Below are 67,254 nucleotides of genomic sequence, written 5' to 3' on the forward strand. Positions count from 1 at the left end.
GTCAATTTCTAAAAAGAAAAAGGGCTGCTGGGGTTTTGATAGAGATTATATATGTATATTTTCAGCATCTTTATTGGAGTATAATTGCTCTACAATGGTGTGTTAGCTTCTGCTGTATAACAAAGTGAATCAGCCACACGTATCCACATATCCCCATAACCCCTCCCTCTTGTTTCCCTCCCACCTTCCCTATCCCACCCCTCTAGGTGGTCACAAAGCACTGAGCTGATCTCCCTGTGCTATGCAGCTGCTTCCCACCAGCCATCCATTCTACATTTGGTAGTGTATATATGTCCATGCCACTCTCACTTCACCCCAGCTTACCCTTCCCCCTCCCCGTGTCCTCAAGTCCATTCTGACAGAGATTATATTGAATCTATAGATCAATTTGGAGAGAACTGTCAAGTGTTCAATCCATGATCATGGCATGTTTATTTACCTAGATCTTTGATTTCTCTCAGCAATGTTTTGTAGTTTTCAGTGTATAGGTCTTGCATTACTTTCATTACATTTATTTGGATTTTTCTGATACTCTTGTAAATGGAATTGTTTTCCTTACTTAATTTTCAGATTCTTAGCTGTTGGCATATATAAATATATTGATTTCTGCATGTAGATCTTGGTAGACTTAATTTTTTAAAGCCCCCATTTTGTCATGTGTAAAAAGGAAATAGCTGCCTAGCAAGATTTTGTGTAGAATAATATACATAAAATTTCAGCAGAAGGCTAGAAATGAAGCCCTCCCCCACACAAAAAAATTCAGTCACCTAAAATGTGAGGTCACATTATTTTGAGGAAAGGGAAATGACCAGGATGAGCCTGGTGCAGAAGGCAGGAGCCAGTTGCCAACAGCATTATATCTGTATTTGCATAATCAAGGCGTTTTGCTGCATTTTCGTTAGTGTAGCAAATAGATGTTTGTTGATATTTTCTATCATCTGCATGTGGTGATTTTATAATCAGAAGAAAACAAATGCTACTTCTTAAAAAGTAAAAATTAGTAATCCATTTAATTTCATAAAGAGGAAAAGTAAAAGGACACAGAAATGCTTGAATTCAATTTGCTGAGACCAATTAAATATAATTCCATAAAAACTACACAGTGCTAGGCACTGGGGCCACAAAAGTAAGACATGTAATTTATGAACTACTGCAAAGTTCAGCAGGCTGAGGTACCTCAATGACTACTGAAGCAGATGCAGAGAAGACAGATTCCCCCGAGGCCTCCTACTCATCCTAACTTCTCAAACTTCCAACAACTATGGCAGCTTTATTTTGATCTTTTTTTTCTTTTCTTTTTTTTAATTTTGGCTGTCTGGCTTGCGAGATCTCAGTTCCACCACCAGGGGTTGAACCCTGGGCCTTGGCAGTGAAAGCGAGGAATCCTAACCACTAGACCAACAGGGAACTCCCATACTTTGATCTATTTTTATATGTTGGGTTTCCATATAAGATTAAATTTGAATAAAGCATTCTATGCCTTTATAAGGTTTGAAAACCACTGTCTAATAAAAGAACAAAGTGAAACTGAGAAGCAGTCTGGTATTATAATATTGAACTGAGGGCTCATGTAGGGTGGGCCCAGATCACAGAATTCCTGAGTGGCAGGGCCATGTTTGAAACTGGGGTTGTCTGATTTCAAAGCACAGAGTCTCGGTTCAGATAGGTACATATACTGAAGAGGTGTGAAGCAACATCATGCTGCTGCGAGGGAAGTGGTGAGCAATGAGGCTGGAATCGTTAAGCACCTACTCTTGTTCACTTGACTAAGGGCAAACCGGGCAAAGACAGATTGGGCTGGAATTGGAGGAATCGGTATAAATGCACGATTTCACGTGTCTGTACCCATCGCAGCTCTGTCCACTGAAAAGGCCTACAAGCAATGATACACCAAGCCTCATTCAATGGTGGGGTTAGCAAGGGTGTCTGCCGCCTCCCGCCCTCCCGGCAGGCTTTTCTGTCACATTCCATTGCGGTCTCGCCACAGACCAGATATATTTCATCTGCCTGCGCCTCCTTCAGCCGGGTAAGCGGAGCCCCCAACTCCTGCCACGCCTTAAGGAGGAAACCGCAGCGGCCGCCACCTCTGCGGCCATTTACGCCCGGCGAAGCGCCGGGGACAAGACGCCGACAGGAAGAACCTGCATGGGCGACGACCCTGAAGGCGGAGCTGGAACCGAAGCCGGAAACGGCGCCATGGGCGGGACCTCGGGCTCCTTTGTTTCTTATTGGAGCTCACCGCTGCCAGTCTCGGCCTCCTCCCTCCCGTCTTCACCTCTTCCGCGCAGGCAGTCAGTAGGTGGCGGGCAGGGGCCGGTAGGGGCGGACGGCCACTTCCGGGTGCGGGAAAAAAGCTGGGCCGCGGGAGGGGCCGGGAAGAGGGAGGAGGAGGAAGAGGAACCGACGGACGGCGGCGGCTGTAGGTTGTTCGGTGGCGGCGGCTCCGGCTCTCTTACGGGCGCACTATGGACAGCCAGGGCAGGAAGGTGGTGGTGTGCGACAACGGCACCGGGGTAAGCGCTTCGCGGGGAGGCTGCAGCGGCCACAGGCTCGGGCAGGGGATGAGCGAGGGGCGCGCGGGCCCTTGGCGCCCGGGGCTGCACCCCGGGGCCAAGGGGCCAGGGCCTCGCTTTCCGCCCCCGTGGGTGTGGCGCGCGAGAGGGTCGGGCCCCTTAGTTTCCCCGAGCCCGCCACTCCCGCAGCTCGGGGTCAGGACGGAGGGCGAGGCCGGTACTGGCTGGGGTTCCCACCTGCTGCCCGGCCGGGGCCGGCCCCGCGCTGGAGCCGTGGGATTCTGGCTAAAGGGCCGGAGGGGTAAAAGGCTGGGTTTGTGTGTTCCAAAAGGGCTCCATTCCCCAGGGTCGCCGGTGTGTAAAAAAGAGAAGGATCAAGAGGCCTTCCTCTTCCTGTATAGTTGAAGATACAGAACGGGAGGCAGGAAACGGGTTTAAAGAAAAAAGGGAAGTGCTGTCATGCAGTGAACCTCAGTCCTTTTGCAGTGTTTGTTGTTTTGTTTTCTTGTTTTTTGAGGGGAAGGGAGACCAGATCGGCAGCGCATCATTGACTTTTTGTTCTGCATGCTGGAAATTTGGCCCAGGTGCAGCCCCGCAGAGACCAGTGTGTTCTCCTGGTTGATCTTGCACCCTTTAAGGCCCAAGTGTTAATTCCACTAACCTTAGGGGAAGTTAATCAGTTTGGGTACCCCTCCTCCTTTTTTTCCTTACTTGCAGAATACAGGTAATGTTAGTACTTAAGATTCTAAAATGCAAATAATTGTAAAAATCTGAGTAAAACACTGATTTAGAAATTATTTGAAAGTTGTCTTTCAATCGCCCCCCCCCACCCCTTTTAAAAAAATGTATTTTGGGCAGCAAAGTCAGCAAATTAGAAGACAGAAGTGTTACTTATTTTGGATGAGTTCTGTAGTGATCACTTCTCCCTACATTACAACAATTCCTAACCATCTTGGAGCTGCAGTATTTTGTGACTTTTATCCCCTTCCTTCCATAAATGTGATAGATGAATTAAAATAGATTTTATTTGAACTTTAAAGCCCTTTGGAAACTGGATTGTTGAGGGGAAAAAAGAGCTGATATTCACTGCTACAATGCTGCCCTTGATTGAATTTGTTAGACTTTTACAAGCAATGATGATATTAGCTTTATCTGACCTAAGTTAAAAACGGATGAGAATAAGAAGAGTGTTATCATTTAATGGGACATCCATACAAAATGAAATAGTACTTAAAGAAAAGGAGGCAGGTCCACCACTATAGAAACATTTTTAAGATTTATTGTTAAGTTTAAAAAAAAGTTTTACAGCAATTCCATTTATGTGTGTGTTCTTTATTAAAGATATTTATGTGTCCACAAATGTATGTGTATATGAAAGTTTTGGCGGAATTCATAAGAAATGTATGTTCATAGTGGTTACCTGTGAGACTAGGGATAAGAGTGAGGTAAGGTGGGAAGGACTTCATCACCCTTCTGAATTATTGGAAAACTGTTCTTTGTTTTTTTAACAAACCATGTATTGTTAAACTATCTTTAAATGAAATTAACTATAAACATGTATTACTTTTACAGTTAAAACTCAGTTAAAGGTGCTTTTTAAAAATTATTAGCCTGATTCCCACTGTAGTCTCAAATTGACCTCTAAATAAATGTAAATCTTTAAAAGTTGATGTTAATATATTTTGTTTTGTGAATATGTCAGCTTTTTTCTTTAGAAATTGAAGTCAGTTATGTTTTAATGGATTCCTCCTCTTTGAAGGACAGTGAACCCTGTTTTTGTAGTATGTGTTTTTTCATAATATTTAGGTTTTTTTTTTTTCTTTTTTAAAAAAATTTTCTTTTTGGCTGCACCGCATGCAGGATCTTAGTTCCCCGACCAGGGATCGAACACACGCTCTCCGAGGTGGAAGCGCGGAGTATTAACCACTGGACAACTGGGGAAGTCCCATAATATTTAGTTTTTATGTTACTATTTCATTAGTTTATCTGTGTTAGAAAACTGACTGTATATTATTGATTAGTCTTATGTCTAATCCATAATTTAAGAATCTTGTTTCTTAAGACAAAAGATCAGTTACTATGACATAAATAGAAAAGTGTAGTTAATTCAAACAAAAACTTACATGTTCGGTGTTATGTTTCTAGTTACTTTAAAAATTTTATCCAGATTTTCTATAGGACATGGTAGACTTCAAATGAAGAAACAGCTCTGATGTGGTATGTAGTCATGAATGCTGTGATATTTCTGAAAATTTAGAGAATTAGGAACCACTTAGATTCTGTATTTCTTATGGTTATACTTCATAGTCATTTTGATTTTATTTAGGTACCTGAAGGTCTAATGATTCCTCTATGATTAAATAAAGAAGATATTAAAATTAAATTTCTAAAAACTTATGGGAATAGTTGTTACTCCAAAGCAATTTGCCTCTTACACATTTTAGGTGTTAAAATTATAGGTATTTGAGAACTTGATTTTTTTTTTTTTTTAATTTATTTATTTATGGCTGCGTTGGGTCTTTGTTGCAGTGCGTGGGCTTCTCATTGCTGTGGCTTCTCTTGTTGCGGAGCACGGGCTCTAGGCGCGCGGGCTTCAGTAGTTGTGGCGCATGGGCTCTAGAGCGTAGGCTCAGTAGTTGTGGCGCACGGGCTTAGTTGCTCCATGGCATGTGGGATCTTCCCGGACCAGGGCTCAAACCCGTGTCCCCTGCATTGACAGGCGGATTCTTAACCACTGCACCACCAGGGAAGTCCCGAGAACTTGATTTTTTAAGCCCCTCTGGCAGGCCCTAAATCGAATGCCCTAAGAGTAGGTGAGTTCTTGTGATCACATGCCAGATGTTGATCCCACTCTTCTTCCTCACTAGCTCCCAAGCTGACCTCTGTCTCTTTTCCTCCTAGAGGAGGAAAAGCTCATCCATTTCCAGTACTTTATGCATTTCACCTTCATAACCATTCAAACCTAAAATGGAGCCTTGGTCCAAACCTGCACCTAAAATAGAGCTGCGGAAAGTGGCCAGATAGGTGAAAATGTGGAGATCTGCTTAGGCTTGGGTGCCTTTCAAGAGTTGGGCCTGGGCCCCTGGTGTTGTATATTCTTTTACCAAACTTGGGTGATTTCATCAACATTGAGTTAGTTCACCAACAGTGAAGACTTCTGGAGTGCCTACTGTGTGACTGGTATAATTTTTAGGGTCTAGTGATACAAAGTAGCTTATAGTGTTAGGTAATTATACTTTTACAATTCACATTTGTAGTATTATGGCCTTTATCAGGCTTATACAGATTTATATGATGAATTTAGGAGTGTTTGAATTAGAAACAATCAGAAACAGGTTTGGTTTCACCCTATAAAATGCTTTGGAATAAATATAATAAATATTTTGGTGGTCTAAGATCAGAATAATCACTATGCAATTAAATTAATGTGTCAATACCATCAATTTAAATTAATAAAGGAAAAATACAAATTAAATAAGCCCAAATGAGGCTTTATAAATCCCAGTTTATTTTTTGAGGGAGAAAGGTACTTTTAGAGCAAATGTAGATGAGCTTTTTTTTGTTGCTTGAAAGAACATTATATTGTTCATGTTCTTACCATTTGATGACTCAGTAGGAAGTAAGGGAGCCAGTTTAAACCACAGTGCTATGAAGAGGAAACTATATATGGTAAAATCTATTTCTTAAACACAGCCTTACTGCACACAATGAGAGAACTAAGCCACCAAGTCTTAAAATGATTGGAGTGGGGGGAGGTATCTCCAGGATTAAAAATGATACCAAACAAATAATTTAGAAAAGAATATTTTCTTTGTATTTTATTACATCATGGTTTAGATCTTTTAAAAAATACTGACTTTTTACAAGAAAGGAAATGCCAGGTTGTCTGTTGGTTATATGTTATTGAGAAATAGATCATTGTAATTATATTCTTGTTATTATAACTATTAATGCTTTCACATTTGAAATAATGTGAAATAGTGCAGCACTTGCCATTTTGACCAAACACTAGTACCCTGTAGTAATGCTAGCACTGGATTACTATGGCAGCATCTACTTCCAATAAGCTACTGCTTAAGCAGAATAAATGATTTCATTAATAAGTGATTGGTATCTTTAATTTGAACTAAAAGCCAAATTTCCATTTTTTATAAAGCACAGGAATAGTAGTTTACAGTTATTTTTATAGTTTCAGGAGTTCTTAATTTTTTGTCATCTTACCTCAGGCACTTGGCAAATATTTTGTCCCGTGAAGTATGCTCAGACAAGAATTTCAACGTGCAAACTACCCATCTATAATTGTTCAAATTATAATCAGTAAACATTGAGTGATGTGATTGTGGATTTACCGTGTTGCGCGTTTCCCAGTGTGTGTGGCGCAGAGTGAGGGGAGGCACGCCAACCTTCGCAGCCTCCTCCCTGCACCAGGACTTGGCTTACGCCCCATCCCAGGCTCCTGCGCCCACCTTTACCTTAGGCTATGATTTCTCACTTAAATCATTTGTTTACATTTAATATGCTAAAAATGCCCTTACAAACTTGTAGGTTCTTTTTTCATTCATTCTGTCATTTTCTTTAAGAACATTTATACCCATGTGAGCATGTTCAGTCTGGTGAATGGACACTTTTGACCCACCCGGTGTCCTTATCTGTTCATTATGTTAATACATAAGAATTTAATGTCTGCATTGTATTTGCTTTCTACATTTGGAACATATGTATGAATTATGACTAAAGCTGGTGATCATGACAAATTTTATTTATGTAGAAATTTGGATATGGTGGGGTAATGAGAAGAGATTCTCTGGTTTTGCATCTGATTTCAGTTCACGTCAAGTGAGCTGGCTTTTGACTTAAGGACAAAAGTGAGTTTGATTTAGAAGAGAAGAGTGTGAGAGGTTTTCTCATTTTCTTTTAATTTGAATAGACTAGAAAATGCTAAGTATTATTCTTTTCCTCTGTGGCAGTTGTCACTCCAACTCTTTCTGGGTCCCATTGATAAATTACTTGGGAAGACACTGTGGAAGAATGGACTAGCATTTCTGAATTCTGTTGAACACTTTCTTAGGGTGCGAAGTGTATTGCTCTTTACTATCAACCACTATTCAGATGGAGAGAGAGGTATGAGCAAGCAGGTAATCTGTTGCATATGCCATCATATCACAGTAACTTCTGCCTTGGAAGGTAATCCAGTAAGAATTGTATCGTAATGTTAGAAATGGGTATGTGGCTGAATGGTAAACTGAGCAGGACTAGGTTTTGTGAGTTTGGAAGAAAACCTGTCTGAGCAGTATGTTTTCTGTAGGTTCTAAGATGTAAACGTGAACTGAGGAGATACGAATTCAGGTGGTATTGGAAATATGCAATTTTTAAATTTTAGGCAGATTTTTCATACCAGTAGCTTTAGTCTGCTAAAGACATGACTTCAACATATTTTTAAGAGCTCTATTTATAAAAGACTTGAAATTATGCATGGCAGAACGTTCTAGGCTATTTATAATTAAATGTGGTTCATCAACATCATTTCCAACAAGATTGTCTTTGCAGTAGAAAAATTTTATATTTTGGAGGGTTAGTCAGAAGTCAGTGAGTTTCAGGTAGTTGCTAACCTTTACCACTATCAAACAAAACAGTTGCTTTTATGTAACAGCTTTCTGTCCTCTTTTGTGTTATTACTATCATGCGTCACATTCAGATACTGTTTTTCTGCTTAATTCTTCTAAGAGAATATGGTACCTGAAGCCATGGAACAGTAGACTTTCTCAATATTAAACATATTCTCTAGGTTAAAATAATCATAGTATCATATGCGTCAACAGCAAAACTTCTAATATTTATTGATCAGTTAAATAATATGCATTTAGTATGTGTCAGACACTGTTCTAGGTGCTTGGGATTCATCAGTAGACACAAAAATCCTTGCACAGTGTACCATACATTGAATAAAGGCTTGTTGAGGGAGAGGGTAGAGACTGATTGCATTTCCTTTCTTTTATAGATTCTTCCTCCCACCCTGAAGTTTTAAACTGCCTTTTCCTTGTCATGGCTCCTCTTAAAAATAAGACTAGGGCTTCCCTGGTGGCGCAGTGGTTAAGAATCCACCTGCTAATGCAGGGGACACGGGTTCGAGCCCTGGTTCGGGAAGATCCCACATTAAAAAAAAAAAAAAAAAAAAATAAGACTAAACAGACTGTATTATTGGTATAAGAATTAAAAACCCTTGGTTCTATTTTCAGTTTTACTGTACATTGTTAAATCTCCTAGTATATCAGTTTCTTATTCATAAAATGGAAGTATTATTAGAATCAGTGATATGTCCTCATTGGAGAAGTACACTATCTGAATATGAAATTATGTCATTTGGTATTACTGAATACGTTTGTCTAAATATAAAGATGTAAATAGCCCAAAAACGCCTAATAAATGTTTATTTTATCTTGATGCTAGTCCAGATGCCATTTGATTTTCCCATTTTCAAAAATGGGGCTGCTTAAGTGAATTGCCAGACATGAATGAAAAGCTGCTTTAGTTCTGTTCATTTTCTGACATTTCTCTTTTAAAAATCCTTAGCATTTGTTGAGTGAATTTGTCCCTTCCCCGCTGTGCATCAAGGCAGTGGGCTCCAGCATGAAGTGCTCAGCTTAGCTCCCTGTGGTGGGGAGACCTAGGCACTAAATAAGCAGTTAACCAGTAAGGAAATGGGAATTCTGGTAGTAGTGTCATAAAGGAAATAAATGGAGGATATGATAGATGGGGTGACTACTTTGGGTAATTTGAAAGCAACAAAAGTTTAAAATATTGTGTAAATGCAAAGCGGTACTTTTCAGATACAGTTTTTAAAAGGATAATATCATAAATACCTTGACACTAACCCACTTTTACTGTTCTTTTCCAGTTTGTGAAGTGTGGCTATGCAGGCTCTAACTTTCCAGAACACATCTTCCCAGCTTTGGTTGGAAGACCTATTATCAGATCAACCACCAAAGTGGGAAACATTGAAATCAAGGTAATATTTTATTTATTGATAAATGAGGAGCAAAACCTGTGAGGTGTTCTTTGAATTAAGTAGTTTTAAAATGTGATGCCTTGAAAAGCAAAGGAGGGCCGAATTTCTTATATTTAAATTTTTATCAACACCTGAAGAAAGGCACCAGAAACTGAAGTTAATTTCATCTGACTTTAAGTATAGCTTGATGCCATTACTCTCTGAATGAAATAAAATACTTAGTAAGATTTTTATGTTGATGTGAATACTGTATTAGTGACTTAAAGTCCTATTACCTAATATAATTTTTAAAAGAAATCAGCCTGGTATTTTTGTGTCTTTCAGTTCTATATATTTTTCTATGTTAGTGCCTCTTTGGGACCTAAGATTTTTCCTTCCCATGTTCTCATGGCCTGATCCCCCTACATTTTTATATAGCTAGTCAGGAAACACAGGATATAAATCTTATTGGTTCTTCTTTTCACCAGTATAACTAATTTCCATAGTGTGCAGGAGGAAGCTGTGCAAGTCTTTATTTGGCCTTGTATTTATCTTAGCACGAGGAGAGGGGAGGGAATATTGTCATTGCCTACCTAGTGTACTTAACATGAGAGACTGGATGTTAAGGGTGATAGATTTTTATCTTCTATTAAAGGGTTGAAAATCAAGTGGGAGTTACAATATTGTAGAAGAAAAAGAACAATTAAAAGTCAGTGGTCACCAGTTGACTTAAATTTTTCAGGTGGCCTAGGGATCAGGTTATACAAAATGCAGTAGCATTTAGGGGCCCTTTTACTGAATCATTTGTGAACAGACTAGCATTGTTGGTCCTATCTGGACAGTCCTTGGCAAGACTTCACTGAATTGTTAGTGTGTGAGTTAGCATGTGCCTCTCTGGAACGTTTATTTGAGATGTCTAGGAAGGCGGTAATAGGTGGTAGAGGTTTGCTACTTGGTGGCTCTCTGCTGTTGGGACTAGAGAATTGAATTACACAATGAATAAAAATACAAACTGAAACTTAGGTTCTGTGTTAATTTTTTAAAGACTTAAAAGAGTGAATGATTCTGGCCTCTGTTTCGTTATGTTACAATCAGAAGGGATACTCAATATGAGAGGTTTTTTGTTTTTGTTTTGGGGGTTTTTTTAGGGTCTTTTGGGAATTTTATGGAATTCTGTATTCTCTTTTTGTAAACTCCTTTCGTTCTGATTGAATTCAATCTTAAATGAACTCAACTTAAAATTTAGCTAATAATAGTGATAAGGATAAACTTTTTAATGATGTTGGAAGTCACACTTTTATTCAGTATCAGCCTTTTAAAGAAGAATGGCTTTTTTATATACTTTATGGATAATAACATTTTTGAGGTATTAAGACACATCACATATAGCTATTTTTATTGACCAGCATAGTCACAATAATTACCACTTTCTTGCTTTTTAAGGCCAAGTGATAGAAATGAAACTAGATGATAGTCTAATAAGACATTTTTGCTAAGGAATTCCCCAGTAGCATTTGCTTGTACGGTTTGTCAGTCTGTGTTCGGTTGGCTCACTTCTGTTCAATCTGCTTAATCTTTTAAGTCTTTCAAGTTAATTTGTTCTTCCAGTAGAAAACAGTGAAAGAAAACAGACCTGTGTCAAATTTAACTTGACTACTAGAGCTTGGAAAGTCAACTCTAAATACCCTTTACCTACTCAGCTAGACCTTTTCTGCTATTTATTTTCCTTAATTAAGGTTCTTAAATTCAGTAATGAATTAAAGAAATTTGACTTTTTTGGAATTCCTATGCCTAGGGGATTGATTTATACTTTTTGTGTCTTGTTAGCTAAAATGTGGTAGACTAAAAACTGGAAATTTAAATTGTTTAATGAGTTTATTTTCATTCCGGAGTAATAACTGTCCATGCTAATTCGGCCCTAATTTTTAACTCCGTAAACTGTAGTAGTACTGCATCTGACCTCGACCTAATTTGTCTCTATTGCTTGTATGTTTAAAAATTTCAGTGAGGATTTTATTTAGGCCTTTTCTGACTCTTCTACCTTCTCTCTCTTCACCTTTCTTGACCTGTTGAAGTAGAATAACAAAAAGATGGTAAGTGAGGTTACACACATGCTCTCTGTTTGTTTTCCACTTTTGCTTGGTGGGACAGTAGTTGTTGTTTTGTGTCCCTTTGGTATTGGGGAGGGGGGTAATTCCATATTTTAATTTTTAAGTACTTTGATTTTTAACCTTTTTCATTGCTTCAATTTGGTAGCAACTAATTAAGTCCTATACTTTCCTGATTGCATACAATGGACCAAATCAGAACTAATTATTACTAACATAGTTTTGAATTGTTTTCCTTGTGTTTTTTGTAGATGAATGTTACGATTAAAATGGAATGTGGTGTGCATTATATTAGAAACCAAGTGGCTTTATTTAGGATATGTGTGATCCAGAAAATTGGGGTGAAGTTGTTGCATTTGGATAAATCCACTTTATTGACCATTTAAATTGAACACTGCCTGTCATAGCCTCTATATATATGTGTATATATTTGCATCCAGTATAGTATCATATGTGTATTTAATAAACTGAGTAAAATTTTAATGTGCAAATGAACTATAAACAGTAAAGGGGGAGAAAAAGAGATTGACTTGTTTCCGATATTATCTTTATCGATGAGCAGATTTTGCATTATCTGAGTATAAATAAGAAAAAGGTGGAAGTCTTGTAAGACTTTCGCATAGACAATAGATTCTTCCTCTAAATAAATACCATTGTGTGGCACCTTTTTCTTTTGAACTAGAACTAGGCGCATCCCAGGCAGTTGACTCTTTTATCATATTTTTCTGTGATAGTCAAAGTGCTTTCTGTAGTAGATATTTTCAAGTTTGTTTGTTTTTAATATTATTTGTAAGCAGCTTTGACAGAGATTAATATCAGACCTTTCTAGTGATATGTATTTTAACTAGTAACAGTAACCTTGTGAAGTTTTCTTTTGAATAAACAAAAGCATTTAAAAGTGGAAATTCCTACATTTATCCTAAATCAAAGGTCATGCATTTGTCTTAAAATCTGAAGGAGATTAAGAAAAAAGTGTACTTGTAGAGAACAGTGTAGGCTTAATTAAGTGTTTTTTATGAAATTTTGTTCTAGGAATTTAATTGTGGTTTTAAAGTATATTTGCTCTACTTTTAATTTAAGGTGACATTGTTCAGAATGATTCTTGGCAAATCTCATCTACACTGCCTGCTTTTCATAAAATATAAATGCCTTTAAAACGGCATCTCAGACAGTTACCGTAATTTTTCATTCTTTCAGGTAATAGGTGATGGTTTAGGCTTGAGGTCCAATGATGAGGTGGGTGGTAAAAAACTAAGGCCTGATCTGATGGCTTATAATTTTGGTCTTGGAGATGTGGGCAAGTTACATAAAGCTTTTAGCATTTTGGGGTTTTGGAAGTTAAAACGTTCTAAGGAAAACTATATGTTTTAGGATTTTTTGAAATAAAATTTTAGATATGGATACATTTTTAAATTAGGTAGCTTGAGTTAGTCAAGACTATTTGCACTAATTTGGTAAGTTAATACTTGTTTTCTTCCATTTTAAATGTCCTCTTTGTTCAGAGGGATGGTAAGATACTCAATGCCAGATGTTTTTTTCAGTTAATTATTTATGGTATGTGTGCCCTAGAAGTAGATCCATGACACTTTTATTTTGAGTTGGCATTAGATCAGACATATGTAAGCCCCTATTCTTGCATGGAATAAAAACTAAACAGTCTGATGAAATCAGACCAGACTTACACTAAATTTGTTGAAATGTAGTTGTGAATATATATCGATGATATAAACCATCTAATTATCTGATCTATTATTACCTTGTATAACACAAAGAAAGATATATTCTAGAAGAAAGTAACAAAATTGTATATTAAGTTATATTGATGGCCAAAAGTAATATATGTACTTGGAGGTATAAATTCCTAACATTTTATTAAGAAGTGTTTAGAATACACGGCAAAGTTGAAGGAATTTTGCAGTGAAACCCATACATCCATCACCTAGATTCTGATATTACTGTTTACTATACTGATATATCACATATCTATCCATTTATCCATCTGTCAGTCCATCAGTGTATCTTGTCTTTTGATGTATTTGAAATTATCAGTATACTTCTCCATAAGTAATTCAACAAATGCATGTCAGTTACTAGAGTTCACAAATACAGATTTTTAGTTTTGCATTTTCCTATCAGATGATTCTAAATAGTTAATATTTAAGCAATTTGAGTGTTAAGTTATGGTAAATTAACTTTATACAAAATTAGTTGCAACAGAAAAGTTTTAGTGAACATTTCTAGCATGTGCTTTAACTTTGTTTTTCCTTTTTGTTGTTGCTTTCAGTGGATTTTCCAGAAATCTATTTGTTTTTTTTTTATTGTTGTTGTTTTTAGAGTCTTCACCCTTGTTTATCTCTTCTCTTTTTTTTAATTGTTATTTTTAAAAGTTTTAAAGTCATATATGTATTTAAACCTCTGTTTTAAAATATCTTAAGGTCTTATAGCAAATAGTAGCTATTTCTGATACTAGGGTTTTTTTTTTTAATTGAATTCATCAGTATATGTAGAAATCAAGATTATTTAGTATTTTGACTAGCCGATTTCTAAAATAAGTTTAAATTCTGGGACATCATTTGCCTTATTATACACACAAAATTTGACTTTTGAAATGTGGGTCATCTTAAGTATGCTGTCATTGGATACAAGACTTGTGAGTATTCTGCTTTGTGTATAATAGCATAGTTTTCCAGTATTATACTTTAAGATTGAAGATGTTGCTCATGAGATAATTTTAAAGAAGAATTGCTTCTCTTTGTCTTAATTTTTTGTATCTCTACAAATTATCATTCATCTTGGTGAGGCATATATTGAAACTTAATTTCAATTCTAATTGAGGCATATATAGGTAGAAGTTTGTGAAATTTACAAGTTATGTGGTGCATATGTCCATTCTTATAGTGTAATAAAAAATCCTTTTATTTTTTGCATCTCATTATGCCTTATAGTACTTACACTTATCATTTGGATATTTAGTACAAAGAAATGTGCTGCATGCATTGAGCATTTTTCTACAAGTTTTTTTTTTCCCTGATGTGCTATCTCACATATCACAGGCCTTATTTTTTGAACATTTGAGCAAAAGAAACAGATGAAACCTCATACAAAACCCTCCAAAATATGAAAATGTGGGGTTTATTTGTGCTAATGCTCTTCTTTTGGAAACATATGTATTAAAGGTAAGGTCAATTTATTGATTTAAACCACGTTGTACATAAAAATTTACTATTCATGATTAAGATTTGCAAGGCATTGTTCATGAAAGAAAAGATCTTTTTAACTTGTGGAATGAAGAACTTTGTCTGAAAGTGCCAGAAAGATTAAAATTAATTATTCCCAAGTTTTCCAAAATATTATGGGAGGATAATTTTCTGAAGGTATTTTATACAAAAATTTGGTCTAAAGCTTTGATATTATAATTTTCTAGGATCTTATGGTTGGTGATGAGGCAAGTGAATTACGCTCAATGTTAGAAGTTAATTACCCAATGGAAAATGGCATAGTACGAAATTGGGATGACATGAAACACCTGTGGGACTATACATTTGGACCAGAGAAACTTAACATAGATACCAGGAATTGTAAAATCTTGCTCACAGAACCTCCTATGAACCCAACCAAAAACAGAGAGAAGATTGTAGAGGTAAGTTTTTAGATGGGTTGCGCATATATGTGTTTCTGTGATGTGATGTTAAAGCACATGTTTTTTCTTTTATCTTACCGTTGTCCTTAAGAATAAAGGGAATAAGAATAATTGTTATTTTCTCCCAGATCCTATTTATTGAGCACCTAACTATGTTAGTCATTACTTATAAGTAGAATATACCAGTAAACAAAGCGAAGTCCTGCTGCCGTGGAGTTTATCCTCTAGCAGGGGAAAACAGACCAAAAGAGCAAAAAGTGAGTTAATTGAATGGTTTGTTAGAAGATAATAGATGCTGAAGGGAAAAAAAGAGTAGGTTAAGGGGGATGGGGAATGTAGGGAGGCTGCGTTTTTCATAGAATGTGGTAGTATGTGTCTGTGAGAAGGTGATATTTAAACAAAGGGAGTTAGCCAGAATATATTTGGGAAGAGCATTCCAGGCAAAGGGAGTAGCCAGTGTAAAGGTCTTGAAATGGGAGCAAGCCCGGCATATTAGAGAGTCAGCAAGGAAGCCAGTGTGGGAGAGCAACAGGAGACAAGGTGGGAGAAGTAATGGGGCAATCTAGGGCCGTGTAGGCTCTAATAGGGAATTAGATTTAAACTCCAAGTGAAATGTAGAGCTATTACAAGGAAGGGACATGCTCAGATTTAGGTTCCTGTGGCTGCTGTGTTGAATGTAGATAGACCATAAGGAGGCAAGGGTACAAGAGAGACCAGTTTGGAGACTTTTTCAGTTACCTAAGCACAAGATAATGATGGTTAGGATTTGGGGTAGTAGCAGAGAAGGTAATGAGAAGTGACCAGATTGTGGCTCTGTTTTGAAGGTAGGGCCAAAACATATTCTGATTTCTTAGATGTGGGTAATAGAGGGATAACTGCAAAGATTTCGCTTGAGTAACTGGAGGATGGGGAAAGACTGAGATAGTAGAACAGGATTTGGGAGGGAAATGGATCAGGAGCTCAGTTTTGGACATATTAGGTCTTCATTAGACATCCAAGCAAAAATGTCGAGTAGATGGTTATTAAGATCAAGTTCAGGAGGGAAGTCTGGGACTGGAGATAAAAACTTGGGAGAGTCATGAGGATATAGATAATATGGTTCACCAAAGAAGTGATAGTAGACAGAGGTGAGAAAGCTAAGGGCCAGGGAGATAGGGGAGAGCTGGGAATGGAGGTTGAAACGGCTAATGAGGTAGGCAGTTACAGAGAGCAAAAAGTCTACATTCTTAATAGTATAGATAGGTAACTTTTCAAGGTTGTCTCTCATTTTGTTATATATGAGATAGAAACTTATAATTGCTTTGTATTTTAGTAGCTTTCCAGATACTACTTAATGTAAATATCTTGTTTTACTCAGTGGCTATGTTTAGATGTTGATGGAAATTTTGGAAGAGATTTAGAATTTTTATATTAAGTGTTTTCAAATTTTGAGATCATGGTTTTAGCTACAGAATCCATATCATTTCTTATGGTTCATATTTTATTACTTTTTTCCCCTAGCCACCCCTAAAACTATGAAAGATGGGCTTTATTGTATTAGCTCATATTTTAATTGCATTTTACACTTTCTGAATGGTTTACAATCACTAATACTTTGTGATGGATAAGTAGTCGTTTGTAATTGCTATTTATTTTTAGCAGCTCATTACAAAATCAGAGTGCAGAGATATTTTTGCATTAAATCAAAAGGTTACTACACAAGGAAACCTCTTTTGGAAAGTAACACAATACCAGAATGAAAACCAAGTTTTCTTTCAAATGAAAAGTTAGGGAGATGACAGGTATAGTGTCATCCACTAACTAGCTATTTGACTAGGACACATATTTTTTTAATCTGCAAAAATGACAAGAATTAGTCTTACTGCACTCTAAGGTCTCATCTTTAGTTTAATGCTCTTTTTTTACTCACGAGTGCAAATTTGGCTGTGACTGATAATGCCCTACTTTAATCTCATCCAGAAAGTTGTATTAGAACTACAAATACTTTTTAATGATCTTATAAGTAAAAACAAATTCTAACAGACTGTCAAGTTGATAAATGCAAATACAGTTGACCCTTGAACAACGCAGGGTTAGGGGTGCCAACCCCCCTCAGTCAAACATTTGTGTATAACTTTACATTTGGCCCTTTTTATTCCAGTTCTGCATCACTGGATTTAGCCAGTCTCGGATCATGTAGTGGTATAGTATTTATTTACTGAAAAAAACCTGCAATTAAGTGGACCTGCGCAGTTCAAACCTGTGTTTCCAAGGGTCAACTGTATAGCATTACTCTTCCATTTTCATCCCTGTGGTGGGGGAATAAAGGATGATGGAGTAGAATACTACTTAGAATATCTAGTTGCTTAATTGATGAGTATGTGTTTCAGAGATGTAAAATTTATTTATGTGTGTATGTATTTTAGAGTTTTTTATTTTTTTAATTGAATTTTATTGAAGTATAGTTAATTTACAATGTTGTGTTAGTTTCAGGTGTACAGCACAGTGATTCAGTTTTGTTGGTTTTGTTTTTGTTTTTGGCTGCGCCACGCTGTATGTGGGATCTTAGTTCCCTGACCAGGGGTCGAACCTGTGCTCCCTGCAGTGGAAGCACGAAGTCCTAACCGCTGGACCACAGGGAATTCCCCAGAGTTGTAAAATTTAAATTCTATATAAGTCTTATTGTGGTCAGTTGTTAAGTTTCTAAATATGAGATATTCATAGCGGTAGTCAGCACTGCCAGTCAAGGAATGCTCGGTGTAGATGACAGAGAAAATCCTATAGGATGTTCCCATCCAACCTGCACTACAGAGAATGAGCGTGGTTGTGAGCAGAGAGGGCGTGAGGGAACTCCTCCCTGCAGTGTACCTTGGCAGAGTGTGGAACACAGCGTTGGCTCCAGTGGGGAGCGCAGGCTCAGCTGCTGAGCATTCAGGATCTGCCAGCATTCAGGAGTTACTGTGTTTATTTTTGTTTTCTTGCCCTACTGTTTTATTACCTTTTTTTTTTTTTAAACTGCTGGAGGTAGAGCCACAGTCTTTCTTGGCCCAGCTTGAGGGAGAGGGATGCGAAGGTAGGCAGTTAAGCAATTTCTATAGTTTGTCTTTAAATTAAAAGATATTTCCTTTAAGGGACATCAGTTGAGAAGAGAGGCTTGTTCAAAAGCAGAATGCTTTCTTTCACTCTAATTAGCCATTAACTAAAACACTCAGAAATCTTTGCTTTGTAGCACTTATGAAATGCTTGGGGACTTAGTGTGTATTCAAAAATCTGTCCCCAAAATTGGAGCTCTGTGACAGCAGGACTTCAGTAGAGGCAAAAAGAGCTAAAGAGAATGGAGGATTCTTTTGGGTTCTTTGATTCTGTTTTGGATAGCTAATCCACTCTGACCATCAAGAAACCTTATACATACTTATTATGTAATTTCTAGATACTAATTTTTTCCCTTTCCTTTTGCATTTTCAGGTAATGTTTGAAACTTACCAGTTTTCTGGAGTGTATGTAGCCATCCAAGCAGTTTTGACTTTGTATGCTCAAGGTAGGTGAAGCTTAACTTTTAGTATAATCAATTCAGCAAATATTTATTAAATATGTTTGATGTCAGAGGAGTTTGATTTTTCGGTAAGTTGTAAGTCCCAGAAGAGCACAGTATTTATGTATTTATATTTATTCAAATATTTTAAATATTTATTCAAATATTTCCACAATTTCTAAAATTTGTCAAATAAAATATACACATTTTTATTTTCTTTACTAAACAATGAAAGACTTAGGTAAAAAGAAACTTCTCAATTTTTTTAAAAGTAGAAGGTTCCCTCTTTTAGGCTATTTAAAGTAAAAAATGTTTTATAAAGTGGAGAATGAAAATGGAATTTGTCCTCAGAATTGGCAGTTAAAAAAAAGTAGAGCCAAGGGATTCCCTGGTGGCGCAGTGGTTGAGAATCTGCCTGCTAATGCAGGGGACACGGGTTCGAGCCCTGGTCTGGGAAGATCCCACATGCTGCGGAGCAACTAGGCCCGTGAGCCACAATTACTGAGCCTGCGTGTCTGGAGCCTGTGCTCCGCAACAAGAGAGGCCACGATAATGAGAGGCCCGCGCACCGCGATGAAGAGTGGCCCCCACTTGCCGCAACTAGAGAAAGCCCTTGCACAGAAACGAAGACCCAATACAGCCATAAATAAATTAAAAAAAAAAAAGTAGAGCCAAAAAGGTTAGTATAAATCGTGTTTGTCAAATACATAATAGATTAAATACAAAGGAAAGGGCAGACGTTTGAGAGTGCCGTCCTAACTTTTGAGGTGGATTTAATGGAGGGGAGCTACTGTGTTTTCTTGGTACTGCCGTTAGTAACTGCCTTGCTGTCCATTGGGAATAAAATAGTAGCCATGTAGGGAGAACTCTTTATATCCTGATGGTCTTCTCGAGAACTTAAGGGGCCATCAGATATGTGCTACAGAGTTTGTTAGGCACTTAAAATGTAAACATGCCTCAAGGACTTAGAATCTAATGGGGAAAAGATACAGAAATTGATTCAGCATGTCAGAGAAGATTTCTGAAGGAGGTGACAACTAAGTCTCAAGCCTTAGTACTTAAGCAGTGTATGACAATGCAGTTGACCCTTGAACAATGCTGGTTTGAACTGCATGAGTCCACTTATACATGGATATTTTTTAATAGTAAATACTACAGTACATGGTCCGTGGTTGGTTGAATCTGGGGATGTAGAGGAACCATGGATGCAGAGGGCCAATTATAAGTTATATGCAGGTTAACCCCCGTGTTGTTCAGGGGTCAGTTGTACTTGGGAAACAAACTAATATTGTGGTGATCCATCTGATTCTACACATGCATGAGTAAAAATCACTTTTCAAAATACATACTGGGTTTTTAAACTGTCTTTACTACTACATATAGATACTAAGAAAGTACTTGGGGAGAATTAAATTTTTAAAGAGGCTTTATTCATTCACCAAGTGTAGCAGGTGCCTCGATTTCTGTTTAGTGCAGAGGCTGTGGCAGTGAGTAAAGTAAGCTCCTCCGTAAGCTCCGTGTGGTCTCCTTGTCCTTAAGGCAGTTACAGCCCAGCTGTGAGTAGTTAGTGCTTGTGTGCACCTAGGTAATTTTGTTTCATTTTTTTTTTTAATGTAAATTTCAGAAATTATTTTAGAAAATACTTTGGAAAAATAGGTATTAAAAATTTTGAATCTAAGCTTTGAAATAGGTGATAATAGTTCCATTTAGGGGGTGGGGATGGGACACTTCTGCTGAAATGAATTTTTGTTTTAATTGTATTTGAATGAAATTTACCTTAACAGATTTTTCTAGCAGTATTCATAAATTTATTTCTGTCCAAGGAGAAGATACCCTCTTTTAATTCCTGATATTTAGCTATTTTTGTTTAACTGTTGAATTCTTAATTTTGAGAAGTGATAGTCCAGTGATACTAATCAAAAGAACTCTAAGCTGTGGAAAAATTCTCCTTCTTAAACAAGGGTGGCTAGTGCAACCAGTTAAACCAAGAAAAGTAAGAAGCAGCGTTCGGAGCCAGGGAAGGTTTTTGAATAAGAGAGAGGTGACACAGTGATTCAGGAAAGTATGTTTGACTGCATCTTGCAGACAGGATTGAGGGGAATAACGAATCATGGAGTCTGGGCTGGAGGTTAAAGTGGTCAGGGAAGGTATAAATGGAAAGGTAAGAACTAGATCGAGCTTTAAAGAATCCTTAGGAATTGAAGTGGAAAGAATGAATAATCCGGTGACAGAAGGGTGTGGCACTGGAATCCGGTCAAATACGTGAGGGAAAGGCCAGTATGTAACCTAGTGGGAGTGTAGAAAATAAGGTGAGGTTGGATAGGAAGGTCTATTTGGAAAATAAAATATGTAAATTGCTGCTTTAGTTGATATTACTGGGAGTATTTTTGAATTAATGATATTGTGGATTCTTCTTTTTTACAATAGAAAGTCTCTTGTTTAAAAGAATGCAACCTTAAGAGGCAGTGTATGATTTTTATGAAACTTAAAAAATCAGTCAAGGAAAAACAGATGATATCAACTTCAGTAGGAGGTGGTTTGAATAAACGTATTCCAAGATAAATCAGTTACTTACTTAGTGCATAATAAGAAAGAGGGAGAGTGCCTACTCAGGGATGGGACAATGATAAAAGAATGCTTGAGCAAATTGTAGATAATGCATATTCTGGTTAAAATTTTTTTTGTTGTTAAAAATATTATTAGACTATTAAAAACTACTAGAAAACATGAGTCAGAAAAAGTTTTGTTTTGCTTTTCCTGAATTAACCCTGACACAAAAGGTGAAACAGTAATTTGCAGCCATTTATAGTTTTAAATAGCACATACGAGAAACAAGGCAGCTTCTTTGCTGTTTTTTATTAAAAGGTTTAACTGACATTGTCTTTTTGGTTTCTGGTGAATAATTGAAATGATCCTTCGGCTAGTCAAGATGAATTGTTCTCAGATTTCTAGCTATCTAGTATCAACACATTTTCCAAACAACACAGTTTTTCATATGACAAAAATAATAATAAAGAACTAGATTATTTCAACAGGTTCACTATCAACTTGTGTAATATTTACCTTTCACAATGGTTTTCGTAAAAGTTATCCATGATGCTCTCGAAAATTTTACTTTAAGGGAATTCATGGATCCAGATTAAGTTGGAAGGAAAAATAAAGACCATGTTGTATTTTTCAGTCCTAGGTCTGGAAAATAGTCCTAGGGCTATCTCCTGGGGTAGCCCATGATTAGACTAAAAGTCTCACAGGAGGCATGTGAGAGAACACTGACTTCAGTGTCTGTGTATTCGAAATAAGCTGCAAAATAAGCAAATAATAAAGAAATGCTGGCTTTTAGACCGTTCTGGTTGGTGACGTTTCTAGTTTGGCTTCTTTACTAATGTCTGAAATTTGCTGGCTTTGATTTTTCTGATTCGGCTTTTTATTTACAACCTCATGGTTCTTCCACAGGTTTATTAACTGGAGTAGTGGTGGACTCTGGAGATGGTGTGACTCACATTTGCCCAGTGTATGAAGGCTTTTCTCTCCCTCACCTTACCAGGAGACTGGATATTGCTGGGAGGGATATTACCAGATATCTTATCAAGGTAAGCAAAAAAACAAATATCATAGAATTAGATTTTGTAGTTTGTGTGCACCAACTTAACACAAACTTGAATGTATCATCTCAGGATTCTAGCTAATCTGCACCACCAGAGAAGTGGCCCAGTTCATTATTCATATAAAATCCATTTGAGATTCACACACGTGATCTCTCGTATACTAATGAGAGTTCATCATTACATAATTATATTTACTATTCCCAAGGAATGGGTAGAGAGGTATTTCAAAGATGGAAGAAGATTCTGAAACTTCCTTGAACAACTTAGGCAACCTTTCTGCCATAAAACCTTCCTTTGAACAGGTGTATGATAAAGTGTACTTGTGAATATAATTAGTTATAATTTTCTTTAAAACATTGCTGGACAAAGTATATAAGGCCACTATTTGGAGGCATGTGGGTTTTTTGTAACGTGGAAAAAAAAGGTTTAGAATGTTGTCTGTACCAGAATTCTGTAGTGAGTGTATTCTCTCCAGGTCAGTGGCTCTCAGTCAGGGATGATGCTACCCCCCAGGGACACTTTGCAGTGTCTGGAGACATTTCTCGGTTGTTACAGCTTTGCAGGAAGGCTGCTAAACATCCTACAATGAACAGAGCATCCCCTGCAACTAAGAATTGTAAGGTCCAATATGTCATTGGTGCTGCTGTGAAGAGACTGTTCTAGGATGAAATCTGTGCAATAAATTAGGTTGCATTAAGTCTTCACCTTGACATTGGGTTCCTTTAATCTCATTTAAAGTAATAATAAGATTGTTAATGAGAATTATGATACTCTCATTCTAAGCCAAAATTCTATTCAAAGGAGTGCCCAAGGGATTTCTTTTGAACGTAAGCACAAAGATAAGGGGATTTGTCTTCTTAAGTTTTTATATGAAAATGTTGTTTATGATGCGTATTATGTGGGGTTTTTTTTTTTAACAAATGCTATTGCCCATCTAATATGTGTCAGACATAATAGAAGTTAGGGATAAAACTTCGTTAAGACCTGGCGTATTTCATGAGTATGGCATTGATTGAGCAAATTGCAGAATTACAGGAGTCCAGTGTAAGATATTGTTTATTAATAGATATTTTGCTCATTTTGGCCATTTATTATTCATGAACTGTTAATTCTGTCTGTGAAACTGAAATATAAATCCTTTTATGGCAAGTAATATTCCCATTTCTGAAATACTCAGTAAGAGCTAAGGCTCCACTGTCCATTGAATTTGGTATTGATGTGACATACTTAGAGAGCATTAATCGCTTTTGCAGAGTTGAACTCATTCAGATTACTTGTGGATTTACTGCTATTTTTTTGCACCAGCTGCTTCTGTTGCGGGGCTACGCCTTCAACCATTCTGCTGATTTTGAAACGGTTCGCATGATTAAAGAAAAATTGTGTTATGTGGGGTATAATATTGAGCAAGAGCAGAAACTGGCCTTAGAAACCACAGTACTAGTTGAATCTTACACAGTAAGTATTTCCAGTGTATAATATATATGTGGTTTTACAACTTTGACTATTGGTGTGTGCTTAAGGAGGTTTTCTTGGAATCCAGTATTTTTGGTTTGGGTTGTTATAATATGTATATGTGTGATCTTTAATGTCTTTCTACATTATGATTCTATGATTTAATTATTTTAGGACACCGTATAACATGAAATAAGGCAAGAATCATGTATTGCTTTTCTACTTTAGGACGCAGTTAGATGTGAGATATTATTTTGAGATTCTAGTACCTGGAGTAGCATTTTTCAGCATGGGTTTCATGTAATGTTATTTCTGTGAGATGTTAATAGGTATTTCACAAAAATTAAAGTGGGGGCTACATTTTCAGGTAAGTTTGGGAGAGAGTTGATTTTACTTTATTAAAGGACTTCTCAGAGCCTTTGATATGCTGATTTGTACATGACTGCAGTATTCCTCAGCATTTCATGGGGCTGGTGTTCTAAGATACTTTGGGAAGTGGTCATCCTATAGGATGGCTTTTATAATTCAGTAGGTGGCAGTCTTCCTGACTTAGTATTTTCTTAATGAGATGTTCAAAACAAATGTTAACTTGAAATTGAAACTAATGAGACTTAGAACCTAGTTATAGTTTACACTAGGGGAGTTGATCCTCCCTGAATTTTTAATGTATTGCTATCTTTAAGTCTGTCATTCATCTGGGTATAAAGTACTTCCATATTGCATCTTTGATCAGTGCATCTGGAGACATTTTTTGGTTGTTACAGCTTTGCAGGAAGGCTGTTAAACATCCTACAATGAACAGGGCACCCCATGCAACTAAGAATTGTAATGTCCAATATGTCATTGGTGCTGCTAGGATCTAGTAATTATTAAAATGAAATTGAGTGATAGGCAATAAAAACAAGTATTCATTTTTTTTTTAATATAGTATGTAGCTTTTTTTTTTTTTTTTTAATTTTTATTTACTTACGGCTGTGTTGGGTCTTCGTTTCTTGTGCAAGGGCTTTCTCTAGTTGTGGCAAGCGGGGGCCACTCTTCATCGCGGTGCGCGGGCCTCTCACTATCGCGGCCTCTCTTGTTGCGGAGCACAGGCTCCAGACGGCGCAGGCTCAGTAATTGTGGCTCACGGGCCCAGCTGCTCCGCGGCATGTGGGATCTTCCCAGACCAGGGCTCGAACCCGTGTACCCTGCATTGGCAGGCAGACTCTCAACCACTGCGCCACCAGGGAAGCCCCAAAGCAAGTATTCTTAAACCATTTGATTCATGTAAACTCAACCTATCACAAATATGTACATAATAGTCATTTAAAAAATAATTATAGGGACTTCCCTGGTGGTCCAGCAGTTAAGACTCCGTGCTTCCATATGGATGGCTAGTGGGAAGCAGCCGCATAGCACAGGGAGATCAGCTCGGTGCTTTGTGATGACCTAGAGGGGTGGGATAGGGAGGGTGGGAGGAAGGATCAAGAGGGAGGGGATATGGGGATATATGTGTACCTATAGCTGATTCACTTCGTTATACAGCAGAAACTAATACAACATTGTAAAACAATTATACTCCAATAAAGATATTAAAAAAAAAAAAAGAAAAACAGTTACCAGGGGATAAGGGGGGGAGGGATAAATTGGGAAATTGGGATTGACATATACACCCTACTATATATAAAATAGATAACTAATAAGGACTTACTATATAGCATAGGCTACTCTATTCAATACTCTGTAATGACCTATATGGTAAGAGAGTCTAAAAAAGAGTATATGTATACGTATATGTATATGTATACATGATTCAGTTTGCTGTACACCTGAAGCTAACACAGCATTGTAAATCAACTGAACTCCAATAAAAATTATTTTTAAAAAAATAAAAAAAAGACCGCGCTTCCACTGCAGGGGGCATGGGTTTGATCCCTGGACGGGGAACTAAAGATCCTGTATGCCACGTAGTACAGCCAAAAGAAAACAAAAACAAAAATAAATGAATAGGGACTTCCCTGGTGGCACAGTGGTTAAGAATCCGCCTGCCATTGCAGGGGACACGGGTTCGAGCCCTGGTCCGGGAAGATCCCACGTGCCGCGGAGCAACTAAGCCCGTGCGCCACAACTACTGAGCCCGCGTGCCACAACTACTGAAGCCCGTGCGCCTAGAGCCCGTGCTCTGCAACAAGAGAAGCCACCACAATGAGAAGCCCGCACACCGCAACGGAGAGTAGCCTCCGCTCGCTGCAGCTAGAGAAAGCCCGTGTGCAGCAACGAAGACCCAACGCAGCCAAAACTAAATAAATAAATTTTTTAAAAAAAAGAATAAATAAAAATAATTATAAATTTTTATAAGTTATATTGTTTAATTTTAGAAGATACTGATTCAAATAGTCAATAAGTCAATACTTTGCAACTTAATGATCTCCAGATTTGCTCTGGGGATTCTTTCCTGAAGCCTTCTTGACAGTTACCCTAGATTTATAATTTGTCACCTACCTGACTTTGCATGAAAGTGTCATGAGGCAGAGGATAAGGGAACTAGAAGTGTAAGACATATTTTATTTATTTATTCTCCTTTCTCAGAGAGTTTGAGGTAGGTTACAAAAATACATGCAACAAATAAACAGTGAACTGATGAGTAAATGAAGAGGGATAAGAGTGGACAAATAAAGGAAAGGGTAAGATTTGGTGCAAAGAAATGGGAAGCATACAGTTTTAACAGTTCCAAGAGGTAGTAGTAGTTCCTAGGGTAGGTGGCCGCAGGCTGGCCTGCAAATAGAGCTTTGAGAAGAGCCACACCATCAGAGGCTGGAAGGGCCAGGTACAGAGGTTTTGGTAACAGTCTGCCATGTGAAGTTTTTCCATGTATCTTGGGGTGATTTCAAGTTTGGGTTTTAAAGTTTATTTTTTTTAAGGGTAAATTTTTTTTTAAAGACATTGATGTGATTTATAAAAATATAATTTTGGAGTGATTGCCTTGTACATACTTGTAAACAATCATAGCAAATGGGGGTAAATGTCTTAGAGAACTTGCTTTGTGATGCTTTGTCATATTGGAAAGTCAGTTTTGGAATCTAAAGATAATTATTGTAATTATGTTATTTTAAACAAATATACTGTTAGAAATGTTAATGTAAAACTAATTCTGGTATGTCATACAGAAGTGTGTCCAATGCCAGCGTATACAAGGATGCTTGTTACTTAGGTCAATTCAATGAATTGTGAGGGAGTTTTTGTTTAACATTTCTCATTTAATTAAATATAAACATGATGTAACTTAAGAGTTTTCTGTACAAGGTCATGTTGTAATGGTTGGTATCTGACCAGTTTAAATCTCATTTTCTTAAAATTATATTTATTCATTATCATTTAAAATTTAATAGGACCTAGTAAGTAGGATACAACAGAATTGCCTAATAAATAGTCTAGGTCAATATTCCTTAAGTTTTCTTGATCATACAATTTTTTTGGATTAAATGATTTGACAGAAGTTTCACACGTGATATAAAGTGTTTTGATGACAAAATAATAAAGTTTCCCAGAGTAATTATTTGGTGAAAGAAATTACTTAAAATTTTTAATTGAATGTGTCTGTGCTACATGGTAAAAATATCCATAAACTCACAAATGTGTTAAAATGATAAGCAACATTGACTCCAGCGAGGCAATCCAATTGCCACGGGCGATCAGCGCCACCTGTAGTGCTCACCTGCACACACCAGTGGAACATCACTCACTCGTGTGTTGGCCAATCCTCCAAGAAATTCCTGCTGTTTGGGGGCATGACATACCATTTTAAAAGCAGAACAGAGCATGATAATAAAAACAATTATTTTGATGTATTTAATTTACCTTTTTTTGTCTTTTTTCAAAAATGTATTTTAGGAGAAATATATTGCTGATAAGGATTTTGGTTCTAGAACAGGTGTTTATAAGTTTATAAGTACTAACATCTAAAGAACACTAGGAACTTTTAAACTCTTTTGCTGATACCTGATTGTTCTTGGTTTCTAGCTCCCAGATGGCCGCATTATCAAAGTTGGGGGAGAGAGATTTGAAGCACCAGAAGCTTTGTTTCAGCCTCACTTGATCAATGTTGAGGGAGTAGGTGTTGCTGAATTGCTTTTTAACACAATCCAGGCAGCTGACATCGATACCAGGTACATTAGAAATGGTTGTTTCAAAGTTATTTATCAGAAATAGATGGAATATAAATAGCTAGAATGACCAAGTTGTCTATTGTCTCACTCAGGTTTCTGATAGGGTGACACTGGTTGTTGAACAGCATATATCATTGTGTCTCAGATGCCTCTTTAAACTTATTTTGAAATAGTTTAAATGTTGAAAGTTGCAAGACTAGAATAGAGAACTCCTGTACACTATCCAGTTTTCCATTTTACTGATTTTAACACTCTGCATGTTTGTGTGCTCTCTCTCTCTCTCTTTTCTTTCTTGAGCCATTTGAGTAGGTTGTATGCGTTAAGTCCTCTTTACTCCTTAATATTCACTTTGTATTTCTTAGGAATGAGGCTATGCTCTTATAGCCACAGTGCATTATTGAGTTCAGGGGATTGATTACTGACATACTTTTATCTACCATCCGTATTTCAGTTTTGTTCACTGTCCCAATAATGTCCTCTATACAGTTTTTCTTTTCTCCAGTAAAGGATCAAATCTAAGGTCACACATTGTATTTAGTCGTCATGTCTCTTAGTCACCTTTTATCTATTATAGTTCCTCAGTCTTTTATGACATTGATATCTCTGCAGAGTACAATTTGGGTTTGAATGTTTTCTCATGATTAGATTTAGGTTGTGCATTTTTGGCTAGAACAGTCCTTAAGTGATGTGTCCTTCTCAGGTTATCAAATCCAGAAGTGATGTCTGTTTGCTCCTAATTGGTGATATTAGAGTTAAACTCTTAATGAAGTTTCCTATTTTCTCCACTGTTTACGTTTTCTTTTTTTTTCCTTTCCTGACTTTTAAGTAATTTGTGGGAAAATACTTTGAGACTGTGTAAATCTCCTGTTCCTCATCAAACTCTGCCCCCCACCCCTTTTGGCGTCTGTTGATGATTCTTGCCGAAATCCATTTTTATTGTGATGGTTGCAAAAAGGTGATTTTTTTCTAATTCTGTCATTCTGTATTTATTAGTTGGCATTCTAGCATAAGGAAGTCCTTTTCCTTTCTCCCTTGTTTTGTTTATTATCAGTATGGTCTCATGATTTTATTTGGTGGATTATAATTTATTACTGCCTTATTTCATTTTGGTGCTAAATTGTTCCTGATTTCGCCTGTGAGAGCCCCTTCAAGCAAGCTCCTGTGTCCTTTGATGTGCCCTCATCTCTTTTTGAGCACATTCTACTTCATTCTATTTTGTGGCACAGGATATTCCCGGCTCATCTTTAATTTTGTTTTCTGAATAGGTAGTGAAAACTATACAAAAATGTATACTCAGAAGTATCACTCTCCCCACCCCTTGTCTTTCACCCTGGTCCTCCTCCCTCTGTTTTTTATTTTCTGACACAAAAGGTAGCATACTGTAAATACTCTTTTGCACTTTGCTTTTTTCACTTAATGTATTCTAAACAAGTTTTTTTTTTTATGTCTAAAACTGCCTTTTTTTTTATACAGCAGGTTTTTATTAGTTATCCGTTTTATACATATTAGTGTATGTATGTCAATCCCAATCTTCCAATTCATCCCCCCCCCCCGCCCCACCCTGCTTTCCCTCCTTGGTGTCCACATGTTTGTTCTCTACATCTGCCACTTCCTAGGGGTTGTCCTTATTCTTTATTCCAGTTGCATTCTTTTTTCCAGTGTGATAATGCAGTGATAACGCTGCAGTTAATAACCTTGTGCACACTGTATCTTTGTATTGTTGGACATATATATTCTGAAAAAATGTCTGGGGGAATAGTTGGGTTGAAGGATAAATGTGTGTGGTTTTGTTATTGCTCAGTTCCCTTCTATGAAAGTTGTACCCTTTCTCTTTCCCACCAGTCATATATGAGGGCACCTGTGTCCCCAACAGCTTGTTCACAGAGTTTGTCAGCATTTTACTTTTATGCCAAGTCTAATGAGTGAGAAATGATATCTTAATGTAGTTTTAATTTGCGTTTCTCTTAAGATTGAAGTTAAATATATTTTTCTATGTCTAGGGCCATGTTTATATCTTCTCCTGGTGAATTATCTGTTCATGGCTTTTGCCTGTTCTTCTATGGAATTGAAAAGAATTTTTTTCTCTCAGTTTTTGAAAAAGTTCTTTTTATATTAGCTCTGTGATATCTATTGCAGACATTTTGTCATTTTTCATTTGTCTCTTGCTTATGGTGTTTTGGCCATACAAAATTTTGTTTTTATTTAGTTATATAAAAAGATTTATAATCTTTTATTGCATCTAGAGTTTGAGTCATAGTTAGAAAGCTCTCCTTTATACTCAAGTTATTGAGAAATTCACTCAGAAGCATTTTATTAAGCAAGTGTTTGCCTACTTCTTTATTTAACCCTGAATGAAATAACCCGCTAATTTTTGTGGGCTGGCTGGGGAACAGGCTGGTAATGGAAATTAATAAAAATAGCAATTGGCTTATAAAAAGCTATAAATCTAATGGAAGATGATCAAAAGTCTAATCTAGACTTCATAATTATGATAAATTCTCATGGTAGGGATTGGGTAGATGCTTTTGTCCCTTGATTTAATGATCAGTAATAGGAAAATTATATTTAAAAGTGCATTCCTGTTGGTAGTGATTAAAGTTTTGGTGTTCCTAAAGCACTGGAGTTAGGTTCAGTACCCTCTCCACATTGCTAGCATTGGAAAGCAGCACAACTCAAATTTTGTTTTGCGTGTCCTGTGTGTTGAAAGCATACATGTAAATGCTCATGGGGGGCTTCCCTGGTGGCGCAGTGGTTAAGAATCCGCCTGCCAATGCAGGGGACACGGGTTCGAGCCCTGGTCCGGGAAGATCCCACATGCTGCGGAGCAACTAAGTCCGTGCGCCACTACTACTGAGCCTGCGCTCTAGAGCCCATGAGCCACAACTACTGAAGCCCACGCGCCTAGAGCCCGTGCTCTGCAACAAGAGAGGACACCGCAATGAGAAGCCCGCGCACCGCAACAAAGAGTAGCCCCTGCTCGCCACAACTAGAGAAAGCCCTTGCACAGCAACGAAGACCCAGTGCAGCCAAAAATAAATAAATAAAAATTAATTAATTAAAAAAATAAAAAAGAAAAGAAAAATAAATGCTCATGGGCACATACCACATGTAGCTATACCTCAACTGCTTAGTTTACGTCACACTCGTGTGCATACTTCTGCAATTAAATACAATACAGAACTTCTTCTAGAAGCTAGAATTATAATAGCCTGAGCCCTTGAGAACCTGAAAGTAAGTAAAAACCTGGAAGTGAGTTTGAATGAGGCCAAGATGGATGTGACTTAGCTCCTGAGTTTTACTAGGAGAAGAGTTCCTCAGACCCTCACTCAGATGATATTACTTCTACTACATATGCAGTTATTTTAGATTTGATTATCTGGTATCATGACCAACAGCATATTTAAGGAAGAAAGCGAGGTCTGCTCTAAAAAGCAAACACATCAATCTAACCAAAAATAATAGCTGACAGCCTCAAAGCAAAGGAACAAAAGGGAAAACTACAAAAGACAAATGGAAAAATTCAAAAGCAAGAACTGGAATCGTGGTAGGATATGGTTAATTATAGTAAACCACCACATCTAAGTGGCTCCATGGAAGCACTGTGATAGCACAGTCCAAATACTGCAAGTTTGTAATGTAAACTGGTCATTACTAAAAGACTCATTTACATTTGCAAGAAAATGTTACATGCTTTAGAAGTATTATCATCAAAATGCTAATAATCAAGAGGGTTTGTTATCTATTAACAGTAGTAATAGCAGACATTCAGCCCTGTGGTTTACATGTTGAATTTTATTTAATTCTCCCAGCAACCACCTGAGGCTGATGTAAATAAAAGCAACTCTGAGATACTGTTTTCCTAATCTGAAACCCCTAATGAATACCTATTGTGTCTTTCTAGATCTGAATTCTATAAGCACATTGTGCTTTCTGGAGGGTCTACTATGTACCCTGGGCTGCCATCACGGTTGGAACGAGAGCTTAAACAGCTTTACTTAGAACGAGTGTTGAAGGGAGATGTGGAAAAACTTTCTGTAAGTATCAATCAATAATCCAACTGTTAACATACTTTTAAAACCCTGTAAAATAGCTTGTGAATCTTGACAGCCACCAGAGGGAGCAAGAAGTCGTTCTAAACAAATTCCTAATGCAGTCTAGTGTAGCCGTGAAGAGGTAGGAAGAAGTAAATGGTGCAAGATGAGCTTTGTCTCAGAGCGGTCCTAGTGCCCGGGCACCTCTGTATTCAGTGTATCGAGGCAACTGGGTCCAGGGCCAGATGTTTTGGTTCATCTGTAACAAACAGCCTGGAACCAGAGGTGCCTGTAAGTACATGGGAAGAACCTGTTGTACTATGGAGAGAGAAAGGCCCCCTTAGGTTTGTTTGGCTTTTTTTAGCTTGTTTTTTTAATATGTAGTCAGCATTCAGTGCTACTCTTGGACTGTCTCATGTTTCTGACTCTGAGTTATTTTCTGGCTGTTTCTTGCATATGTCTTATCTCCCCAATCAGATTGTAAACAACACCGTGTCTCCAATTCTTTTGCATCCCTGTCAACTATCATAGCTCTTGAAACAGACTTTAATTGGTAGTTGTTGGTGTGTAGAGTAGGAAGAAATTTTTGAACTAGTATGTAATAGTTGGTGGTTATTTGGCATTGATTTTTTTTCTACAAATCCTGGACTGTGTGAAGTACACTATACATACGATGCACTAAATTGAGAGTTGTTTAATTCTAAATTAATCTCTGAGGTTCATCTCACCAACTTTGATCAGTTTAGATAATGAGATTACATCCTACAGAGTGCTGTATGTATTAGAGACACTATGTCACATCTTTTATTTGTGACTCAAATTGTTGAAATTACATTGTGTATGGGCTCATACATTAAACAAATTAAAAGACTCAAAAGGAGCCATGTTGTCTCAGTACTTCACTCATTTGTCTGACTTTGAGTATACATATAATTTAAAATCAGTCTCAGATGATTATTTAGCAAATGCTTCTTGAACTCCTTCTAGGTGCCAAACACTTGTCTAGATGGTGGGAGAAGCAAAACAGTGGTGAACAAAACCAAAAATCCCCACGTTTAGTCTGTGAATAAGATATCAGTAGTAGTAAGCGCTATGGAGAAGTCAGGTTAGGGGCTAGAGAGTGGGTAGTGATTGGGGGAGACAGTGTGTTCCTTTGTGTAGTGTGATCAGAGAAGGACTCCTGTGAGATAAGATAACTTTTGAGCAAAGACCTGAAGGGAGTGAGCCAGTGGGCAGCCTGACTCTCGGGGGGGAAGAATCTTCCAGGCAGGAAGAGCCCCACGTTGGCGGGAGTTGTGCAGGAGTGGCTGGAGCAGAGTGAGCGAGGGCGGAGCTGGGAGGTGAGCTCAGAAAGGTAGTCAGGATGTAAGCCTTACTCAGCCACGGCGAAGAGTTGGGCTTTCCTCCTACTGAGGAAGGAGGATCTTGCGCAGAGAAATGGTAGGATCTGACTTGTTTAAAGGATCATTAAGTCTGGGTGGTGAATAGATTGTTGAGGGAAGGGAGGAGGAAAGGTGAAGTCACAAGACAGGTTAGGAGGCTCTGAGAGGACGGAGGAGCTGGTAGAGGCTTATGAAATAGATGAGGAGGTGTGAAGTGGTGTCTCGGAGAGTGCGAGAGAGAAGAGAAATGTCACAGGATTGCCGAGCGGCACTGAGGGGCTCGGCTGAGGTACCGTGTAAAGGTAGATGTTGAGTTTCTCTGACACGCGTTCAGTTGCTTGAGGGCAGGGGCGGAGCAAGAGGGTTGATCACCTGAGTTGGTGTTCTGCCGAGTGAGGGAGAGAAAGACAGGGTCACTGAGGATGATGTCAGGACATGGTGGAGAGAGCATGCACACGCACCACAGAGCACGAATGAGGAGGAATAACCTGGGCATCTGTAGCTGCCCTGGGCAAAGGGGGGTGGTGGATGGGATAGTCAGATAGGATGAGTTTCTGAGGGGCTGTGGAGTTGCAGGGAGGAGGGAGAGAACAGTGAACAAGAATTACTGTTACCCACCTCCAGAGTTAGGCAGGTCGTGAGAGAGAGAGAAACAGCAGCCAGTTGAGAAAGCTGCAGGGCAGTGGTGTCCTCAGGGGCTAGCCAGGTGTCCCTGAGAGCGGGGCTGCCACACCACAGCCCTGGACCAAACCTGGCTGTTCTATAAAGTTTTTTGGAACACAGCCAGACCCATTCTTTTGTCACATAATATGTTGCCTATCGTCACATATTGTCTCTGGCTGCCTTTAGGGATTGCCAGCGAGACCTGCAGAGCCTCAAGTGCTTACTCTCTGGTCCCTTGCAGAAAAAGTTTGCTGACCCCTGCCAAAGAGTAAAAAAGTAACTAGAACAGTTAGAACAGTAGGTTAGCCTCGGAATTAATAAGTAGACGGATGTTTTTCTATGTCATGTGTTATGACAGATCCTACAGTTCATTTATGTCACGTAAAGACAATGTAGAATGACATATAGTTATTTTGAGTCTTTTTGCGGGATTTGTGACTTTGTAAATAAAACTGCTACTTCATTTTGAGGTTTCTCTTTCAGGTGTTGACTGACCATACAGATGGAGGTCTGTCCTTGTTAGACAGTTAATAGTGGCTGCAGAGTATAAAACTTCTCCTGCTTGTCTTTAATTTTGGTTACTGTGTTCATTTTTCCCAACATCCTCATAATTTATTTTGACCGTGTTTGGCCTTGTTTATTTTGAGAACATTTCGTTTGGATTTGAGAGAATAGAAAGTGAGCTTTGCTTATAAAGAGAGAACTTAAAGCTTACTCTGTTGCATGGGACTACAATCATAGGGGCGTGAGACCTTGAAGAAACTATAGCAGTCCTCTTATCCCAACTCTTCATTTGACAGCTGGCCAGGTGATTTGCCCATTAGTGGGAAACCTGTCACAGTCAGGGCTCTGGTACTTGGGCTCTTGATAGGGCGAGCGTGGAATTCATTGTTCAAATCAGGCTGCTTTTGAGAGTGACAAGGAGTGTAGTTAACGATGGGGCCACAGGTGTACATTGCGACTGTTCTAAGCACACTGGGATGGATGTGTGATCTCCTGGCTGTGAGTTTTGGGCAAATTACAAAATTTCTCTCTCTAACTGAGATACTTACATCACAGGACCTTTGTGAGAATTCAACAAGAGAATATAAGAAAAAGTCATTTTCATAAAGCAGAAAGCGCCATGCGTGTGACGTTTTATCATCTCCTCTTTCTCCTTTAGAAATTCAAGATCCGCATTGAAGACCCACCCCGCAGAAAGCACATGGTATTCCTGGGTGGCGCAGTTCTAGCGGACATCATGAAGGACAAAGACAACTTCTGGATGACCCGACAGGAATACCAAGAAAAGGGTGTTCGTGTGCTGGAGAAACTTGGGGTGACTGTTCGATAAACTGCGAAGCTGGTTCCCATCACGCCCCTAATGCTTTCTTTTTTCTTTTATTACCAATCTTTGAACTCATTCAACTCCAGGACATGGATGAGGCCTCTCTGTGCCCTTTGACTGGAAAGGTCAGGTTTTATTCTGGTGTCTTGCAGAAGTTTTGTTAAATTTGTGTTGATGTGGGTAAATCTGACTGCTTAATTCCACCACTTCCCTGCAAACACAAGAGGGCCAGGGTCCTGTCTGCTGCTCTGTTTCTCCTAAGTAGGCATTTAGATCATTCCTGTAGGCTTCCTATTTTCACTTTCCTGTTCTAAGGCTGCTAGTATTAGTCTTTAGCACACTAGGTGGTATGCCTTTATTAGCATCAGAAAAAAAAACTTCCACAGGAGCTTTTATGTGTTATCGGGGTGGGGTGGTGAGGACTGAGTGGGCGGCTGCTGAACCCTTTGTGGCGTTTCCCCTGTGGTGTGGCGCTTTCTACCGTTACTGCTGCGGCTTTAAGTACCTTAAAGCTTCTGGTATTAACATTTTAGGGAAATGGTAGGCTCAGAACTAAAGTGTTTGGGGTTGGGGTTTTGCGTGGAGGGAAGGGGTGGGGTTTTGATTTTAATTTTTTGATTTTTGAGCTTTTCTGCTCTGGGGTACGTAAGATGAACTTTATTTACAATACTTTGATTTGGCAGGTTTTCTTCTACTTTTGGTCTGCCTGGAACTGTTTCCATATGCTGTAAAAAAGCAAGTGTAGTGTCCCATCATTATGTGACTTAGGGATTTTTTATTTGTTTTTTAAAATCAACCATATCAACTGGGACTAAACTCCCTAGAATCTACCAATGGAAAAGTAACATTGAAAAAAAGCTTTTGGAAATTCAAATTACAGACAAAAAGTGCTTAAGAGCTGGTATTTTTCTAAGTGCTTCTATTAATACCAGAAGCATTAAGGTAACCCAGTGCCAAGTACCATTCTTGCAAAATTCTTTTATATAACCGACCAGTGCTTATTTAATAAAAACAAGTAGATACATATAAATAATTACTGGCAGTAGGTTATAATTATTGGGTTAAAAATAACATTGAAATATGGGACTTGTGCCAGTTGGGTAATTTTCACTAGTTTTTTTTTGTTGCTATGTTTTCATTTAAAACCTGGAAGTGGAGTAAAATTTGACTATTTAAAATGTTGGCCAAAAAAAATCAAGATTTAAATGCGTATTTGTACTGAAAAACTCATCATAACTACTAAATCTCAGCCATCTTAAGCTTGAAAGAAGAGTTGTTGGTATTTTGTAAATATTAGCCGACTTACCTGTCAGAAAACCATATTTATGAATCCTGTCGGTATTGCTTGGTATCTGAAAAAATATCAAATAGTACCCAGACTTGAATTCCTTCTAAATTTGAAAAATAAAGTAATAAGAAATTGTATCACTCTAAGTACAAAATGCAAATTCTGGAGAAAAACGTTTTTCTTCATTTCAAAACATTCTTTACTAATAACGACTTTGAAAGAAGAAGCGTACTTTTTTTGGTGACTGAAATTGGAGAAATTATTGGCTATAGCATATCTTTTTTTGTGAAGAAACTTAAAAATCAGTTTATATGAAATAAGCAGCAAAAGAAAGTTAGTTTTAATTATGCAGCTTCTGTTAATATTATGTATTTTTTGTCTGTTTTACCTCAATTTGAACAAGTAAAAGAAGTTCGCCTGCATGCTGGACATGCTTCAGTACACGTGAATAGCCTATGAATAACGTCTGTTAGATTTTAGGGACGTGGGTATCAGAGTCACTTTGGAATTCTAAAGTGTTCCTAAGTCATGTCCTTATAAATCCCCCCCCAGCCTTTTGAATACTGAGTTGTTAAAGGACACAGATGTAGGACCAGTATCTACTAGTTGTTCATTTCAGGTAAATGGATTGACTTCTGACCTTTGGTCATGATTTTAAAATATGGGGGTAGAAGACAACAAAGAATGGGATAGACTCTTAAATAAAGCAGTGAAAGCATTTGTCATTTGTCCCTTGAATGTAGAATTTGGTTTTAATTTTATAATTCTGCTAGCAAACATGACAGTTAAAATGATGTATTAATATATAGAAAGAGTATAGTTTTTAAATTACATTTTATAATTTTCCTATTCCAAGGTGAAATAATGCATTTAGTAATTTGGGGGTGGGGTGGGGAAGTATCATGTTTAATTGGAGTTGTCAGGTATGAGTCCCTCAGAAATTAAACTTTTTTCTGTTTTAGAAGAGATCTGATATATAGCTCTTGAAAACCTTTGTCACTTAAATTTCCAATAATTAAAGTTCTTTCCTTTTAAAATTAGAATTGCCAATGCCTTGACCTTTGAGAAGGGTTTCTTAGAAATAGGCCCTGCATATAAACTTTTTTCTTTAAAATGTGGTATTGGATGTTAACTTTTACACAGTTCTGAGCACTGTCAACAATATTTGGAAAGTATTTTGAGAGATCAATGGACAGTTAAACATTCTAAATTTAACACGAATACACTTCTTTTTGATTCAGAAAATAAAATCAGATTTTTCAAAGTAAATTTGAATTTTGTCTTTGTTTTTCCTCTTAATAGTATTTCTCTTTGGTTTCATTTTCTTATTTTTATTCATATTTTCGTTTTTGCTAATGCAAGACGGATCGACAACTTTATATGCTAGTTGTTAGGGAAAGTTCAGTTCAGTGACTTTCTACTATTTGACAAAAAATCATTTATTTTTGGTATGATGTTTATTTCTGATATGATTTTAAATACCTGAGGTGGGGAAAAAAACCCTAGGAATAAAAGCAAATCACAGCTATAGCTCTATTAGAGACTTTTTTCCCTCTAGGAGACTGTTTTGTCTCCCGGAAGATTTAAGGACGCTTTGGCAGTGTTAGGAATGCTCGAGAGATCTATATGGAACATGCCTCTTTTCAACAACATCTTACCTCATCTGCAGACTTTTAGGCATATTATTTTTAACAAAGCAACTAAAGACAGATGAAAATTTATTAAGCTGACCCAGCCCTTTCTTACTTTTATACTAGCCTTTGAGGATGGGGTCTGGGGAGTAGATGTGAGTATTTTTGTTTTTCTTGCTCCATGAACTTGTGTGCTTGAACACCAGTGCTCCCTTCACGGCCAGAGTCCCCCAGGACTTCCTGAGGTTCTCCTCTGGTGTCTTTTATCCAGTCTCTTCCTGGTCCCCAGAAGAATGGTGTGATTGCTATGTCCGTGTTACAGAGGGGCACTGTATTAGGTGTCATTGTTGATGGAATGAATGTCTCAGTGCTCTTCATTTTTTTTTTTTTTACCCACAAACCTTGGCCACTGTACAACTGAGTGTGGTTATTAACTACTAATTTTAGAACCATCGAAGAGGGTATCCAACTAAAGTGAACCAGAAACTCAAGGATTGATTTTAGCTCAATATTTAACATGCTGTCTAACCTTGGACTGATTGGCCAACTACCCACAGTACCTGGGGGTATTTGTAGGATCACTTTTTTCCTCCAGCTCAAATTTCTTGAACTATTTAGAAGCTTGAAAATGCTACATCAGAGGTAAGTGGAGGAGGTGGGGGAAGGACCTGGAAAAGTATATTTGCAAGTGTTGAGTGCTTTGTAAAGGCCAAATTACTGACTTTAACCCCGCCGTACTGCAGTTACTTTAGCTACAGAGTAAAAATAAAGTTGGGATGTAAATAAGGCAGCTCTTAGTATTAGCAGGGAATTGGTTCCAGGACACGTGTCTCCTCCAGGATAACAAAATCCAAGGATGCTCAAGTCCTTTATGTAAAATGGCATGGTATTTACATATAATCTGCACACATCCTCCTGTATACTGTAAATCATTCCTAGACTACTTATAATAACACAATGTGAAGGCTATGTAAATAGTTGCTGGAGCATGCAGCAAATTCAAGTTTTGCTTTTTGGAGTTTTCTGGCATTTATTTTCCTGAGTTTTTTTGGTTTTGTTTTGTTTTTTACTATTTGTTTTATTTTTGGCTGCATTGGGTCTTAGTTGTGGCACGGTACTTCTCGTTGTGCCACACGGGCCTCTCTCTAGTTGTGGCCCACGTGCTCAGTAGTTGTGGCACACGGGCTCACTTGCCCCACGGCATGTGGGATCTTAGTTCCCTGACCAGGGATCGAACCTGTGTCCCCTGCATTAGGAAGGCGGATTCTTAACCACTGGACCACCAGGGAAGTCCCTTCCTGAATATTTTCAGTCTGCCGTTGATTGAACCCACAGGTGCGGAACCTGCCTTACGGAGGGCCGACCATATGTAAGTTCCAGTGACTTTTCACATGAAGCTTAACATTTAAAAAGCATCCTGAAGCATCTTGCTCTGCATTGGTTAAATAACGTACAAAGTTAGGGAGAAAGAAGCTATTAATACTTTTGTTTAAATCATCTGCACTATGGCAGTGACAAAAAATAAGTCTTGTACCTACTGTAAGTATCTCAGTTTGTTACATGCAGATGTAAAATACCTAACTGGGTAGGGGGAATCCAGATCATCTTTCTCTTCCCTTTGGCAGACAGAGTTCCTGTCCTGTCTTTCTCATATCTACACTCAGTTCCTCCCACCCACTAGAGGAAAAAGGAAAGACTGGAAAGGACTCTGCAGATAATTTCCCTTGAAATAGAAGAATTACAGAGTATTTTAACTAGGCTTGCATGGACCAGTTGAAAGGGTTGGGTTTGGGAAATGCAGAAACCAATCACAAGGATAAGGTACGGTTTTCAAGCTCAAGGTAGACTCCTGAGAACGCTGCTCTTTGCCATTAACGTCAAGTTGAGCTCTTACCTGTTGAATGCTGCTTTTTTTAAAAAAGATTAGTAAGAAAACTAGTCAGCTGCTTTGTACTTCCTTGAATAGAGGTTTGAAAAAGGGTCCCAACTCTCAAGAATAAGAATTCTACACATAAAAAAGAGTAATTATAAATATTCAAATGTAAAGGTATTAATAGCAAATAAAGGTTGACATTTTAAGCAATCATTTCAGGAAATTCTGAGGTTAAGACCTACCATAATATTAATTTGATCTTTTTGTTAAATGAGTACCTTGATGTGCAGGGGTTGTTGGAATTTTAATTTAGGCCTATCATAGGCACAAGAAAATTTCAAGGCTTGTCTTACTTTAGGAAATCAAATCTAAGGATTTCCTCAGTGATAATTATTTCTATTAACTTTTTATATTTTCATATTTCATGCCAACTTAGTGTTTGAAAAGTAAGAAAGTTGGGCCTTAGTTTTCAGCAGCATGGATATCATGTGGTATCGCTTATATGTGGAATCTAAAAAAATGGTACAAATGAACTTATTTACAAAACAGAAAGAGACATACAGACTTAGAGAACAACTCATGGTTATGGGGGAGGGGAGTGGGGGGAAGGGTGGGGGGAGGGATAGATTGCAAGTTTGGGGTTGACATGTACACACTGCTCTACTTAAAATAGATAACCAACAAGGACCTACCGTATAGCACAGGGAAGGCTGCTCAATAGTCAGTAATAACCTAAATGGGAAAAGTATTTGAAAAAGAATAGATACATATATATGTATAACTGAATCACTTTGCTGTACACCTGAAACTAACACAACATTGTTAATCAACTATATACTCCAGTATAAAATAAAAATTAAAAGAAAAAGAAATTTGGGCCTTAACTGAGGTTCAAATGTTGAAAGTAGTAAGTTGATAATATACATTTGACCCCTTAATTTGAAATCTTCAGTGTACCTCCAAATGTGTGTGTGTTTGTATATGTTTTCTTAGATCTATCTACGTGTGAAAGTGTTTGGCATTCAATTTAAGAACTATTGAGAAGGAATGTAGGTTTGGAACCTGAAACTATTGACTAGGTACAATTCAAAGGATCTTGATAGGTTAGGGAAGCCATTTTGCTTGTTTTGTTTTTACTTAGCAGTTTAGGTAGAATTTAGTATGTTAAGTATCCTATAGAAAATTATGTAGCTAGAGTATAATTATATAATTTTTAAAATACTCAGATTATTGCCTCTCAACGTCTTTGAAGTCAGAATCACATGGAGTGCTTAAAAGTGCAGGTTCCTGGGCCCCACTCTGGACCTCCAAATTTGACTCTTGGGCCTGAGGATTTGCCTATTTTCCAACTGCATTGACGGTTCTGATCCCCGCCAAAGCCCTCACTCCCCTGCTGTAGGGTATTAACAGGACTAACAGGACCCACACCTGCATGCCCTTGTCTCGCTCTTCTGAAAACTTCTGGAGCTTTCAGCAAACAGGTTCAGAAGTGAACAAGCCCTGGAAACCGACGCTGACCTCCACCCCACCGCCCCAAACAAATCCTCAGTTCAGGTGGTGATAATATCCTTTGCTCAAAATGCAAATTCTTCTGGGACGGTTAAAGCACCATCAGTCATTTACACGTTGGTGTGAGTTAAAAGGAAGTCCAGTGACTCAAACTGACACCTAGTGAAGATTAGCAGCTCTTTGTGATTTAAGTGGAGGGAAGGTCTGTAAGTTTCACTTGAGTCCATTGGTGAAAACAGGCAGGATCCTGAGGAGACGGAAAGAAGTCAGGAGGGCAAGCTCACTTTTTAGGGGCCCGTGTAGATGCGAGTTGGGTGCTGGAAGTGGTGAAATAACCAGAGCAAACTGCTTATTTCAGAGTGGTTTTTAGAGATGTTTTCTCCTCCCTTCTGACTTGCATGGTTCCCAGCTCCCTGAACTCAAGGCAGTACAGCTAGTACTACGATTCAGCCACTTGACTGAAATGATTTGTAGTCTGGCTAAGGAGCCCACCTACCAGATGTAGCTTTACTTCTGGAGAGGAAATATCCGTTTCAAGTTCCATGCAACTAACATACAAGTGAACTTGGATGCAGTGTGGAGACCACATATATAGTTGATTGAAGTTTTGATTTTTTTTAAGTATAAGCTCAGTTCGTTATAAAATTTGGAAGTTTGTGGAATTTTATTATTTTAGTTGATAGCTGCTAGAGAGAGAAACAAAAGCTTACTCTTGCATTTGCTCTTTTAGGCAGGAATAATTGTAGCCAGAGATTTGAACGGAGGTGGTGGTGGGGGCACTGCAGCTACTACATATTAAAATTAAGTAACCAGCTGCAGGTAAGGAGGTGGTTAGTTTTCAGTGCAGGAACCCTCTCTAAGGAGGAGGTTGGTGGATCCTCTGGGTGAGTAGGAAGTGACTTTTATCTTCTGAACCTAATGCTTATATAGCTCATATAAGTAAGTTTTAGCATTTTCTGTAGAAGGAGAGTGTGTAGTTGATGCTGGATGCATTTTCTTGCTATTTGTTTGCCTGCATATCTCATTCCTACTGTTTTTACCATGATAGCTTCTCTTAAATTTTCCATTTCACCCTAGAGCACACAGCAAATATCTTCCAGCATTTTAAGCACCGCCTCTGATAGTACAGTTAGCTAAAATTGTGTATCAGATGTTTAGAGCCTTCTTTGTTCTCCGTGTTGACGCAAAGTTTGTCCAAAAGTGGAAATGTTTGTGTATGATGTCCAATAGTCACTTTAATGACTGCTATCAATACATTTCTTATGACATGAAAACTGACTGAAAAATCACAAGGTGTCCTAAAGTAGAATGCTGTTCATAATGTGGATTTGGGGGGTATCAGTGTTTCCGATTTGCCTTTTCTCAAACACACAGGTGAAGGCTGTGCTAGGAAAACTATCTTCTGACTTTAAGCTACTATTCTTTTAAAATGGTGTGACAATTTCATGGTTGTCTTTTCTTTTTTTAAGTTTTGGATAATTTTACTAATCTCAGAAAAGAGATGGCTGAGTTATCTTTCTCTTCCATTTTATATATGTAGCACTCTTATGCCTTAAACATTTTTTCTCGTCATACCATTCGAAGGAAGCTAAGATTTGTGGTGTGAGCCAATGGAAATCTTCTCCTAGGTGTTTTTTCTTTAAAAAAAGGTTTCCTTGAGCATTCTAAATGAAAGTTTTCTTTGTTTTGTTGCATTTGTGGGTCTTTCGAACAAATATATGAGGGGAAAGATTTATGTAATGAAATGCCCATGTTTTAAGAGTCTAAAGAAGCTTAGATTTATGGCACTCCCACCCCCATCTCTGCCGTCAAATCACTGAGACGAAAACTTGTGAATATGGCCTGGATCACAAAAAAAACCTTTGCTGTTCCCACATTCTCTGAAATGACATCTTAAACTCTTATAGCTCAAGCTTTGCTAACTGGCAAACTAAACTAAATGGTAGCCCGCTTCACTAGCTGATTTGATTCAAACACCTGGGACCGAAGGAGGGCCTTTTCCCACTAAATTTCAGTACAATAATTACTTTCAAGAATATATCCTGTTTTCTTCAGGCGCGGAGCTTGTCTGCTAAAATAATTATCTGTGAGGCAGACAGGGAAAGAATTGCATCTGTAAAAGGCAGGACGAGTTTAGGAGATGAGGGAGGAGGTAAGCCCCTCGCTGACTCACAGCTGCCCACCCTGCAAGGAGAGAGCTGGCCAAGAACATCCACGCTGATTTATGGAGGAGAAATGAGGAAACCATTTACCCCAGATCTCTTGGATTTGTGACAATGTCAGTGTAAACTATTTCCATTCAGACCAAGTGGTAATTCCAAGTCTCCGAGGTGTTCCCTCTCCCACCTCTTCCTCTCCTAGGACGTTCAGGCTGGTGGTTCTCAAACCTTGGGGTGCCTGAGAATCTCTTGGGGAGCTAATTATGGTGCAGATACCTGGCCCCACTTCCCGAAATTGAGGTGGTGGCACTCAGAAGGGCTCATTTACACTTAGAAAAACATGAATCAGAAACCGGGGGTGGGGTGGGGTTTGTTCAGAATTAAGCTACAGCCTCAATGATAAAAATCTGGGTGTGTTTTTCCAAAGCTTTCATTTAATTGGGAGTTTTCTAACAGAATGAAGACAAAGGCTCTCCCGCCTAGAATTTACCACCAGGGACTCTTGGATTCCCGGTTAATCTCTCCTCCCCCTCCCCTCCCCTCCCCTCCCCTCCCCCCCCTCACTCTCACTCTCTCTCTCTCTCCCCTCCCCCTACTGTAAGACTAGAGGAAACCGGCTTCTGTTATTACTGTACCTTAATTTTACTTACAGAGGAAAGTGTTGCCAGTCTCATCTGTTTCAAAGGGCCTTTGTTTGAAATCCCTTTTGGAAATGGAGCACATTTTCTTGGTTTACTGCCTTTCAGAGAACAAGAATGCATCTTAAACAAGTGTTTTTTCAACTTTTAAAGCTCCTTGACTTTCTGTGAGCTGAGCCAACAGAGGTCTTCAGGCTCTACATTCATTAACGGAGTCACATAGGAAGCATTAGCGACAAGGATGCCAACACGACAGAAAGCTGTAATGGTCACCATTTATTGAGCACACACTAAGAACCAGGCGCTGTCCCTCAGGGCACTTTACCAGTATTCTCTTGCATTTCAAGTCGGATTTATTACCTTCACTTTGTAGATAGGAAAATAGATTGCAAAGGTAAAGTAACCCGGGGACTTCCCTGGCGGTCCAGTGGTTAAGACTTCCACACTTCTAATGCAGGGGGTGCGGGTTCGATCCCTGGTCGGGGAGCTAAGATCCCAAATGCCACACGGTGTGACCAAAAAGACAAAACAACAAAAAAAAGTCAAGTAACCGGAACAAGGACGCAGAGCTAGGAAATTCAGAAATTCAGAGGCAGAGTTGAACTCAAGCATCTCTCTGGCTGCACAACCTTTGCTTCAACCCCCTGCCATGGTTCTGTGGGATGGTCATCCGAGTCTGTCTGTCTCTCTAAGCCTCGACCAGCTTAGGACCCCGCCTGGACTCCACCCTCCACTCAGAGGCCTTGGGAAAAGCACTTGTCTCTTGCTGCCTTAATTTAACTCAAGCTGATGAGTAAAGTGCCCCAGCCCGGAGTGGTTGACATACCGAGTGCCATTAAAAAAGCGCTTTGATATGAAGTGCCCCATAAGAGCTTGCTCTTCTGTTTATAGCAAATCATTCCCATGAAAAAAAATTAAGTGGAGACTGGGAGTGAACAAGTCAGTGGTCTGCTGGGCAAAGGCATTTAAATCCAGAGGGGCTTGTCACACTTTGAGGATTTATCAAGCTCAAACTTTTTTTCGGGGGAGGCTTAGTTTTTGCCTACCAAGTGTTCATTCTGGCCCTGAATTTAGATCAGAACTTGACAAATTCATCAGTGGAGATTTCAAAATCGCCACTCACCACAGGAAGGCAAGAAATGGAAAGAATGTCAGTTATTAAGGTTAGCAGTGGCCCCTGGAATCCAAACGGCCCTTGAAAAGAACACTTGGGGAGGGGAAACATTTGAATCACTTAAATCTGCTAAGGACTTGCCCTGTATGGAATGCTCTGAGGGTGGCGAGTGCATGGGCAAAGCTCTCAGAGTGACTGTCATGCATGGGGGACAACCTAATGGGAGGCCCTCTGCAGAGGCTAAACTGTGGAGGGCCATTGCCTTCTGGGAGACAGTGACTCTGCTCCCATGCAGAGCAGCTGTGTGTCACTTAAGCGGCAGCTAAATTTGCTCGCTATCTGAATTCAAGGGTGTTTCCCAGATCTCTGCGCCGCGAACAGCAGTGCTGTTTAAGATGGCCATTATTGCTTTCATCCCCTTTGGCCAGGAGCAGAGGGAGGGTCCTGGCTCTGGGTCTCCATTGCTGCTGCAGGAGGACATGATTCGTGGTTAGCCCATCTCTAAAAGCCCTGGGGAGCCAAGGGTAGGAAGGAAGGAGGGAAGTTGTGTAGCATAAACAAAACAAAGGAAAACCAAAAAAAGCGGCAAGAAAGTACTTCAGATGTGCAAGGATCTGTAATTCACGTACTCGTGGGACAGCTGAGGGTTAGGACCTGGATTAAATGTTTTCACATGGAATGGAAATACCAAGAAAAAAGCAACCCAGCGTTGGAGGGCCTGGCTTGGTTTAAAGAGGTCCTGGAAACAGGTGCCTCTTATGTTTCTGGACGTTTAGACACATCAAGTCCTATACATAAATTGTTTGAAAATATATGTAGCAGGTTATCCCATAAAGCCATTTATATTGCCAGTCTGCCTTCAGTTTTCCATGAGAGGATGAAATACATTTTATGAGATTTGGTTGAAAATAATTGATCACTTTTTTAAAAAAACTATGGTTTAAAAGAAGTGAATATACGGATAAAAAGTATGAAATGATCTCTTGAGTGTTCATCAAAACCCATTCCAAATGAAGGAGTCTCCAGCAGCAACTATTTTAGAGTAACTGGGCTGTTGCCTGGTGACCTGCACAATTCAGTGCTTTTATAATCAAAGGAGAGATTCCTCGGGATTGATGCTGTGGCCCACACCTCAGAGATGGGTTTTCTTTTTTTCCAATATCTTAATGGCCCTTTGGATAGAACCAAACAAACACCTTTAAAAAGTAGGAGTGGTGGACATTTTAATAGGCTGCTAAATTATCTCAGTATGAGGTGCGCCAGGGATTACTAAGCCAAACGGTATGTTGCAATTGGAAGTGGTCAGCCTAGCGCAGCTGTTCTGGTGAAGGGCTTGAGGGCCAGCTCACGTGGGAGCCAAAGTTTTTGCAAGTTTTGTACACGTGTATGTGTTAAATTAATTTGAAGGTGATCTGTCAAGTTGAACTTGACAGTGAGCCAAAAACCAAAACAAAAAAAAATAACAAAACCAAAATCAACTCATGACGATGTTCGTTTCAGTTTTTGCAAGATAAGCACATTTGAAAGTTCCTGTGCATTGAATTGACTTTGTAGGAAACACCTTTTTTCCCTCACTGGATAACATTATTAGCCTGTGTTATTTATCCTGTATTGTTTAGCCTGTGTTAGTTACACTCATTGAATCTTAAAGCTTGCATGTAAGGTTAGGGGTCCCATGGTTGAAAGCTCTCAAGCTGCATTTGCTAAATCAAACGGCGGGGTGGGGTTGGGGGGCAGGTAAAGCAACTTCCCAAGTCATTCAACAGAACTTGAAAGGGGCTAAGTGTCTGCAGGTATCATCCCTCCTTCCCTTTTCAAAGTAGCCCTCAAAGTTGGTCTGAAGCCAGTGACATTTAAAATCACTGTATTTGCATGAAAGTTGGTCTGAAGCCAGTGACATTTAAAATCACTGTATTTGCATGAAAGTCTCTGAGTTTTGAATTTGAAGAAGTTAACTGTGCTCTGGGGCTCTAACCTGGGTGAGAGGCAGCCTGAGGTAATTTCCCTAAGAGTGTTTGGTGAAACCCAAGCAAGACACCTTACAGCCAAGTGTTCTCTGTGGTCCAGTGAGTTAGGGCATCGCTGCATGAACCTCCCTTGCAGCATAGTAGAGTCTCAGGGAAGTCCTACAGGAAGAAAATGGAGTGGACTTTTATTTGCCCGGCGCAAAGTCCCTCTCATAATCATTGCCTCCTTCCCCTCTCCTCCTGTCTCTGGCCACCCATCTATTAACACTATGCAAGGCACGTTCTGGAAAATCATGGTCCTGGCCAGCAGCATAGACACAGTAGCTGTGGCCACATCCCACATTCCTGGGCCCCTTTTTTCTCATCTGGAAACAGCACGTTTCCAGGTGCTTGAAATAGTTATTACTTCCAGTTTCCTCCTCAGAAGGTTCACTTTAGAACTAAGATTTGAGGATTTTCCAGATTTGGTTTTTTGTATTCAGAATAAGCCTTGAAATGCCAGAACAACAGAGGGAAGATGGTGACAGCAAAAGCAAGTACAGGAGCCTAGTGAGCGTGAAAACAACCTAGAAGCTGGGCGTTTTCCCTGGTTGCCACGTTGGTGCTGTTTTCGTGGACGTGGTCATGGTGCCTGTGACCACCAAGCTTCTGTGGAACTCTCTTCCCATATTTAGGGGTTTTTCTACATCGTCAAGTGCTGCCTCCTTGAGACAGAAGTCACTGCTCAGTGTGCCCATCAGGCACTTCCACTTGGGAAGCAGACCCCCAGAGGAATGGTTTCCTGCCCAGGAGGTGGGAAGCAGCACAGGCCTGGGGCTCTTGAGTGCGGCCGTGCAGGGCCCCTGCTCTCCAGTGCCCAGTGTCAGAGGTGTGGGCAGCAGAGGCTGTGTCCACAAGGGGAGGTGGTGGCTCTCCTTAGTAACTGAGTGAGCTCCCACGTATCCCTTAGTAATTTATTTTCTTTTCTGCTAAAACCGTCCAGGGCAGGTTATGCTGATCGCAGCTAAGACCCTGACTAGTATACATACTTCCTGTCCCAAATGGCCAGGATGCAATTCTGCCTTTTTTTTTTTTTTTTTAAAGTTTACTTTTATTTATTTTTTAAATTTTGGTTGCGTTGGGTCTTTGTTGCTGTGCGCGGGCTTTCTCTAGTTGCGGCGAGCGGGGGCTACTCTTCGTTGCGGTGCGCGGGCTTCTCACTGCGGTGGCTTCTCTTGTTGCGGAGCAAGGGCTCTAGGCGCACGGGCTTCAGTAGGTGTGGCACGCAGGCTCAGTAGTCGTGGCGCACGGGCTTAGTTGCTCCGCGGCATGTGGGATCTTCCCGGACCAGGGCACGAACCTGTGTCCCCTGCATTGGCAGGTGGATTCTCAACCACTGCGCCACCAGGGAAGTCCCGCAATTCTGTCTTAATGAAACTGCTGCTTTGCAACAAAGGACACAGGAGGTATTTCGGACACATTTAGTTCAGTAAAATAGAATGTGTTCATTCCTTTAAATGTCTGAGATAAGAACTCTGTATACTACGCAGAGTAGAGGCTGGCTCAGTATTTGTCAAACTAAAGATGACTTTCGTTTTCAAGCGAGAGGCCCCACTCAGTCCCCCTCCGTCTGGTAGAGTGAACATCTGACTTAACGATTTTCATAGGAGCGGAAGGTCAGAAGAAGAACAGAGAATGTACTCATTTATGTCCTGCTGAGTTTGTTTTTTTCACCCCAAGAATATGGTAAGAGTAATAAAATCCCAAGTAAACTTCCAGGAAATGTGGAGGAATTTATAAATGATCATAAAGTAAGACAAGTTCACAGTAGTGTTTTCCCCCTTCCTTAGAGGAGCTGGGAGTGGAGTGAGGAAGAGGTTGGTGAAGCATCAGAATTGTATTTGTGCCTCCTCTAAAATCAAGCAGAAATGTTAGAAACCAAGAAAGCCACGCTGCAGAGTGTTCTCCTTGTTGTCAGGAAACTGGAGAATTATTTAATCAAATAAAAATGAAGATTCAAAATTCACTGTCTACTATGGGCTTAGCTCTGCTGGCTGCTCTAAGGAATACTGCGGCAATGTTTATTTTTTCCGAAACATTTGAGAGACGTCGTGCCTCTTTGTCTAGTATTAAAGGTATTAAGGTACCTCAGTGTGTATTTCCTAAGAACAGGATATTCTCTTACAGAGCTATTGCACAGTGATCAAATTCAAGAACCCTAATACTGTTATAATAATGTTTTCTTTTCTACGCTCCATATTCAAATTTGTCAATTGGCCCAACAGGCTTGCAAAGCATTTTCCCCCATTCCAGTGCAGAATCAAATCCTGCACCACCTATGGCATTTAGATGTCTTGTCTCTTTTGTTTCTTTACTCTGGAACAGTTCCTCAGCTTTGACGTTGACATTGAAACGTTTGAAGAATAGAGGCCAGTGATTTTATTGACTGTTCCTCCATCTGGGTTCCTCAGATGTTTCCTCGTGACTAGGTTCAGGTTACGTAGCCTTGGCCAAAAGACAACATAAGTGATGTTGGGTGATGTCCACCTACGGTTCCTTTAGTTCACCTGGTCCGTGCGTGGTCAGGCTTCTCTCCTGCATAGTTACCATCTTTGCCTTGTAACTAATAAGCAATCTGTAGGGTGATATACCTTGTCTTCTAAGGGACTGGGACATACCACCACATGAGTGGAGGAGGTTGCAGAGGGCAATGATGAGAAGTGGCTTAAATCCTGACTGCCATTCGCTAGCTGTGTGACCTTGGGCAAGTCACCTAACCTCTCAGATCCACCTTTCCCCATCTGTAGAACGGAGTAATAATATTTCCCGTCCAGTGTTGTCAAGAGGATAAATATGTAAGGTGCTTGGTGCACGGGAGGCATTGCACAAACATTAGTGCACTTCTCCTTCCCTCGCTCCTTTTAAACCTTTTAAAAGTAGCCTTTTAAAGGTTACTTTAGGGCGGTGGTTTGTTGACCTCACTATTGTTTCACTTGCTATCCAGGGACATCAAGGACAAGCAAGACATACAATGCGACACATATGGCAAGAGGCAGGAAACACCAGATATGCACTAGAGGCCTAGGGGGAAATGTCTGGAGTTCTCTTTGGACGGCCGTCTTGAGGTGCGTGGTCACACTCAGCTGGAGAGTCAGCTATAAGGAAAGTGGCCAGTGGGACTCAGGTTATGAGACTTGACTTGGGCTCTAGGACTCCAGCTCTGCAACCTCAAGGACCCAGGGGTTTCACCCCACACCCAGACCAGAATCTGCTCTGCGCCCCACCACCGGCTGTGTCCCTGGGGTCCCAGGGAAAACCATCCCTCTGCTCTCAGCCTCCATTTCCTTATCTGTAGAATGAGGGGTTTTGACAAAATCTGTTGTTCTCAATCCAGGCTGGGCATGAGAACCAGTAGGGGAATTTTAAGAAAATGCCAGTTCCTGGGCCCATCCCCAAACCAGTGAAATCAGAACCCAGACATCAGAATTTTTCAAAAGTCCCCCAGGTGATTCCACCGTAAGCCAAATTTGAGAACCACAGGACTAATCTCAAATGTCCTTCCTAGCCTCCAGTGTCTATGAGTACTTGAATGGAATATTCTGAGGAACTGAGTTTTCTGGTGAACTTAGAATTCGTCACCGAAAATTCCTCCTTGTTTCTATTCCTATTTTTGAAAACATTTCTAAAGTGAGTAAGTCTAATTAATTGTGAAGGTCCTTCTTACCTTGATGTTTCTATGGCTACATGAGAAGGATATTCTGAGGAACTGGAGTCTTCTGGTTAATTTAGAACTGCGCCAAAGATTCCTTTTCACTTTTATTCCTATTTTTGAAAACTTTTCTAAAGTGTACAGTTTCCTGCCTAGGGAAACAGGGACAATAACTTCCTAACGTGGGGGCTACTGCATGCCCTTTCCCGAGCCAGGGCAGACATTACTAATGGATGATGACACCTCCAACTTGCCTTAAAAGTCCTTCTCAACCTTAGCAGCCACAACCAGTCAATCAGCTGACACTTGAGATGAATCGTATCTGCCATTCTGGGTATGGTGAATTTAGCTCGATATTTCTTTCATAACCAGGTACCTTTCAGGGCTTCAAGGGCAACATTCCATCAGCCCTTCCTCAACTCCAGTTCTTCCAAGTACACAGGACTATTGAACAGGTGGTGTAGGGGGCTGTGCCACATGTATACTGAGTCTCAATAAACTTTGGGTATAAACACATACAAATTTTTATAAAAGTATGCTTTGCGGCCAGCTACTTTTTTAAAAATTTACTTATTTATTTATTTATTTTTGGCTGTGTTGGGTCTTTGTTGCCGCACGCGGGCTTTCTCTAGTTGTGGTGAGCGGGGACTACTCTTCGTTGCGGTGCGCAGGCTTCTCATTGTGGTGGCTTCTCTTGTTGCAGAGCACAGGATTTAGGCGTGCGGGCTTCAGTAGTTGTGGCTCGCAGGCTCAGTAGTTGTGGCTCGCGGGCTCTAGAGCGCAGGCTCAGTAGTTGTGGCGAACGGGCTTAGTTGCTGCATGGCATGTGGGATCTTCCCGGACCAGGGCTCGAACCCGTGTCCCCTGCATTGGCAGGTGAATTCTTAACCCCTGCACCACCAGGGAAGTCCCTTTTTTCTTTTTTCCTTTTTTAAATATTGAAGTATAGTTGAGTTATAATGCGTTAGTTTCTGGCATACAGCAAAGTGATTAAGATATATTCTTTTTCAGATTCTTTTCCATTATGGTTTATTACAAGATATTGAATATAGTTCCCTGTGCTATATAGTAGGAACTTGTTTATTTTATATATAGTAGCTTGTATCTTCTAATCTCAAACCCCTCCACCTCTCCCTTTCCCCTTTGGTAACCATAAATTTGTTTTCTATTTCTGTGTCTGTTTCTGTTTTGTAACTAAGTTCATCTGTATCATATTTTAGATTCCACATATAAGGGATATGATATGATATTTGTCTTTCTCAGTCTGACTTACTCTACTTAGAATGATAATCTCTAGGTCCATCCATGTTGCTGCAAATGGCATTATTTCATTCTTTTTTATGGCTGAGTAATATTCTATTGTGTGTGTGTGTGTGTGTGTGTGTGTGTACACACACACACACACACACACACACACACCACATCTTCTTTATCCATTCATCTGTCGATTTAGGTTGCTTCCATGTCTTGGCTGTTGTAAATATTGCTGCTATGAACATTGGGGCGTTTCTTTTTGAATTAGAGTTTTTGTCTTTTCCAGATATGTGCCCAGGAGTGGGATTTCTGGGTCATATGGTAATTCTATTTTTAGTTTTTTAAGGAACCTTCATACTGTTTTCCACAGTGGCTGCACCAATTTACATTCCCACCAACAGTGTAGGAGGGTTCCCTTTTCTCCACCCCCTCTCCAGCTTTTATTGTTTGTAGACATTTTTTTGGGGAGGGTATAGTTGTTTTACAATGTTGTGTATTGTTTGAGGACTTTTTAATGATGACCATTCTGATGGGTGTGAGGTGATACCTCATTGTAGTTTTGATTTGCATTTCTCTGATAATTAGCGATGTTGAGCATCTTTTCATGGGCATGTTGGCCATCTGGTATGTCTTCCTTGGAGAAATGTCTATTGAGGTCTTCTGCCCATTTTATTTATTTATTTGTTTGTTTGTTTATTTATTTATGGCTGTGTTGGGCCTTTGTTTCTGTGCGAGGGCTTTCTCTAGTTGCGGCAAGTGGGGGCCACTCTTCATTGCTTTCTCTAGTTGTGGCAAGTGGGGGCCACTCTTCATCACGGTGCGTGGGGCCTCTCACTATCGCGGCCTCTCTTGTTGCGGAACACAGGCTCCAGACGCGCAGGCTCAGTAATCGTGGCTCACGGGCCTAGTCGCTCCACAGCATGTGGTATCTTCCCAGACCAGGGCTCGAACCTGTGTCCCCTGCATTGGCAGGCAGATTCTCAACCACTGCGCCACCAGGGAAGCCCCTGCCCATTTTTTTGATTGGATCGTTTGGTTTATTCTGTTATTGAGTTGTATGAGCTGTTTTGGAAATTAAACCCTTGTCGGTTGCATCATTTGCAAATATTTTCTCCCAGTCTGTATGTTGTCTTTTCGTTTTGTTTATGGTTTCCTTTGCTGTGCAAAAGCTTATAAGTTTGATTAGGTCTCGTTTGTTTATTTTTGCTTTTATTTCTATTGCTTTGGGAGACTGACCTAAGAAAACATTGGTACGATTTATGTCAGAGAATGTTTTGTCTGTGTTCTCTTCTAGGAATTTTATGGTGTCACATCTTATGGTTAAGTGTTTAAGCCATTTTGAGTTTATTTTGTGTGTGGTGTGAGGGTGTAGTCTAACTTCATTGATTTATATACAGCTGTCCAGCTTTCCAAGCACCGCTTGCTGAAGAGACTGTCTTTTTTCCATTGTATATTCTTGCCTCCTTTGTCGAAGATTAATTGACCGTAGGTGTGTGGGTTTGCCATTTACTTCTTTTGCTTAAATTGAATACAGAGAAGACAGTTCTGGGGAAATAGTATAGCAAATAGAGTAAGAGCCAGGATTCAAATTCTGATCTTGTCACTCATTAGGTCACTTTGGACCAGTTTCTGAAACTCTCCCTGTTAAATATGTCTAATAATAGTATCTACTTCATAGGGTTACTGTGAAGTTTGAATGAAGTAACAAAGCTAACACACCCAGGGTCTGACACAGCGTGAACTCTCAACAAATGTTACCCATTTACCTTGGTAATACCATTCATCAAAGGTGTCATTGAGTTATGATTAATAAAAACTGCATAGAAGTGTTAGAGGTAGTAAAGATACTAGCAGTGGAGATAATAGAAGTACCTATGTTGTGCCCCAAACACCAGCTGATGGGAGGGACATTTGAATCTGTGTCCATAAAGTGGATGCTTGGCAATGAAGTCTTGGGTGGCAGTGACCCGCATCTGGGGTGTGGTCATATAAGTCTGGGGTAATCAGCAGGAGCTGTGGTGTCCCAGAGGGGGCATTTTGGAAATTGGTGGGTGTAGTTTTTGCGTGACATGCCCACTGGCATCTGGGGATGAGGAGGAAGCTAGATATCCTGCAGTGTTTGGGAGAGTCCCACGTGACTTTTGAATGTTCTCCCAGATTAAACTCACTACAAATGTAAATCAGCAATACTTAGAACATGATAATTCTGAAAATAAGTTCTAAAAAGTTACTGGAAAAGTCCAGTAATTTAGAAGACCATTCCATAGAGAGAAACTGAAATGGAAGAAAGATCTTGTCTGGCAATGACTGTGTAACTTACTCATGCTGTGCAGCTTGCTGGTTCTATGCATTAAGCATTTCTAACTACAGATTTTCCTGAAAAGTGTTTCAATGTAGTAGGGCAGTACTGTGCAATGAAACCAACTGAAAATATGTAACAGAGATTTGAGATTCCTTTGAATAGATCTTGAACCAGATAGAAATTTGTAGACTCATGTAATACAAGGATCTCATTGAATTTCATTGTTATTTTTAAAAATATTGTTATAATATTGCCACCTATATTCATACAAACACACACACACACACATAGGCACAATGATAAGAAATCTAGGTTATAAGAATTTCACTTTCAAATTATTTTTCAGTTGGTCTATTCTTTTTCAACATTATTCTGATTCCTTCCCCAGAGGTCTTCCTACCACTTGGCCTCTTTCAGTCCACCCTCTCACAGGATACAGCCCCAAGTTCTTGTTAAATACCAGAGATTCTATCACTATAGTGACACCCCCGGTCATAAAATAGGGAACTACCCTGATGCTGTACTTATAAATAAGTCCCAGCTCATTTATGATTGAGTCTGTAGCTGATCTTAGTATACTATCTCTATTTTAATTATAGTTATTTTATTCTTTCACGTATGTACAGTTAAGTGTTCTCTATTATTACTTAGCCTAACACTCATTTTTCTTCTAATGTCCATCCATACTTCTACCCTTACACTTTCCTGTTCTTCTTATAGAAAGAGCTCCTGATCTTCTTACTTCTCTTAAATCCAAACCCCTTCACCATCAGCAGGTGCAGGCAGGTGGCTGCTTCATTGCGTCTCCCAGTACAGCCATGCGTGAGCATTTATATTTTGAAATACATGCTACTTTATTATACATTATCACCTTTTTTATTTATCCTTTATGTTAGAGGAGTGGTTCTCAATGGAGGATGATTTTGCCCCCCGCAGGGAACACTTGGCAATATCTGGAGAACTTTTTAGTTGTCAGGTCTGTGGGTAGAAGCCTGGGGTGCTGCTAAATATCTGCAAGTGCACAGCACAGCACTTCAAGAGTTACATGGCCCCATATCAGCAGTTCTCACATTAGAAACTCTGTGTTAGAGTTAGGGTATTACATTAATATTTTAAAAATGTGTATAGATGACTTATATAACCCATGAACTTCATTTGTCATACAAACAAGCCATGTAACAAAAACAAAACTTAAAACATATAAACCACTGGCATAAATCAAAAAATGCAGAAGTAGTCTAGGTAGACTTCGGATTCCCCACCTCCACCATCACCCTTGAACTAGTTATGTAAATAGAAAGTGACTTTGAAAAGTTTTCTGTCCCTTAATCTCGTGTGGAAGCCAAAGGTCAAATGTGAAACTCCAGTGTGTCTAAATGACTGAGCACCCACCCCCCAGCTGTGTTCCTCAAGTGACTGTCCCCAAGCATCCTCGTGCCAGGAAACATTTCTTCAGCACCTGGTGGATCTAGTCTTCTTCCCTCCCATTTTTTTTTTTTTTAATTTTTATTTATTTATTTATTTATTTATTTATTTATTTATTTTTGGCTGTGTTGGGTCTTTGTTTCTGTGCGAGGGCTTTCTCTAGCTGCGGCAAGCGGGGGCCACTCTTCATCGCGGTGCGCGGGCCTCTCACTATCGTGGCCTCTCTTGTTGCAGAGCACAGGCTCCAGACGCGCAGGCTCAGCAATTGTGGCTCACGGGCCTAGTCGCTCCGCGGCATGTGAGATCCTCCCAGACCAGGGCTCGAACCCACGTCCCCTGCATTGGCAGGCAGACTCTCAACCACTGCGCCACCAGGGAAGCCCTCCCCTCCCATTTTGGCGGTGAGTTTTTAGGGGACACTCAAGAGGCCCCAGGTCACCCACAGGATTTGGTGGAAGCACTTCCCCTTCAGTCAGCACCTAGTTCTGGGTCGCTGTCACAGTCTCTAACCTAGAGGAACACAGCTGCAAGGAGGCAATAATGGCTTCCGCCCTGTGCCACAAATATCCTGAGAAGAATGTCTCAGAATTGTTTAAAGGCTTGGCACTTAGTGTGGCTAAGATGTGGGAGAAGTGAGTATGTATATAGTACCATTAGCACATTCCTTCCCAAGATGCATTGAGACGTCTTTGCTACAAATGGGGTTAAACAAATGGCATGGAAAATTCCAGAGTCTGCAAAACAAAATAGGGGTGAGTAGACTTTGTAGGAGGCTCTGATTCTCTTCCCGGTGGAGTAACTTGGCAGCATTTGGCCCCCGTGCCACCATTTATCATACTGTGTGGCTTTGGACACAGACTTATTCTTCTGCACCCTGACGGATGTCCTCTCTATGAAGGGGATATGGAATACCTAGCAGATGCCTGGCACACAAAAGATACACCATGGGCTGCTTTTGCTTCATAAATCCACTCAAGGCTGTACAGCATAGGGGAAAGATGGGCCCTCCCCCTGTCAAAACTGGAGCTTGGTTTAAGTGAGTTATATCCACGGCAGCTTGGATAGCACTGGGGAAGGGTCCAGGCATGAAGCCAGCCCTGAACTCTAAGCCACCTAAAGGCTACTTCCTCACTTAGGACTGTCTTTGGACCCTCAAACCATCTTAAGAGGCACCGCTTGATCATTATAAGCTCTTGCTGTGTGCTGACTCTCATTTTATTCTCATGATAATCCAAAATATAGGAGCTATCGTCCCATTTAATGGGCACGGAAAGTGAGGCCTGAGCAGTGATGTGAGTTGCCCAGGCTCAAGGTGGTGGGGACCAGAGGGCCGAGGCAAGACTAGACCCAGGCATGGCTCTTACCTGCTGCCTTTGTACCTGGTCAGGGCCTCATTCCTTCCTTCTGGGGAAATCACTTCCAAAAGCCAACTAACACACCTCCTGGGAGGGGAGTTTGTGAAGCCAGCCCGCCCTTCTCCAGGACTCCCAACTCACAGGGCCTCAGCCCATCACTCCAGCCTTGGCTCCTAGCAACCGCATCCGCTTGGTGGAGAAATGGGTGGGGCCCAAAGAGCAGATTTATTGCGTCTCCAGTGCCTTCGGCTCTGTCCCAGCCACATAGAATTGGAGCGATGACAAGGATAAATGTGTTTAGCTCCGGGCTCAGTCACTGAGGATTTATTTAGCACCTGCAGTAATAAAAAATAACAACACTGCAGCGTGCAAGGCACCACACGGGCCTGCGGAAGGATGCCGAGGAGGTGTGAAACAGAGGACGCTCGCTTGCTCTGCAGCTGCTTGCAATCTACTGACGGAACGGAGACAGTTCCCGGAGAACCTCAGAGAGGGAACAAGGTGGGGCATCTCTGAGATGAGGAACCCGAGAGGTTGTGTGCTCTGAGATCACGCGGTTAGTTAGGAGTGGAATGACAGCTGCGGATTCTGTGCCACTTCCATGAGCTTTCTTTTTCTTTTTAAACACACGTGGAAAAATCAAATATAAGGATACAGCTAAACAAAAAAGCTGCCCAGAGATAACTACTGTCACCCTGGTGGAGGACACCTTCCAGCCTCCTCTTTCTCTGTGTAGATGGACATGAACATGCCTGCAACGTGTGTCCTTATTTTACACAGTTGGATCACGCACATACTGTTCAGGAAACTGCTTGTCTCCTTTATGATGCTCATCAGCTATTTAAGTGGCTCCCTGCGAGGGGGCTGCCAAAGGGCAGGGAAGAGGGGCACTTCCAGGAAGTTCTCCCAGCAGGGCCTCAAGGAGGTAGGTGGAAGGCAGGCGGGTGAAGATGACACCTGGAGGGGAAAAGATGAGCCTGGTGAAACGTGTGGAGGGCTTGAGCACAGAGATGCTGAAGGGAGCCCGTTCAGGTCTAGGGGGTCGCAGAGGAGGCAGAGTGTAGAAAGCAATGTGCTTCAGGGCTCCTCCGAGAGGTGCAAGATGCTGGTGAGCCTGGCTTTGTGCTGAGGGAAATTCCCATCTCCGGCTTCTTTAGGTAAGCAAAGCATCCGGCTTTCCTGCAGCTTCCCACACACCTTCAGATGGCGCTTCAGGAGGAAGAAAGCATGAAACCAGTGTTTTTCCAAGCTGTGTCCCAGAGAACACAAATCCCACAAAAACAGTTCTCCAGAAAAAGGGTTTAAAAAGTTTGAGAAATGCAATCTATAGTCACCCCACCTTGGAGAATCACAAGGCACAGAAGCTTACCTAGGCCCTGGGAAGTAAGGAGATTGGTTTCACCCAGGGTTTCCCAAATGTATTTTCTCAGAATGGTGCTTACCATCTCTGGGATTTCCCTCTTGCTCCGAGCCCAGTGATATTGGAGAAGACATCACGGAGCACCGGGATGGGAGTCTCCCCTCATCAAGGTGACTTCCTTACCATCAGCGGAAAGCCCCAGGCCTCAGGCGCCCACACCCCGGCCCTTGCAGGGTCCCACAAGGGCAGAAGTCAGCCATCTCAAGGGCTTTTCTGGCTCTAACATTCTCCTTCTGAAATTCATGCCAATTAAATCTCACTTGGAGAGAATACCTAGGGGGTGGGATAGCCTAGGTAATCAAATTTGTTGGTTAACTTCACTCATTTATTCAACAAATATTTCTTGAGTTCCTATTATGTGTCAGGAACTGTTCTAAGCATTGGAGATTCAGGAGGGAATCAGATAAGATCTTTTCTCTTATTGCTCTCATGAGAAACAGACTACAGATAAATAACTGTATCATATATTTGTCATCTAAACATTATGAAGATAAAGTAGTACAAGCACTGAGTGTGGGATGGGGGGATGGAGAGGGGTAAAGTGATCTGGGAAGGCTTTTCTTTTCTGGCTGTGCTGCACGGCTTGCGGGATCATAGTTGCCCAACCAGGGATTGAACCCGAGCCATGGCAGTGAAAGCACCGAGCCCTAACCACTGGACCACCAGAGAATTCCCAGGGAAGGCTTTTCTAAACAGGTGACATTGAGCAGAGACCTGAGGAAGTAAAGGATGAAGCCATGCCTAGATCTCAAAGCAGAGCATTTCAGGCAGCTGGAATAGCAAGTGCAAATGTCCTGAGGCAGGAGCATGATTGAGGAACAACGAGGAGGCCAATGTGGCTTAAGGGAGTAAAAGAGGGGGAGGGTATTAGGAGATGAGGTCGGAGAGATGGGGGGGGTCAGATCTTGTGGGACTGTGAAGGTCATGGTAAGAACTATGATTTTCTTCAGAGTAAGATGGGAAGCCATTGGAGGGGTGGAGCAGGCGAGTGACATGTGATACAAGGGAGGATTTCTGCTGTCTCATGGGATGAACAATTTTCTAAATGGTGAGAGCCCACTCTCTGCCTTTGAGAATAGCAGAACTTATGAAAAGTAATTGAATTTTCATCTGATGACTGAAGATCTCACAAGGCCTCAGGACTGGTTATTCATTCATTATACACCTACTACGTGCCAACATTTCTGCTAGGCACCAGGGATACAAATATAGTTGATATGACTTTTAGTTCCCGACTATTGATGCAAAACCATCACAATTACTTTGTACCCCTAATTAAGTAGGACTCCAAGCTTCCACTGGCCATGGTGGCAAGGAGTTCCATCTCAGTCATATTTCAGGAGGCAGATGTTCTCCCTTTCCTCTATGGTTCCATATGAATCCAGTGGCTCACAGGTGCCTGGGAGGGGAAGGGCCTCTGGTCCTCCAGTCTCTCATGGATGACGCCAAGATGCTCATGGTCCAAGCCCAGTGATATTTTCAAAGGCAAGCAGCTCCATCCCTCTGTGCCAACTAGGGCTTCCAAGATGCTTTCCTTGGTTCCATGATTACAGTTCTTAAGAACACAGTCTCCCTGGGATCTACTTTCCACTCTCAGCGATCAGGTCATCAATGGATGCTTCGTGGGTACGTAAGCAGTCCCCTTCCTCAAGCCTCTTATAACCTTTGGTCCAACAGACAAGTAAGGCAGTTGTGGCTGGGCTCTGTTGAACCGTAGGATAGCCTAGAGCTATTTTGCTTACAAAGAGTAAGCCAAAGTAGGCTATACAACCCAAGTTCTTAAGTTTGTTTTTTTTTTAATAAATTTATTTATTTTTGGCTGCATTGGGTCTTCGTTGCTGCACGTGGGCTTTCTCTAGTTGCAGCGAGCAGGGGCTACTCTTCGTTGCAGTGCGTGGGCTTCTCATTGCAGTGGCTTCTCTTGTTGTGGAGCACAGGCTCTAGGCACGCAGGCTTCAGTAGTTGTGGCTCACGGGCTTAGTTGCTCCGCAGCATGTGGGATCTTCCCGGACCAGGGCTCGAACCCGCGTCCCCTGCACTGGCAGGCAGATTCTCAACCACTGCGCCACCAGGGAAGCCCAAGCTGTTTTTTTGTTTGTTTGTTTGTTTTTAGTGTAATGTTCAGTTTTTAATGTGATTAATACAAAAATTATTCATTTTCAGTTTTGTGCAACATGGGAAGGCGTACAACAGTCTGCTTCTGTTCTTGGGAAAGATGCTGTATTTCTTAAGACTGTAGAACAAAAACAGAAGTTTATATTTTTACTTTTTCTTGGAGGTAGAAGGACTTTCAGGGACCATCTAGACCAGATGAGAAAACTGGGTTCGTCCCTTAACCTCATCAAGTACTTGACCTCTCCAAGCATCAATTTCCTCATGTCTTGGTTTTACTCCAGAGGATATTTACCATATATCACAGTCAGTCTTTTACTAGAAACAGTAACCAGTTGAGTAGAATTTCCTTTGCGTATTCACGTATGTTCTGTTTTTGCTTCATTCCCTAGTTACTTAGGGAAAATTTCTCTCTCCTTCAACTCTCTTCTTTCTTCACTCTTTGACTCTCCTTTTTTCTTTCTTTACCCCCTTTAAATTTGTTTACCAGTTTATTATAACGGATACAGATGAACAGCCAGGGCAAGGTCCGGAAGGGTCCTGAATGCAGGAGCTTCTGTCCCCAGGGGACCGGGGTGCCCCACCCTCCCTTCATGCAGATGTGTTCACCATCCTGGGAGCACCAAGGTTGTTTTTAAGATCACTTGAAACTCTGGGTGATGGGAGCCACGCTGGGGTAGGTTGTACTGGGCCCTACAACCTCACCTGGGCCCTCCTTTCAGCCTGGGAGGCCCCCAGCGCCCTTTGTTCAGGAAGCAGAACTGCCGCAGTGATCTGCTGTGATGGAGTTTATCCTCTGCTGTGTAGGACGCTCTCAGAGAAGGGTCGATGGCAGCAGTGCTGCAGCACTAATGAAGTTTAGGAAGTGCTGAGCTGAAAAGGGCACGGATGGGGTAATTGAATCGGTGTCAGACACCTAATGGCTTCGAGAGACTTTTCTCCCTTATTTGGTAAGAAGAGCCCTTTCCCTCACATCCTCCGTAAAAGCTCACGGAGAAAAGGATGTTCACCCAGCTATATATCAACCCTGTATATTGAGCAGGAGTTTTGTGAAACCATATGGAGGAGTACCGTTTTAAAGAAGGCTTTGGAGACTGTTAATAGCAGGCTGGGCAGGGCACAGGAAGAGGCAAATGAGTGTTTTCTACAAGATGCTGCCAGGTGATAAAATATTAAAACCGATACCAACACTCGCTCTTCAAGGAATGGTCTTAATGATACTGTCAGATATCTGGGCCCTGTGGTCAGATGGACAGGGAGCTTTGTGCTTGATCAAAAATAGCTTAATGGGCGCCATGAATGGTTGCCAAGAATGCTTAATGGGGGGGGCTTCCCTGGTGGCGCAGTGGTTGAGAATCTGCCTGCCAATGCAGGGGACACGGGTTCGAGCCCTGGTCTGGGAAGATCCCACATGCCGCGGAGCAACTAGGCCCGTGAGCCACAACTACTGAACCTGCGCGTCTGGAGCCTGTGCTCCGCGACAAGAGAGGCCACGATAGTGAGAGGCCCGCGCACCGCGATGAAGAGTGGCCCCCGCTTGCCGCAACTAGAGAAAGCCCTCGCACAGAAACGAAGACCCAACACAGCCAAAAATAAATAAATAAATAAATAAACATTAAAAATGCTAAAGATAAAACATTAAAAAAAAAAAAGAATGCTTAATGGGTGCCAGGCTCTGGGCTAAACTCTTACGTATGATCTCATTTAATCCTCACAACAATCCAGTGAGGGAGGCACTACTATTATCCACATCTTACAGATGAGGAAACTGAGCTTTGCCCAAGATCACACAGTTATGATGAAGTGAAGCTCGGCTTGAAATCTAGGATTGGAATCCAAAGCCAGTGTTTCCTTTCTTTACGTCTTTGACAAAAAACTCTAGGGAAAACCAAATATATCCGTATATGGTAAAAGATAGTACAAAAGAATTTACAATGAAAATTCTGTCTCACCAGACCCCAGTCCACTGCAGTCACCATTACTGGTTTCTTGTGTTGCCTTCCAGCTGTATAGAATACACACACAGACGTGTACATGCTTGTGTGTCTAAATGTGTGTGTATACAAATGGTTGTGTGCTCTCCACACTACGTGCACCTGGCTTGATATGTCTTGGAAGTCTTTAGCGTCAGTACAGAGACACCCGCCTGGCTTTTAAATGGCTGAATAGTTCATAGTATGGATATATCGAAATTTAACCAGTCCACTCTTTAGGAACACTTAGGACTTTCTAGATTTTTCTTGGCCTTTCTAGATTTTTGCCATCAGTAACAATGTCTCAATAAGCATCCTCAGGCAAATGTCCCTGCATATATGTGAGAGCAACATCGTGTGTGCTTTTGATCACAAGAGCAAGATGACATCCAGGGACAGTTGGGGTCACTCCCAGGTTGCTGAAGCAGAGATTGCACTTCTCTCATCTCCAGGGCGTTGGGGGTGGCACCCAGGGGGCCATGCAGGCTCTTGGCTTTGGGACATCCCATCCATACTGCCCTCCAGTTTCGATAGTAACAGACTTCAGCACTGCCGGGTGCCCCAGTGACATTTCTGAATGAGAACAAGAATGCGGAGAGCAAAGGTTCCTCTCTCCAGCCACTATCTCATCCCATCCCCCTTGGGGCAGTAAAGGTCAACTGTTCTGCCTGCCACCCCAGGCAGGTGGAGACCTGTTACACCTAAGGAGGCATGGGCTGAAGTACAGAGAGGTGAAGCAGCTTACCCAAGGTCACACGGCATACATGTTGGGGAGGACCGTGGGATGGGGCCGTGTCTTCCATCTCCTCGTGCACTGCCCTCTCCACTGCCTCCTCATGTCTCAAGAAGGTCTGCTCAACAGAGGTTTGCCTCTTCTCTAGTTCGTACTAAGACTTGAGAAGATCCTGAAGCCCCTCCTGGGCTCAGGGAAGAGTGTGCAGGACTGATTAGCAAGGGGGAGGGGGTCGTCTTCTCACTTTTTTGCCTTCCCTTCACTGAATGAAGCTGGCTTTTTGTCTCATGGTGAAGTTTCTTATGTTAACTGCTGCTATATTTATATCAGTCAGGACAGTCTTTAGTGGTAACAAACAAATCCAAAATTATATTGGCTGAATACCAAGATTTATTTTTTTCCTTATTCATTCACTTCCTGATCCAGGCCACTCCCCCATGTCAGCTGTTCATCTTGTAGTGACTCAGTGAGCCCATCTGCTTTCACCTTGTAGCTTTCCACCTCAGTGGGTGGCCTCTATGATTGCCCTGAGGGGCATGTGTGCAGTGCTGGGGGGTTGTGTGGGGAGAATGCAGGAGGGTCACACTAAGAGATGACTCTTAAATGCCCCTCTAGGTCACTTCCACTCAGCCCAATGGCCAGAAATAGGCACATAGCCACACCTAATTGCAAGAGACCAGGCAATGGCGGAGTGCCACATGGGTAACCCTGAGTAGTACGCATCTCTGCCAAGGCCACAGGCTAGTGGGGCCAGGTGAATGTGGGCTGCATGAATAGGCCTGCGGTCATTATTGTTAATAATAGTAGACTTGGGGACCAATAGTAGCTTTTAGGTGCTACTCAATTGCTAGTTCTTCTGTAGAGGACTTTTATTTTTCTTAACCGTCTTATTGCCAAATAAAACACACGTACAGAAAACCCCACACAACAAACGCAGAGCTGAACCTTAGAAAATTATTATTAGGCAAATATTCTTTTTTTTCTATATTAATTGAAATTTATTAGTATCAGGGTCAATTTTATGCCTTCAATATGGATTGTGTTTATTTCTGATTGTGGTACACTAGCACATCTTCAAGGCTTAATTCAATTTCAGGTTGCTTTTTACATGACAATAAGCACAATGAAGATAATGTCATATTTTATGACACATACTTTTTTCAAGTCTTAATAATTTTTCAGTTGAAGTATAATTGATTTATAATGTTGTGCTAATTTCTGCTGTAGTGACTCACACATATATATATTCTTTTTTTTAAATATTCTTTTCCATTATGGTTTATCCCAGGAGATTGGATATAGTTCCCTGTGCTATAGAGTAGGATCTTGTTGTTTATCCATTCTAAATGTAATAGTTTGCATCTACTAACCTCAGTTTCCCAGTCCATCCCTCTCCCTCCCCCCAACCCCTTGGCAACCACAAGTCTGATCTGATCTCTATGTCTGTGGGTCTGTTTCTGTTTTGTAGATAGGTTCATTTGTGCCATATTTTAGATTCCATGTATTAGTGATATCATATGGTATTTGGCTTTCCCTTTCTGACTCACTTCACTTAGTGTGATAATCTCTAGTTGCATCCATGTTGCTGCAAATGGCATTATTCCATTCTTTTTTATGGCGGAGTAGTATTCCATTGTATGTATGTACCACATCTTCTTTATCCATTCATCTATCTGTTAATGGACATTTAGGTTCCATGTTTTGGCTACTGTGAATAGTGCTGCTATGAACATAGGGGTGTATGTATCTTTTTGAATTATAGTTTTGTCCAGGTATATGCCCAGGAGTGGTATTGCTGGATCATATGGCAGTTCTATTTTCAGTTTTCTGAGGAACCTCCATATTGTTCTCCATAGTAGCTTTACCAACTTACATTCCCGCCAACAGTGTAGGAGGGTTCCCTTTTCTCTACACCCGCTCTAGCATTTGTTATTTGTAGACTTTTTAATCATGGCCATTCTGACTGGTGCGAGGTGGTACCTCACTGTATTTTTGATTTGCATTTGTCTAATAATTAGTGATGTTGAGCATCTTTTCCTGTGCCTACTGGCCATCTGTATGTCTTTTTTGGAGAAATGTCTATTAAGGTCTCTTGATAAGGCAAATACTCTTGAAACTGCCTCCCAACGCGCAAGAAACAGAACTTAATAATAGAGCTAATTTAAAAAATTTTTGGACTAAGCACTCTGTTTCTCCAAACTTGAGTCTAACGCAGATTTGGAAAAGTGAAATTTTGAATTTCAGAGGTACCGTGCTCCGCTTTTACGCTGAGGGCTGCCTAATCCTGATAATGAACTTGCAGTGAGCCTGTGACGGAGGGAGCGAGGAGGTCCTCCCTTCTCGTGGCGACTGTGAGGGCGGGGATGTGGGGTGCCCGGGCGTGCTGCTGCCAGACTCTCCCCGGGCGCCCTAACTGTGCCCTTGCTCCCGGGGTCAGCCTGTTTCTTGTGGCCACAGTGCTCCCAGGCGGTGCGTCCGTCCACAGAGGTCACCCCACCCGCCGTGAGGCCCCTCCTCCAAACTGCAGCCTGGAGGCCAGCCTGACCTCGGGGACTCCCAGCTCTGGGCGGGAGTCCCAACGCCCCTGCCAAGGTATGTGTCAGCCTCAGAGCAGCACACCATGTTTTGGTAACTCGCAAAGGCCGAATCCTAGAAAGACTGCGTGTTCCCGGCCACCGGCCGCCCAACCTTGGCGCTGCTCGGCCCGCCTCCGGGGAGCCCGTGCACCTGCCGAGAGGCAGCAAGGGCAGGGCGCTCCCATCTGGCCCTGTCAACATATATTTCTAGGCTCATGTCAGACTCGGGAAAGTATGGCTTTCTCCCGTCCCCACACCCTGGCCCCCCTGCACCCATGAAGAAGCAGCTGACCCAGGTTTTGATAGAAAAAATGAGCATCTTCACAGTCAGATGAGAAAAGCAGAAGCAAACATGTGCTGCCCTAATCTAGCTCAGACCCGACCCTCTTTCTGAGGAAGGGTCGAGGAACCTGCCTCCTCTCTCTCTTTTCAGAGCATTTGGAACAAACTTCCAAAATACCAGAGGCTGAGTGCAAACCTCCTTTGCTGTCATCAAGAGGAGTGATGTATCACGCAAAACACGCCGTTTCTCTCGTCCCAAAATGCTGCATATATACTTACATTTAGTGTCATTTTACATGTGCAAGGTATTTTTTAAAAGAAATTCTTTTCTCTCTCTCTTTTTTCCAAACCAAAAACACCAGCTGTAAAACCCACTGCTTCCTTCCCCGCCAAGTCTGCAGCGGTAGGAGGTGGCGGAGGCAGACAGCCGGGGCCCCCCTGTGCTCTGAGTCAGGCCTCCCTCTCGGTGACTCACTGCCTGCAGAACAAACTTAAAAGCTGGTGAATGGCACTTAGGGGCCCACAAGCATGCAGGGAGGCCTGAAATATTTGCAGAGGTGCACACTGCTCATAGGATGAAAGGCCACTATGTA

General features: G+C 40.5%; 1 protein-coding gene across 1 annotated transcript; it reads left to right on the top strand.

Annotated features, from left to right (window-relative positions):
• The first annotated feature begins 2,317 nt into the window (after window positions 1–2,317).
• Window positions 2,318–37,919, top strand: ACTR2 (actin related protein 2). Its single transcript, XM_068564039.1, has 9 exons — window positions 2,318–2,513; window positions 9,409–9,519; window positions 15,031–15,246; window positions 18,691–18,763; window positions 22,211–22,347; window positions 23,668–23,817; window positions 27,814–27,959; window positions 31,861–31,993; window positions 35,198–37,919. Exons 1-9 carry the CDS (start codon window positions 2,466–2,468, stop codon window positions 35,366–35,368), a joined length of 1,185 nt encoding a protein of 394 aa, XP_068420140.1. The 5' UTR covers window positions 2,318–2,465; the 3' UTR covers window positions 35,369–37,919.
• The last annotated feature ends 29,335 nt before the right edge of the window (window positions 37,920–67,254 follow it).

The sequence above is a fragment of the Eschrichtius robustus genome, chromosome 15 (genome assembly GCF_028021215.1).
Source record: "Eschrichtius robustus isolate mEscRob2 chromosome 15, mEscRob2.pri, whole genome shotgun sequence".
Taxonomy (NCBI): Eukaryota; Metazoa; Chordata; class Mammalia; order Artiodactyla; family Eschrichtiidae; genus Eschrichtius; species Eschrichtius robustus.

Coding starts and splice junctions, on each gene's coding strand:
- ACTR2 (XM_068564039.1), top strand. CDS start 2,466: ATGGACAGCCAGGGCAGGAAGGTGGTGGTGTGCGACAACGGCACCGGG. Junction 23,818..27,813: donor TACTAGTTGAATCTTACACA/GTAAGTATTTCC, acceptor CTTGGTTTCTAG/CTCCCAGATGGCCGCATTAT. Junction 31,994..35,197: donor GAGATGTGGAAAAACTTTCT/GTAAGTATCAAT, acceptor TTTCTCCTTTAG/AAATTCAAGATCCGCATTGA.